At 38.7% G+C, this 72089-nt stretch overlaps 2 protein-coding genes across 5 annotated transcripts; one reads left to right on the forward strand and one right to left on the reverse strand.

Moving 5' to 3' along the window:
- Positions 1–8797: 8797 nt before the first annotated feature.
- SRX (sulfiredoxin) lies at positions 8798–16409 on the forward strand. Its single transcript, XM_012210564.4, has 5 exons — positions 8798–8957; positions 9054–9220; positions 15837–15870; positions 15970–16063; positions 16170–16409. The coding sequence occupies exons 1-5, from the start codon at positions 8885–8887 to the stop codon at positions 16183–16185; spliced, it is 384 nt and encodes a 127-aa protein (XP_012065954.1). The 5' UTR covers positions 8798–8884; the 3' UTR covers positions 16186–16409.
- A 4231-nt stretch (positions 16410–20640) lies between these two features.
- Positions 20641–26236, reverse strand: LOC105629050 (target of rapamycin complex subunit LST8). 4 transcript variants are annotated; one of them, XM_020677326.2, is made up of 11 exons: positions 25993–26233; positions 25655–25762; positions 25105–25206; positions 24897–25009; positions 24692–24761; positions 23794–23871; positions 22027–22146; positions 21846–21940; positions 21612–21691; positions 21444–21503; positions 20641–21157 (listed from the first exon to the last, which is right to left on the reverse strand). In XM_020677326.2, the coding sequence occupies exons 2-11, from the start codon at positions 25760–25762 to the stop codon at positions 21030–21032; spliced, it is 954 nt and encodes a 317-aa protein (XP_020532985.1). In that variant the 5' UTR covers positions 25993–26233; the 3' UTR covers positions 20641–21029. The 4 variants fall into 4 exon arrangements, with proteins under 4 accessions (XP_020532985.1, XP_012065955.1, XP_020532986.1 ...); XM_012210565.3 differs by having other exon boundaries at positions 22030–22146; positions 25993–26229; XM_020677327.2 differs by lacking the exon at positions 23794–23871 and having other exon boundaries at positions 25993–26236.
- Positions 26237–72089: the final 45853 nt, after the last annotated feature.

Raw genomic sequence — 72089 nt, forward strand, 5'->3', positions numbered from 1 at the left:
AATCTTTATCAAAATTTGAGTCGGGTGGTGCTGTCTTTGCAAAATTCTGGGCTTTTTGACTTTTCCGGCCACCGTGCACGCGGCGATGGCGGTGGTCCGGCGAGACTCCGATGAGGCTTTAAGAGGCAGAATGACCTCCTCTTCGCGTAGATCACGGAAATGGGGTTCAATTTTCAATCGGTACACTCTAAAGCTTAATTCGCAATTTTTGAATAAATCCCGAATGAATGAATTAATGAGTTAATTTGAGTATTTAAGTGAATTAAATTGAACATTGTTAAATATAGTTCATGAGTATTAGTTATAAGATTGATATTGAAATAAGAATTCTAGCTAATAATTATATAAGTTAATTTTCGAAATTTTAAGAAATATAAATAGGAGGAATCATAATTTATGGTATAGACAGGTAATTAATGGTATTATGGAAATATGATTGTAGGTTAATATAAAGTAAAATTTGATTGGTATTAGTATTATTATTAGTAATATTACTATTAATATTATATTTATTATTATTATTATTATTATTATTATTATTATTATTATTATTATTATTATTATTATTATTATTCTTAATGATTATTATTATTAATATTATTAGAAGATTTATTTAAAAGTTATAAAATTAGAATAAATAAATAAATAAGGGAATATGATATATATATAAATATCCAGTTTAATTTGATATATGAGTAAAGCGACTAGTAACCAAAACTAATAATTAAGATAAGATACATTTCTCGAATTAGACCTCTTATTTAGAATTTTCTTATTATTTTAGATGTTTATAAATCCCGAAAGGTGAAGACAAATGCTGGAAGCATGCAGTAATAAAGTGAAATAACCCGAATTTTTATTTTCAAAGATTTTTCATTTAAATTTAATAAACTGACAGCGTGGAAAATGTATGTAATTATTTAAATGCAAATTAATAATTTGTACAGCGATAAACCGAATCGAAAATCAATTGATAATCGACAAATCAAATAAAAACCAAGATTTGGGCTGAATCGAACCGGAGTTGAATCGAATCAGCCCAAACCACTGCTAGAACTCTCCCCTCTCCCCTTATTTCCAGCGCTCACCTCACTCCCTCATTTTTTTTACACCTCCCGACCACCAACGCAGCACCGCCACCTCCTCTTCTTCTTCTTCTTCTTCTTTATTTCTTTTCTTTTCTTTCTTTTTCTTTCCTTTTCTTTCCTGCGCTTGCGACTCCACTGCTGGAAGAAGCAGATCGCGCCCCCACCAGCTCGATCGGACTATGCCGCACGCCACGGCCGTTTTCCTCCGCTCGATTGCTGCTCCTCGCGAACCCAGCCACAGCTCCGCCACTGTTCCACCGTGTGCTCAGCCTTGTTGCAGCTCCAGCGTGCCGCCGACCTCCAGGAGCAGATCTGTCGAGCCTGCAGTTGCGCCACAAGCTGCTCCGCCACCAGATCGCACAGTGCCACCACTGCAGCTCAACTCCTGCGTCGATCTTAGGCTGTCCAGCCGCTTCCAGCACGCGTAGCTCCGATCCGGCACGAGTAAATCCCCGATCTAGCAAGAAAAATTATATTTGGGGTATGAATCAATTTATGCTAATTCTCAGAATTTTTTTTTAGTAATTTTGAGTTAACTAATTTAAATTAAAAATTTGATATTGAATTATTGATTAATGAGAGTTAATTTCAGTATTAAATAAATTATTAGAAAATTTTGATTTAAGGAATTAAAGAAAAATTTATAAATTTATGTTAATACGGAAAATGTGGAGGATGGGATTTGTTGATTGAATCGATTGCCCGATGGATGGGCTGTGTGGTTTGGAATTTAATTGATATAATGTTGATGTTTTAACAGTGGATAATCCAATTTTTAAGGGAGATGCTTATTACGGGCTTACTACGGGCTTCGGGGGCCTTAAGCCCACCCAGGTCCTAGTGCCAGTCCGGTCCATGGAAATGGGTCGTGACATAAAGATAGTCCTGTAAAGGACAATAAGGAACTGTGAGTAGTGTTAGATAATTCGCATCATCCGCATGCATTCATGCATTCACGGCTAAATGTTATCATGCATTATTTTGTTGAATTGCCATATTGTGCTACACTATTTGTTGACATTAAAAATTGTTTGATTACTTGTGTTGTGATATTGCTGTGCCTTGTTTGTGTGGAATTGGGATGAAGTGGGTCACTATGGGTTTGTGTGGAATTGGGATGAAGTGGGTCACCATGGGTTTGTGAGGATGGTTTATGTGATATGGATCCTGAATATAATGAAATTATGATATGATATGGAATTTGGCCGGGTAAATGGGAGATCGGCGCCCCCGTGTGCACCTAATGATATGGATTATATAGAAACCACAGGGCGGCTTCTTATTGGGCGCACCTGATAATCTGGATTTTATGGTAGCCTGCAGGGTGGCCTCCTATTGTGTGCGTCGGCAGATCTAGATTTGATGGAGACAACTGGGTTGCCTCCTGTTGGTATGGAAAAGAAAAGAGAGAATGGAAAAATAATAAGAGGACTGGTCACGTGAGGATTAGACCGGTCGACCAGGTATGGGGGATCAGCTCCCCGGTGCACACGTGAGTGGATGGGCCATGTGGGAGGATGGCTTATCGGGGGTTTCGGTGACTCCATTGACTAATCTCCACGTGATGTGATTATATGAAGATGATAATAATTGTGTTTGCTGTTGTATTGCAATTTGTGTGACAAACTACATGACCATATAACTAGTCGGAGGACTAAAACGATTTATCGTAGCATATGTGTGATTGTGTGGGGTGAGAGGGTTATCTAACCCTACTCATTGAGTTTGGCGCTCACCCCTCCCTACTGTTTTTTGTTTTTCAGGTAATAGGAAGAAAGAAGAATCATATGAACCCGACTAAGTCGAAATATCAAAACTAGAAACTTGTTAATAGTTATGTTAACTATGTAAATGTAAAAGACTATAGCTTATGGGGTTTCGTAGTTGTATTCCAAATGGGTTGTAATTGAATAGTAAGAATATATGTTAAATATATGATTGTTCTTTGATATATTTATGGAATAAAGTTATTGGGTCTGAAGCCACAATTATAAACAGAATATGGATTAACTAATAAAGGCTTACTACAGGCCTCGGAGGCCTTAAGCCCACCCAGGTTCTAGTGCCGGTCCGCCCACGGAAACGGGTCGTGATAATAAGTAAGTGCCATGGGCAATCCACACTGGGGCACACAGAGTATGTAAGAGGAAACTGTGACTCACTCTATGTACCACAAGGGGCAAGTTCATCTAACTCCTTTGGAGGTAAGATCCTAAAAAATAGCAGTTCAGTCTTCCACAGTCTCGCCAATCAATCGGTGGTAACATCAGACATAGACTCGTGGTCTATAATTGAACATCAAATGGTCCAATGGTGGAGCCATCGCCTGTAGCTTCTCAAAAGCCCACAATTACAAATGCATTCAAGAAAAGAGCAATAAAAAATATAATAAAGACAAAAAAAAAAAAAAGAAAAGCTCATTAAGTTGAAAACCCGCAATGGTGGGTTAAGCAACAGTTAGACCACAAAAAATAGATAATAAATAATGATAAAAAGAGAAAAGCTCGTTAAGTCGAAAACCTGCAAAAGTGACTTAAGCAAAAGTTAGAGATAAAAGAGAGAAGAAAAGAAAATGCATTTACCTGCAGTAAAAGTGGACTCCCCATCGGATTGAGCACTGAGTTAGAATCCCTAGCATGCTCTCACAGCAAGTAAATGTCTCTGCTAGAATAAGAGAAAAATGTGTGCGTCATCTAGCCATCTGTTCGACTATGGGCACCAGCCTAAGGTTGCCATAGCCATCGATGCCACTAAATAGCAAGTACTGACTAAGAAGGTGGAGCAGACAAGAGAAGGCCAGAATGGGCTAGTGTGGTCGATACTCATTGCACGTTCTACAAACGGTCACAGGGACACGACATTAGCTCCAAAGTCATAAGACGATATCTCAAAAGCCAAGAAACCAAAGACAAGCAGAGTCAATGAAGCAAGGTCTATGTCCAGCCTGGGCATTGAAGGAATTTCTTCAATCATGGGTATTCTCCTAAAAATGACGCTGAGTTCTTCAAATAATGGACATATCTCAAAGTCGTTATGCTGAAATAAGTTGTCGGAAGGATCAAAGTGGTTAATCAACCACTGCAACAATCTAGTTTGAACTCGAATGTTTCGGTAGTAACTCATCTCGTAAAGTTCGAATGGTGACAGCAATCCTAATCCTCACGACTAAGACTGCAGAATAATGCTTTAAATGCAAGTGCCAAGGATCGATCCATGAAAATGTGGAAGAAATGGGAAGTTTGGGGAATTTTTTGAGTGAGAGCTTCATACAAAAAAGAGAAAAAGCTTTTGTAATGTGAACAAGTTTTATGGGCTTTTATAACAAGAGAATAAAAGGACAGCTTGACAGCTGGCTGCCACTGCAACATTAGTGGCACACGCCAATACTTGCCAAACAACTGCAGAAAATGTTGCCTTATTGTTTTCGCTTCTTGGATTCAATAAGCAATGTAATTATTAGCTATGAAGCACAAATACTTTAATATCAATCAGAAATATGTGAAGAAAATGGTTTTTAGCCCTCTTATATATGAAAATAATGATTCTTTACAAAATGTTCCCCAATCGAGTCCGAATACAAAAGAGTAGAAGGAAGAAAAACCAGCAGAAATATGCTGGGGCGGCTCCCTCAAGACATGGTTGAAGCTGTCTCTTCCGAGTACTCGCTGCCAAAATCCTTGGTTTCTTCGACAACAATTGGTCGGTGTCCAGCTCCGCGACCAGCATGAGCACCACGCTGAGTTCCCCAACCTCGGCCTGCTGAAGGCGCCATGCTAGCTCTCTACATACATTCATAGATATCAGAAATTGCATTACACGCATACATGGCATATGCATTGCATATATTCTTTTTTTATTGTTTATACTTACAAAGATGGCATAAGCACCGGGTACAAATGTAGCTAAGTGGTCAGTGGTAGCCAACCCACTCCGAGCAGTAGCAATATCCTACTCCGGCCGGATAAATCTAGTGGAAAGCATGTAGTATGGAACGTCGTGAGGCACTCTCCTCCAGTCTGGGCCTAGCTCCCATTCATACACCCTCTCACCGAGGTAATACATGTCATAGAATAAACCAAGAAGGAGAAGCTGCCTCTGCTGGTACACAATGGCAGCCTGAATGAAATCTGGGTAATCAGCTACATCGCCCCATAGGCACTTCATTATAAAAAAAACAAAAACAAAAACAAAAACAAAAAAGCAAGAAGTCTCTTGCTACATGACTTTTCGGCGACGTCGGCTCCTCTCTCATCAACGGAGAAGCGCGGTCTCTCTTCCGTTCTCTCCTTTCTCTCCGGAGAACGCAGTGTCACAGGAGTTGCGATTTTGCCTCGATTGAGTAGTCGTGTCGCAGCTGTCTCCTTGGTTCTCCGGCAACCCCGATCCGACTAGATAGAGGACTGAGTTCATGCAACTAACGCCAAAATTGAACTTTTGAATGAATTTGGAGCTTGATGGTGTAAGAATTGCCCAATTATGGTGGAGTTCGAGCTCTCAACCACCGTGCACGATGGCGTCGGCGGTGGTCCAGCGACCGGCGATGAGCCTCCGGTGAGACACCAAGGGATAGAATCTTCCTCTCTTCGCGTGGATTGTGGAATCATCGCCCGAATTTTGATCGGTACACTCCAAGACCCAGTTCTAAATTTTTGGTATAAATCTCAAATTAATTTTTTAGTGGATTAAGTTGAGTTCGAATAAATAGTTCATTGAATATGATTCCTGTTAGGGATGCTCAATTGATAAACGTACTTAATTCGAAAAAATTAAGAAAACAGGTTATTTAGGAGATTTTAGCATTTTTGTTAGGTTAGATGATTGTTGAAGTAGTTATAATTAAATAACAAGAAATTAGACTATTTGAATAGCTTTATATATATATATATATATATATATATATATATATATATATATATCAATAAGAATATTTGGTCTTTTATAAATAAATTAACTTTGATAAGTTTATGGTAATTATGGTAGCCGAGTGGAATTAATTAATTGGTTTAGAAATTTTTAAGTGCATATATGTATTTGTAGATTGGATGTTGATATAATAAAATTGAGAGTGATTGATACGATCATGGGGAACATGATTGAAGGTTTTAGGAGAATCTGAAATTAAGATTTAACTGTTAAAAATTGTGGTTATATTAGGTTAAGGCATGAAGTATAGAAATTGTTAACTTATACCGACTACAATTGATTATTGTGGTGAATTTAGATATTGTGGTGAAGTTTAGTTCTATATGATTATGATATTGGTATATAAGTAAATGTGAATTGGGTTACTCACAAGATAAGTTTGTTTAATTGAAGTCTAATTGGAACATTGGTTCATTACGGCTAGTCTAGGATTTTATAAATGATACTCATGTATTGACTAAAGTTCGTGAAATAAAGATTTATTTATAATTATATATATTAATAAAGAATTAATTACTTGGATGTAAAGCAAAGGTGGTTGATAATCATGTTGTATCAAGTTGAATGACTACATAAAATTATATATTGAGGGTTTTTTTAATTTTGTGAATTACAGTTGAATGATGATATGGCTGTTGAAGGAGGATGGGAATTTAGTTAGATTGATTACCCGATGGATGGGCTAGAGATTTGTGGTTAGTCAAATTTTAGGGGAGGTTTTGCCGGAATTTCGATAGAATCTAGGCTAGTCATAATTAATAATTAAGTTAATAGGTTTATTTAGATTAATTCTTGAACTTGATATATAATAAATAAAGTTCTTTATTTATTTTATTTTTTTCTTATTTATTTATTTATTTTCTAAGGATCAATTATTATAATATATTGTTAATTACTAATCCTTTATTTAATTGTAATAGAATGTGAATGTCTAATTGTTCACTTGCATCATGATGTTTAATTGTTTGTTATGCTTACATTTAATTGCAACACTTGATTAATTGTGATGTGATAATGGTATGCTTTGTTTGTGTGGAGTTGGGATGAAGTGGATCACCATGGGTTTGTGAGGGCAGTCTGCGGACCATCGACCATGTATGGGGAGATCGGTGCCCCATGTGCATCTGATGATATGATGTGGATGATATGGAAAACCACAAGGCGGCCTCCTGTTGGTATGGAAAAGAAAAGAGAAAATGAAAAAATAATGAGAGGGCTAATCAAGTGAGGATTAGACCGGTCAGCCATGTATGAGGGATTGGCTCCCTAGTGCACACATCATGAGAGGATAGGCCATGTGGGAGTATGGCTCATCGGGGGTTTCAGTGACTCCACAGACCAATTTCCACGTGATGTGATTATGTGAAGGTGTTAATAATTGTGATTGATGTTGTTGTGTCATTTGCGTGATTGCCTGCATTATCATATATCTAAGCGGATGACTAGATTGATATATTTACACATTTGTGTGAATGCATGTTTTGTGCAATAATTAATATTCATTAATAAACTCATATCTCTCTTGTTTAAACTTTCAGAAAGTAGATTCTTCTATGTCCCGATTAAAGCTCTATTCCCTACACCACAGAGCTAGAAAAGAATTTGCTAATTTTAGAAATTAATTCATTAAATAGTTATATGTACGAGGACTTATTTTATATTTATCTGTTAGTAAATTCCGCAGTTGTAGGAATTATGTACCTCTAGTCATGTATTAAAATAGGTACGATAATTTATGAGTCCATAGATGTTTTCATTATTTTCTTTAAGCGTATGTATTATCAGTAGCCCATAGTATGAACGAGATGTATTATCGTTAAGCTCGAAGTATGTTTTATTTGACACATCTGAGATTGGGCTAGTATTGTGTGCTTGTTAGATGTATATATATATATATATATGTTAATTTATATGGGCTTACTGTTCCTAAAATTTTGTGTGTGGCATGTATCGGTTTTGTAGTTTAGGCTTACTATGAGTCTCGGGAGCTTTAAGCTTACCTTGGCCTTACTGCGAGTTCGGGCTATAAAAACAGGTCGTGACAATAAATTAAATTATGTCAGTTAGAATCCCTATTTATTCAACAGGATACCAAAAAATTGAATGGTATTAATTGCTTTATTTTATAACTTATGAAATTAATTTGTGACTAAATGGTAAAAAAAAAAACCACTGCTTTAAAAGCCATATATGTGCACCATTATTATCTCTATTCATTGTTTTCTTTTAATAACTTATTTAGTGAAATTAGTTTGTAGCTAAATGACTAAACAAATGACTTAATTTAAGAAAAAAAAATTGTTTAACTAAAAAAATTAATAATCAAAATAATATTATATTATTTATTTTCTTTTAATAATTTAATTTGTGACTAAATGAAAAAGAAGGCAGCTCCGCTCAACATATATATAGAAATGACGATTTTCAATTAAAAAATTTTAAATATTATAGAAAAATTCATTTCAATAATAATTATTTTTTTATTTTTTCTCCAATTGTCAGTAAAAAAAAGTAACAGGTAATATTGATTACTAAACAAATAATTTCATACATTTTAATTTGAAGAAAACAAAAAATATATTATTAAAACTGTACATAGTACGAGTATACAGCCAGTGATAAATATATAGAAACGCGAAATGCACATTCAACGAACTATATGTATATTAAAATTTAATTTTTTTGAAAATAAAATAAAACATAATTTTTTCTCGCTCATCTCCACTCCACACGTTTCTTTGGGTAATTTTGGTAATAAACATTACATTTTTCCTTTTTTTAGTTAATTTTTAATAATTATTTGCTTATCGGACACACTCAACACACAAGCACATACAGAAAGGGGCTCAAGTTAGAAAATATCTTTAAAAAAAATGGCTAATCTTGTTTTCCGAATGCCATCCGCACCCAATTTGAGGGTCTTCTCAATCTCAGCCTCCTCTAACGGTGCTTTTTCCTTTAATATTTTTTTAAAATATTTTCAATCTTTATTTCTATAGTTTTTCCATCTTTATGCACAGCTCAACGATACGTGGGTTTCAGGGGCTGCTCCCGGTAACGATACTAGTAAATCACAAAATGGAGGACCAGTGATTTTGGAGCTTCCATTGGAGAAGATAAAGAGGCCTCTAATGCGAACCAGAGCCAATGATCCAAACAAAGTTCAGGACCTCATGCACAGTATTAAACAAATTGGTCTCCAGGTCCCTGTATGTCTTCTCCACTTTCACTCTCTTTAGTTAGTTTTCAATTTGTTGCTGCCTATTTTTGCTCTCTGTTTGTTTCCATTGTCCGATTTTTAGATGGAGGACTAGAGTAATTTGATTTAATTATGCTGAATTTCATAAAATTGAATTTTTGGGAGTAAAATGAATTTTCCATTCATATCATTATCAGACATGAAATTATAAATGAATTACACAGATTAAAATTTTGTGGAAGCCCCCTGGCTGGAATAAATAAATTTCATAAAATTTTGAAAATTTTCGGTTCAATTTCTAGTTTTGATTGTTTGGTCCCTTAAAAGATGTTTATTTCACGAATTCAATTTTGTGAAATTTAACATAAACTAAACAAAATTCAATCATAATTAATGAAATTATAAATGAATTTCTCAAAACTTAAATAAGTAAATTTTGAACGAAAATACCCATATTATCTTCTCTCTATCTTCTCCTTTTTTCTTCCCTCCGCTCCTTCTCTTTTTTTCTCTGTCCTCTATATCTGTCATTTTCATTTTCTTTTTTCCTCTATTTCTCTTTAAGGGTATTTTTAAAAAATATTATTACATATTGAATTCAATTCTAATTTATAACAAACAAAGATGATGTAGAATTCAATTGAATTCCACATTTAAAACTCATCATAACAAATGTAAAAATTCATTTGTGAATTAGTTCTAAATAATATCCGTTTCAAATGCATTCTACATTTTAAAATGATTTATATCAAATGAGACTTTTAATCTCTTCGAAATTATGGTATTGGAGTGGGAATGTGAAATGGAATTATATTTTAGAACATAAAAATCAAGGAGACTTCTAATTAAGGCAATATTTTGGAGAATGAAGAGAATTGAAGTTCGTAGATAAGGGGTTCTTTCCATAGTAATTAAAGCCGCAAGGCGCACTAAGGCACAAAGAGCTGCTGGAGCCTAGGCGCTAGCCTCCAGGGGAAGGCGCGTGCTTGAGTGAAGTAAGGCACAAAAAATATAAAATAAAATAAAAGAATGAAATACATAAATCTGAAAAATATATTTTAAGATATCAATCAAAAAACAAAAAAGAACAAAAGTAGAAAACATGGAAAGAAACACACATAAATCAGAAAAAACAAGTGGCAACATGACAAGTTACATTTTAAGATATTAAAGTCAAGACAGAAAAGAGTATAATCAAAAAAATTAAGAAAAGAAAAGAAATAGAAGGCAAATATAGGAAGAAAAATTGAAAGAGTTATATCTAGATGGATTAGGGCTAAAGACTAGATTGCCAAAGGTGAGTGCTAGATGAAGGAGTGGAGGTTGGATCACCAAAGCACATCACCAGTTCTTTTGTTGCATTTTATTTCTTTTATATTTATTTATTTATTTTGTGTAAGCTGATGCTGGCTAGATAGCTTTATATTGAAAAAAAACCCTAGCTGACTTGTTCTGGAAAACAAAAAATAGAAAGGCGCACGCCTCTACCCAAAGGCGATAGCCTGAGTGAAGGCGCGCCTTTAATAACTATAGTTCTTTCTTTAAATAAGGATGCATACTTGAGGAGGCGTGTATAGTTATCTAAAAGTAATGCACAAGGAATTTAGAGAGGGCAAAAGGAGTGGACAGTCTTAGGAGTTTGAGAGTGCTATATGGTTGGTGAGGGAAGTAGAATGATAAGGGAACCAGATAGTGTCACAATGACGTGAAATTGTTAATAAGGAATGCTAGTGAAGTAACATGTAAGTGAGTAATCAACAAGCAATGATGAGGTAGCAAAGTCTTTGAGAGGCCGAAATCATTGGTGAAAGAGTACATCGAGTCTCAAGTAGCAAAAAGATACTGAATGTGCTGGGTAGGTGAAGTGCTACTTATGGAGTGAAAGGAAGATGGCCATAATTTGGTAATGTAGGTTATAAACACTATTGTTGTTTGCGACAGATACAATGGTTCTATATGTCACAAAGAATGCATAATCTATATTTGAGTCCACTAAAAGCGGTTGAAGAGAGGTTTACTCTACTTAGGGCGTGCATGTTGATGTTTGAGCTGTTATTGTGAAAAGACTGTTCAAATTTTTGATTATAAGTTATAGAAATTTATGTTTAAGGTGAATTTCACAAATTTTAGTAGTAAAAGCTTCAAAACAGCTGAAAGACATTATCAAATTGCTTTTTCCAACATTTCAAATTGTTGATTATAAGTTATAGAAATTTATGTTTAAGGTGAATTTCACAAATTTTAGTAATAAAAGCTTCAAACCAGCTGAAAGACATTATAGATTTGGTTTTTCCAACATTTAAGATGGTACTTTTCAGAAAAAAGCAATTTTTTTTGCCATTCGTTACTATACAAGGGCTATATTACAATATCTACACTTGGGCAATGCTACTATTTAAGCAGGCTTTCACAATTACAATTTTAAATATATCATTACAAATTACATCAAAGCCCTATCATGGGTAGCCTGACCTACAAAGGGCAGCAATTACAAATTCAACGGTGAGAGGGTGGGGATTTGAATTTGGGACCTTTTGGTCCCAGGCCATCAGTTTAAAAAAGCGATTTCAACCTAATGTCAAAAAAATTCTTAATGAGCCCCCAACTGAACCTATTAGGTCAAAACTTTGGAAATCATTCCATTAATCTGAACTCGAACTTGATCTAAATAATAAATTGTCAAGATTTGTGATTGAGTTGTTTTTATGACTAATCATTTCTAGTATTGCAAGAGATGTTTGAATACTAGAAACATAGTAATCAAATATAAATGAACTTGAATATTATGCGTCTATACATTTCAATTTCTCTTCATGCACTAAAGTTTCATCAAGTGATCAAGCAATGTAATCTCACAAATTACGTTATTCACCTATGTTATGTTCCATATACTGAATGATGCATGTTTCTTTTATGTATGGAAATCTCAAAGCAATAGAGTCCTTATCAACAAGAATAATAGAGCTAAATTATGGTGTCAGTTCTTCCATTCACTCTCAATATGTACTCATTAACGACTTCTCGTAAAACCTCATTGGTTATACATAATTGGATGTAGGCCTTTTTCATCTAACTCCTCCTTTTAATCTTTAGTCATCTCCTTTGATAACTTCTCCATAATTAATGCAATCCATTTTGAGTCAAAATTACCGACATCTTGACTTGCCATAAGGCAAAACTAATATGGCTGTCATATTTTTCAATATCAGACTTTGTTGTCACCATAGTATCTCAAGTTGCTATAGAATATTAACACACTTCCTAAAACAAATAGATATCAGACCAAGAAAATCTTTTCTGATGTGGAAGATCAGTTTAAACTGCAACCACAGAGCATGCTCAGAATCCTTGGGCTCACATACCACTTGTTATGATATGGCTCGGCTTAATTTCACCAGTGGTTCCTCAACTATAGCCACTATTACATTGGCATTCCTAAAATTCAATTTGTTACGCAAAAATATACAAACTTCAATTAGCGTTACACAAAAAGGACTCTGTCTAATTTTCCTTTTAATATTATACGGAAACCTGACATTGGCATTATTAAATTAATTTAAAATAAAAAATTTTACCATGTCAGCTTTGCTCACCCGACCTTGTTTTGTCTCTTTCCTCCTTATGTCTTACCATAGACACTTAACACTATATCACTGTCCACCTTTTGAAGCATCCCCATTTTTAGAATAAATAAATAAGCAAAGCTTTGTAAAAAAAAAAAACAAAAGCAGCAACAAGCAATGGCCATAGTAAAAGTAGAGGAGAAGGAGCAGTTTATCCTAAATAAAAGAAACGAAGAGCTAGAAAGAGCACTCAAGGACAGCAAGCAAAGGGAAGAAATGAAGAGCTAGAAAGAGCACTCAAGGGAAGCAAGCAAAGGGAAGAGCAGATGAGAGAAGAGCTACAAAAGGCATGGCGGAGACTCCAACTGGTGGAGGAAGCGGAGGAGCGGCTTTGCCCTCAGTTGGGTGAGCTAGAAGTTGAGTCTGTTAATCAGGCGTGTGCATATAATGAATGAATCCTTTCTCTTCTGGATCGACTCTCTCAGGCTCACCATCTCTTTCATATTCAACAAATTAGCAGTTTAGATCTCTTTGACTCTTTTTATTTATACTTAAAAGAGTGTATTTTTATCTCAAATACATGAGATTTGATTTCTCTATCTGTGTTTGAAATTGGGATTGAGTGACCCTTTGGCAATTGGGTTTTAAATGCTTAAAGCATTTAAATTCTGGAAAATAGGAATTTGCCTAAGAAATACTTTTAAGGGAATTATTGTTCAGTTCAACTAATGAAATTTGTTAAAGAAACTGTAAAATATTTCTTTTTTTCGAAGATATTATGGTAGAATGCTATATTCTACTATCTAAGTTTTTGATTTTGAAAAAAAAAAGATAATCATTGAAACAAAATTTGAATTAAATGTTGGTGTGAGTAAGATCTGAGATAGAGGTTGAGCAAAAGAGGTAGAGGTTGAGGAAACGAGGTAGAGGAAAAGAAGGATAGAAAGTGATATAGTCTGTTGAGTGTCCATGGTAAGGGATAAGGAGGAGAGAGATAAAACAAGGTTGAGTAAGCAAAGTTGACATGGTAAACATTTTCATTTTAAATTATTTTAATACTGTCTATATCAGCTTTCCGTTTAATGTTAAACGGAAAATTAGACGGAGTCTTTTTTTGTGTAACACCAATTGAAGTTTGTATATTTCTGCGTAACAAATTGAATCTTAGGAATGCCAATGTAATAGGAGCTATAGTGGAGGAACCACAGGTGAAATTAAGCCGATATGGCTCTGATAGCATTGTTTAGGTCAAAAATTGGTCTAATACCACTTATTAGGATGGAAATTGGTCTGATACCACTTGTTATGATTGGGTGAAGATATCTATTTAGAATAGAAGGAAAATAGAGGAGACACAAATTTATATGGTTCAGCATAAACCTGCATCTATGGGTGAAGGAGAACAAAATTCACTAATAAATAATGAAAATGCAAAGTCCAAATGGGAGATAACATTCAAAATCTTGAATCCAAGTATATACCCAAAGCTCTCAATATTTTTCTCTAAACAATTTACGGTAATTAATTATTGAATGAAATTATCGTACCTAAACTAAGAGAAGGAAAGATGGATATATATCTCTCATGTATTTGTCTCTTCCTCACACATTGTTTGTGTCTCGCTAAGTTCTATATTTATAGGCGATGACACGTTTGAAGGTTACTCTAACTTGTTGGTTTCGTGACCGCCAATTTTCTGGCTGTCAAGTTATGAGATTTTGCTAGTGGCATGAGCTGTATGGTATTCTGGCATGAGTGGTCATTCAATGATTGGTAACCTAGTCTCGGGAATTGCATAGGTGAGAGGACAAGGGTCGGTTAAAGCATTTTGAGGGCATAGAAGATTACTTGGGTCCCTTTTGGCAAGTTGGCTATCACCTATGCATGTTCTTCCTCCCATAGGCTGTCACCGATGACAAATTATTTATGGCATAGGCTATTGCCTAATCTTTAAAATTTCATGAACAGGCAATAGCCTAACTTGTAGGCTTAAATTCAAGGAACCATAGGTTGTATTTTGCCAAAAACAATACTTTATCTTTCTGTTTTGAAACATAGATTACTTTTTCCTCATTTTTCTCTACCATTATACACTATTGTCCTTCTCTTTAAAAAAAAAAACTTTTGTCATTAAGTTCCTTCTAAAAGACATAAATACCCTTAAACCCCTCTCGCACCCAAATCTCTATCATCATCAGGGCCACTTATGGTTTCCAACCCTTCTCACACCTAGATATGCAAATTTGGCCTTTTTTAGAAGATTTCTTTGGCTTAAACAAGTGGTTTCCAACTCTCACCACTTGTGTTCCTGTTGAAGGTATATCTGCTAAACCTGGATGTGTCCATTACTATTCTGGTTTTAAAAAACTAGTTAATATGGTGATAGAATAGCGAATTAGACTAAGTAGAAACTGTTATGTATTGATCCAAAAGCAATGGGTTTTAGTTATAGCATTGTAGATGGGAATATTGGGTTTAATGAGTATGTTTCAACTGTAAAAGTGTTTCTGAAAGAACATGGTTGTAAAATTGAGTGGAAATATGAAGTTAAGCCTGCTGAAGGATGGAGATTTGAAGATTTGTCGGAGACTTAGTTTTATGAGTGAGATTTTTAGTTACACATGGAGATTTTTACTCTGGCACGAAAAGCAAATTTGAGAGGGATTTTAAGGTATTTCTGCCATTTCAGAAGGCACTTATCTGCAAAAGTTGGATTTTTTTGACAAAAGGACAATAGTGTATAACACTAGGAAAACATGGGGGATTAAAACAGTCTATTTTTCAAAACATAGGAATGAAGTAGTTATTTTTAGCGAAATATAGGGATAAGATTATCATTTTCCTTAAAGCATTTGATTTACCATAAATACGTATCTGCTCATTCACCTAAACTTGAATCTCAATCTAACCCGTGATCTGATCTTTAATTTCACCCTTAATCATTCATAAAAATCACCTGTTTTCAACTGTCTAGTTTTTGAGACAAATAAGCTGTTGGGAAAGGGGGATTATTTTTTAATGTACACATCAATATTGACATTAAACTGTTGATACCTGCTGCAGATAGATGTTCTTGACGTTGATGGAGTTTACTATGGTATGCACTCATTAAAATTTCTCATTCTAAAATCTTATAGCCTCGTGCATATATGTTTCTTTTATGTTGAAAGCTTACGGCTTGCTTTATATCATAAAGGATTCTCAGGTTGTCATCGGTATGAAGCTCACCAGCGGCTTGGCCTGCCCACAATTCGCTGCAAAGTTCGACGGGGAACAAAAGAAACTCTGAGGTTTGTTTCATGGCTGGGTAATGCATAACATTTTCTCATTGGTTTACCTAGAATTAACCTCTGACTGTTAGTTCTGTATTGCTTTTTGGTTCTATTATATGCACAGGCATCATCTCCGATGAGTTTTAGCAGATTGAACTGTCCAAGCGAATTTGCAACCCTGCTTGGATTATCTGTTTGTTCAAATTTTAGATACGCCTTTTTACAATCTTACCAATTTATGATTGATAAAGCAATCAAACTGCTGTTCTGAGATTTAATTGATATTTCTTAGAAACAATGAGAATAGAAATACCATAGGCAAACTGAACATGTAAATAAGATAAAAGTTAAAACTTCTTGTCTATTAAGTCTCTACCAACTATAATTAATCCATGGCTATGATGTGATTACCAAATCAATGTTTTTAAAACTGGATCGGACATTGAACTGGTTTGATGATTGGATCAGATCAATTCCATTCAATTGGGTTTTTCCCTTTTTTTTTTTTTTTTTTTTTTTTTTTAATTATCCACAATTATTTATATAAAATTACAAATATGTTAAAAATCAAGTATAGTTTTGTTATAATAATTTTCATTCGCTTTATGCATGAAAAATAAAAAATAACATGTATTTTAAAACAATAATTATTAATATAGAATGTAATATATATATATATATATATATATATATATATATATATATATATAATAGAACTATATATTCTCAATTCGAAAAATTAGAAAAATTAGAGAGAACATATTTTAATTTTTATTCTATAATTAATAGTATTGATTTAAATGTCACTAATAAAAATGTTAATAGTGATTAAAATGTAATAAAATTTAAAAGGATTACAAAATAAATAAAGATGAAGGCAAAAGCTTTATTTCCTTGCCGCTTGGATGCTCGGCCACTTAATTCATACTAAACAGTACGGAACCGTGAACTGGCGTTTGGAGCACCGGTCGGATATCCGCGGTTTGATAAGGATCATGTTGCATTGAACCAGTTAGAACCAGCAATTCCAACAAATCTAAAAATTGGTGAAAATCCAATTAACCCTCCCAACAAGTATAAACGATTATAAAACAGTTAAAGCATGTTTGGTTGGATATAATGTAATGCAATACAATAAAAAATATAATGGAATTAAGATTTCATTACTATATTTGTTAATGTAATTGAGAAAATTTATAGAATATAATTACCATTCCATTTTTATGTTTGTTTGTAAATATGTAATGTAATTAAAACACTACTACCACCAAACATACCGCCATCGCCACCGCCACCGCCACTCCACTCCACCATCACAACCACCACTCCACCACCATCACTGCCAGCACAACCACCACTCTACCACCACCATCACCTCAAACACCACTCCACCACCATTATCACCTCAAATAATTTTTCATATTTGACAAATGAAAATAACAACAACCGTATCAAAGATATATATATATATATATATATATATATATATATATATATATATATATATATATATATATATTCCATAAATTTGAAATCATACAGTTCGTACCTTATTTTATTTATATGAAAACAATAAATTATAGAATTTGGTTCGATATAACAACTTATGACTTATTTGTGGAATCATATATTCGGTATAAGTAAATTTTTTATATGAAACTAACGTCAGCAAGATGTGAATTACTACAAGTTTGATAAATAATTTATTTCATTTTATTTGGTCAAATACATAATAATTTTTCCAAACAACAAGTTTGATAAATAACTGAGTTCCAAATTGCTCACTTCTAAGCATAGCCTGTCTATTTTTTAAAATAATAGAAATTTATTTCAATTTTCTTGCGGATTTAGAAACAATAATCAATATTATTTGAATAACAAATTTTATACCCTTGTATAAATCTTTTTATTTTTGTGCTGCTTTGTTTGTAATTAGCTCAATACCAATATTCAATTAAAAAATTCATTATTTTAATTTTCAACTTATTATTGATTTGTTAAAAAAGAGAGTAAATCAAACTTGATTATTTTAATTAAATTCAAACGAGTTTTATTAAACCATTTAAACTTACTTATGGCATTTTAGCAAATATAATACTATCAGTAAATTTTCGTAAATCATAAAACCAAAACCAAAATTATTGTAATTAGAAATTTTGTAAATGAGAAAAATGCCTTATTATTAATAAGTTGAATATTGTCAATTGAGTCGACTATTGGGATTGAATTTAGTAACTGTGATTTTACCACTTACTATTTTTACATATTCAAATGCATACGCGAAATGTAAGAGCTAAATACATAGGTGGTGGAGTGGTTGAGGTGGGTGGTGATGGTGATAGTGGTCGTGGTGGTTGAGGTGGCGGCGGCGGCAGCGGCGCAGTGGCGATGATAGTTGAGGTGATGGTCGTGGTGGTGGTGATGAGAGTGGTGGAGTGGTGGTGGTGATGGTCATGGTGATGGTGGTAGTAGATTAGCATTAGTGGTGGAGCGGTGGTGGTGGTGGTGGTAGTGGATTAGCAGTAGTGGTGGAGCGGTGGTGGTGGTGGTGGTGGAGTGGTGATGGTGGATTAATGGTGGTGGTGAGCAGTGGTGGTGGTGGTGGTGGTTGAGGTGGTGCTAAGGTTGGTGGAGCAGTGGTGGTGGTAGTGGTGGTGGTGTGATCAAGCGATGGTGGTAGTGATGATTAAGGTAGTGGTGGTGGTGATACAGTGGTTGAGGAGGTGGTGGTGGTGGTGGAACGATGTTGGTGGTTGTGGTGGTGAGATAATAGTGTTAAATAGCCTTGAATGATAAAGTTTTTATTGGGGTAGTTTGATGTAATTGGTATTGCATTTGCATGATGTAATAGATAATACATGTGTTTTTTCATGTAATGAATATTACATCAATTTAAGTAATGAAGATTACATATGTAATTTCAATTATATTATATTGTCCAAAAAAAATTTAACCAAACAATGTAATCAATTATGTAATATAATCTCCGTTCTATTACATAGTTGATTATATCAAACCAAACATGACCTTAGTTTTAAAGATATTTGTAGAGTTTACATTTTTTGTATTTATTGTAAACACCTTTTTATTTTCTTTCATCCTCACATCAACTATTTCTCTCTACTCTTCAATCTATCTAAGCTCTCTAGTTTATAATTATTCTCAAACAATCTCTTCAATCTCTAAATATTCTCTCTAATTTTCTTTATATTCAATTTTTTCAATTTGCATATTATTATTCTCTAATGGCAAGTAGAGAAAATTCAAGTTCCATGAAGGGTAAAGGAAAGGTTGGAAAAACACACAATCCAATCTTATCTATGCATATAAACAATATTTTTGACTTCACCCTTGACCAATTCGATTTTGAGAGAATTTCAAATTGAAAATTCTTTCATAATTTTTTTTTTTTTTTTAAATTTGAACCAAAAATGCCCTCTACTTATTAGATTTTAAAATTATGCGAATCGGCTGGAAAACAGGCTAGAGAACTATAAGAATTAAAATTGTTAAGAAACCGAAACCAAAACCAGCCAGTTCCAAACCTAAATTGAAGTTGTTATCGGTCTATTACAATCCTTAATCAACCAATTCTAAACTGGAATTGAAGCCGTCAATTTTCATTGGGTTCTAATTCCATATTTTTTGGGACCGAAACTGGTAGCTCCGGCATCGTGGTCACCTCTAGTTCTATCTGATTTTTATAGCTTTCGATTTTTGAAATCAAATCAAATCAGATTAATTATGAGTTTTCAAGTTGACCAGTTCCGGTGGTCAGTCCACCAAATTATTGGAAAAGGTTTAATTTTTATTTTGAATTCACATGCAAGAATTCAAATTGAATTGAATTTTCATGTAAGAATTATTTCAAACACTCATTAAATTAATAATGAATTCAGTTTTTATTTTCTTTTCAATTATATTTAATAATTTATTTAAAAATTAGCTCTCATTGAGAAAGGGTGTAGATAACTTTTTAAATGAGCATATTAAATTTAATTGTCATGAACTCCAATTTTTGTATACTGTACGGAGATGCTTCTACTTTCTCATGTTTTCATTTAAAAAAAATTAAGAAAAAGAAACAACTACACACTTCCTAATCTCCTTAGACAGAACCATTGTTTTTTTTAGAAAGCATGGTAAACGAAACAAGTTGCTCATGAGTTGCTGGAGTCTCAGCTCTATAAAAACTTGCTCGAGCCTATTTAACAAACTTATTGAGTTGAACTCAAACCAAATTATTGAACTCGTTTAGTAAACTAGCTAAGCTCGAACTTAGATCATTAGCTTGCGAGCTGGCTCACGAGTCGAGCTCTAAGGTGAGCTCACGAGTTAACTTTATCGAGCTAAATAGAGCTCACGAGCTAGATCAAAATCAAAATCAGAACCTATATTAAAATGATGTCATTTTGGTTTAATAGATTTCCAATTCGAACTCAGCTCGTTTATGACTATCGAGTTGAGCCCGATCCGAGCTCAAACTTGGCTAATTTTAGATGACCTGAGCTCAAACTTGAGTATATCCTCATCAAACTGAGCTCGATTTCACGAAAGTTCAGTTTGACTCGGCTTGTTTACAACCTTGAACATAATTAGCACTAAAAGAGGGAATAAAATGTATTTGATGTCTTGGTACATAATATTCTCAAATCCAATCACTTCGTTCTTTATTTATGCTATCCAAACAAGAAAAGAATGGAGTATTCCCTCTCCATCTGCCACAAATAGAATTCTTCCACACCTGATTATAGAAAGAATCTATAGTTTCCCTACTGACGGAAATTCCAGCTACTGACATTCTCGCTAGCTCTTGGCCAGTTCCAAAACCCAACAAGATTCTCTGTGCTTGTGCTTAAAGGGTCTTGATGTCAACCAAAGGGCCCATTTCAAAGGAAAAATCAGAACACTTTTTACAAACTTAGATAAATACATTCATTTCACAGATGAAACAATACAATTGGATGGGGGATAAATCCAGGATTCAAGATGGTGATGGTTCTGCTCCATCGTGGAGAGCACAACAAACAGTTGCTTTGTGATGGCCTTGGTAAACCCTGATATCTTCACCAGTTTGCATGGACCAAAGCCTTGCTGTTGTATCAGAAGAAGCTGTATAGGACAAAATATCATATAAAATAGAAACTAAGACAAAAAAAATTGTCGGTAGAACGATCCTAGTCTCAAATTGCCAATGAAAATTGAAACTTCGCTGTAGTAGTTACATCAAACAATTGACTATTTAAGTCCCATTAGCACAACTTTTCACGGTAACACAGAACAAGGAGATAAAAGAAACAGATGACTTGGTGTCCACACTAGTTCTTCAAACAACTGCACTAGTTTTGCAGCATCACAGAATAGAGAATAGAACAGTTAACGGAGTATAGATAATCACCTGTTATTAGGTAGGCCCCATCTACTGAAAAAACACAGTCCCATACCCACCGTTGATGCCCTGGAGATACAGAAAAATTAGTGTAGTTTCTTGACAACACTATTTATCTTCTTTTAATACTAAATAACAAAAGAATAAGCAATCCAAAAGATTGCTCTTAATGACTACCTATTAGAGTTTTCTCCAATGTAAACCCATCAACGTTCCATATCTTGACAGTGTGATCTGATGATGCTGTTGCCAGATATCTGACAGACACAAGTACCAATAATGATCAGTTTGGAATCTTATAACAAGATCTCTGCGAAGAGGCATAAGGTAAACAGCAAAAGTAGCAGAACATGTGAGATCCTGATAAGAAAGAAATAAGAAGAAAAATATTCCACGCTACAGAAATAGAACCTGTGGGGTTCACAAAATTCAGGTGAAAGGAGACATTTGAGAATGTATTCATCATGTGCTTGCAGCTTGTGAAGTGGCTCAAAGTTGGTCATAGTCTGTAAGAAGACAGGTTTGGATGAGATGATGATGCAGTCAAAATATTATGGAATATTAAAGTTGGATAATTGGTACATTAAGGAGCTACCTGGGTCCCTCGCAACAAGCGCCACACATAGCATGTTCCGCGATTATTAGCAGCAACTACCAAGCTACCATCCCACATAACTGTTAGAGACCTTACAGCAGTGTCCACCTCTGGTACCTAAGTTCAGACTGAATCATTATGACAATTTTCAAATGTTTCTCTTTTTAAGTAATTATGGTAACTTTATGCAAAAATGTGCCTAACAGCAATTAATAGGCATTGCCTTAGAAAGTGGGAGAGAGAGGGAGGCCAAATACATCCACTTGGCTTTCCCTGACAGTGACAGGTCTCCTCGGTTGGAAGAAATCCATTTCAAAGTATGATGCTAACATTGGCAGATAAGTTTTGAAGATTGCTGAATTAGATTCCAAAATTTTGTTTGATTTCCCACTATCTTCTCCTAGTTTCCTCAGTTTGAGCATGTACACTCACATTATGTGTGCAGGAACAAACTTGCAAAAATCAACCATATCAATATATTCTGATACGCAATGAATTAGTTATCCCCAGTTTCTAAAGACTGTTCATCCTACTATATGGTTGTGTTTTTTGAACTTATCATCATTACTCTGATGGTCAAATTCACAAAAGCATTATGACATAAGTGAACAACTTACCTAATATTCAATTCACATTTTGCCACATCCGCGTTGACAAAAGACTGATGCATAACTTACATCGCATTGTTCAGAAGATCACCTGTTATATCTCACTGCATTGCTTTTACCATCGCATGCGTACAATGGAAATATCAGGACCAAGTTCCCATAGTAAGGATAAGCCTATAGTTGCATAGTAAAAACAAAGTTTGCTCTAATAGCAAATGTCATGGTGCTAGGTCCTGTAACCATACTCCCCATGCGGCACATAGACTTCCCCTCGATTTAGGCTAGTCAAGCACTGAAAACAAAGATATGCATCCAACTGAAAGCACCAAACAAGCGACTATCTAAATATGGCCAAGCCCAAGGCCTTGTGGGCGTCGTATGCCACACATATTTCCTTTTACATTAGACCTCAAGGTGAACAGATATGCGTAGTATGGGCATCTCAACCCCATAGTCCCACAGGGCTCCTCCTGTATGCAAACATTATTCCTTCTTGCTTGAGTACAATGCCTACATCCTAGGGTACCACCAGGGGGCTCTCTTAAGGCCTAATGCCATCCATTAGACCTCAAGGTGGCCAGGCCCAAGGCCTTGTGGGCGTCGTATGCCACACATATTTCCTTTTACATTAGACCTCAAGGTGAACAGATATGCGTAGTATGGGCACCTCAACCCCATAGTGTCCACAGGGCTCCTCCTGTATACAAACATTATTCCTTCTTGCTTGAGTACAATGCCTACATCCTAGGGTACCACCAGGGGGCTCACTTAAGACCTAGCGCCATCCATTGGCCTTAGGGCGGCACAGAGCATGACGCCAAATGGTTACCCCTTGGTAGGAGGGTCCTAGATTCCACCTCTAACAAGAGAATACATCATTAGCTTTCAGCTAACTCACCCCATAATTATGAAAAATATAAACAAATATGAACGTACTATATTGCCCTCATGGGGATTGAAGCTCAATCCATCACGTAAATGATTGCTTGGCTTTTAAGTACATCTATTACCAGCAAAATTCAGCAACACTAATTCTCATGCAAACACAAGTTGTATTACCCCCCAAAATAAAAACATAAGAGAAGGATATAGCAACTCGTATACATATACCAAAGTTTGTAAAATCTATAAGGTAATGCAAGCCTTTAGAGCGTACCAATTCACAACTACATGAATTTGCTGTCAAATCCCACACGCGAATGTTCCCATTTTGATCCCCAGATATCAACTCAGTCTACAAAGAAGAAGAAGAAGAAGAAGAAGAAGAAGAAGAAGAAGAAGATTAGAGTAACCACAAACACATTAGGTATTTTTGTGGGAAAATGGTACTTTGAAAGACTGTAACTTATAAAGACCACTACAAAAAAAATATACTTAAATAGAAAGATACACAATAGTCTCCAAAAAAAAAAAAAAAAAAAAAAATCTACTATTGATGTCCAATTATAAATAATTTTTCTTCAAGTTCCTGGGGCTAATAAAAGTCAAAAACCCTAATCCCATATATCAAACATTACCTAAAAAACAGTCACTAATACTGATACCAGCTAGAGAAGCTAAATGGTTGTTGGGGAAACTAAAAGAAAAACTCACTTTTATTTGTAGCACCTAAGAGATACTAAAGAGTGGGGAATGTGAAAAAATGTCCCACCTGGTTTTTTAAATCAAATTTTGAAGAATACATCAAACTAAAGAGACTAAAACACGTCTTACAGTTCCTCTCCAAAATTTCATGCTGCAAGTATTTCTTCTTTCGTTTTCTTAATGTTTATGATGCAAGAAGTAAGCAACTTTTCTGACAACCTAAAAACTAGGGAAAAGTAGGCTGGCACATGAAGTATCATACTTCACCATGACAAATACAGCAACAAAAACAAATTTGAATTCTTTCATGTCCCTTTTGCATAATGGCCAAATCTTTTTTCTGAAGAAAAGTTGCGATCTACAAGATAAAAATATAATAACTCTTCATTACAAGAGCCTGGACTACCATTTTCCCATTTCTTATCCTGAACACTGTTGCAACAGATGGAAAGCGATCCATATTAACTAACCTGATTTGGGTGTAGGACAACAGTGTTAACAGCTGCACGACTTTCATACTCCCTTTGACAACCTGGAGCTCTGCAGCTGACTTTGGATGAGAATTGAATCTAAATAATATCCTAAACAAACATTGAAAAAAGAAAAAAGAAAGAAAAAGAAAAAAGAAGAAAAAAAAAACAAAGTAAAAAAATATAATTTCCAAGGAAAGCGTACCTCAAATCCCAAATCTTTACAGTGCCATCCTCAGATCCCGAATACATCCAGTTTCCATCACATTGAAAACCCACTGCCATGACATTATTTGTATGTGAATCATAGCTTCTCACCTGACACATTACACAAGAAATCCTCATTATCTAGAGCAGAAAAATAAAACATATTTTGGGAAAAAAAAATAGATAAAAAGGGAGCAGAGGTATACTGGTTGAGGGCTGTTTGAGTTGACATCGAACAACCTAATCTGAGGATTACCAGCAGCAGCCAAGTACCGTTTATCTGGGTTTATCTCAAGCCGATTAACTTGCTGTACCCACGATATCAGAAAACAAAACCCAATAAAATGACAGAAGGCCATCAGAGTCAAGTTGGCAGTAAAAATGTTCAAAACAAGAAAATATCTGATGCCCAAGAAAATTAACTGTGTTCCACCAAAGTAATGCATTTCATAAACTAGTATTATGCATCTAAAAGCAAAACAGAATCAACAAACACATAAAATCTCAAATATAGTTTTCACTATTTGATTGCAGACTAGCCAAAATATGAGCAATGGAAAATACAAAATACAGCCCTGTAACCAGAAGTCCTATCATGCATAGCCAGTAACCCAACAAGAGTCCAAATCAAACAACCTTAACCAAACTTTAATTTTCCAACAGACCTCAATTTGGCATAAAAAAGATCCATAATTCCTCATAAAATAAAAGAAAAGTGTCGATCAAAATAATAATAACACAAGAAAAATAAAATACCGAATCTGGGTATTGGATTGTACGGTAGCAGCGACCGCTTTTGGCCTCCCAAAACCTAATAGTATGATCATAGCTAGCAGTTGCAAGTATCACAGCTGGTTGTGTCATCTTAACAAATAACAATTATTTCATTAACAGAAACATTAATCAACCAAAACAAAGAAATTGGGATTGAACAATTATTCCCAAATTTTTAAAGAAATAAAAAATAAAAAAGCAATTTTTCTTTCAGTGAAGAGAGATCCAAGACGAGTAAGAGTTGATGGAAAGTTAAACGTATACATATATGAAATAGAAGTAACTATAAAGGCGGGAGAATGTAAATAAGAATTAATTACCTCAAAATCATGTGAAGAATATGAAAATATATGGAAAAGATGGAATTATGAATCAGGGTTTTGAGGGTTTACTGAGAGTTGCAAAGAAAGAGGACATAACATTTTTCGGTTCTCTCCCTCTTTTAGGGAACTTGAAAACGGACAGTACCACAGGCGATTCGATGGACTCAGATGTTTTTCGGTGTTTGTGTTCCGCCGTATTCAAGTTATTTGTTAAATTAACTTTATAAAGTTTTTTCCGAACTCGTCTAACGCTGTCCCATGAGCAGTGTTTTTGTATACATACACTTCAACTTAATTTATATTATCATTTATATAAAATTTATTATAACTATAATATTACCTAATAAATATATTTTAATATATATAGATAGACATAAAAATAAAATATTATATATATTTTTAGAATTAAAATTTTTAACTGTTAATCATATATATATATATATATATATATATATATATATATATATATATATATATATATATATATATATATATATATATTTTTTTTTTTTTTTTTTTTTTATTTAAAAATTTTTGAAAGACTTAAGTATGTATATTCTATTTGAAAATTTATTATAAAAAATATACTTTTTTTTTCTTTTTTATCGCTTTTCTAAATAAAATATTTTAAATTATGACAAAAATATAATCAAATATTTAAAAAATAAAATATAAAAATTTTCAAATGTCTCGTTATCCTTTTTATTTACTAAAAAAATAATATGTTCATACTGTTTTTCTTTTAAAAGAAAATATCATGTGTTATATTAAATATCCAACCACATTACATCTTTGAGAAAATAAATTTCCGGTATTAAAAATTCTTAAATTCTTTTTTAATGGTTTTTCCTTATATATTTGAAATATTTACATTGTTTTATATAATAATTTAGTTTAAACAAATGTTAAAAGAAATAGTTAGGGATATATTCTGGTGTTGCAATAAAATAAATATTTACATGTATTATATAAATTAAAGTTTAAACAAATACTCCTGGATACCATTAAAGATAAATATGATTGTCGATTGATTTAGTAATTAATTCATTATGAAATTAAGAAATAATCGTATGTAACCGAGACTTAATCAAACATAAACTTTTTAAATCAATTAATAAAATTAATAAAAAAAAGTCAATGTTATAAAATTAGTAGATGTCTCATGTAAACTAGAAGTCTATATTTAAAATTCGCCTAAAAGTCTATTTAGTGTTGTAACATCCTAACACTATATATCCAAGGATAAATAGTGTTGAAATGCTACATAACATATCCTACAGATCCATTAACAGAAATATAAGTCGCACAATGTATTAAACAGTAAAAACTAGTATAAAAAAATTTCTCACTTTTCACAAACAATCATATAAAACATGACCAAACATAATTTAAAAGTTACTTAATACATGGTGGACATTAATGAGTTTAAACTCCTACAAAAAATATTTACAAACTGAGAAGTGACATGCAGACACAACTAATCCCGACCTTTGTTCCATTTCTGTCGGTCTGAACAGATGGAATTCTGGCTGCTAATGCCTTCTAGTGTCAAAATCTAGAAAAACATTAGCATTTTATATGAGATGTCACTCAATGAGCAAAACCATCATAATAATTATTAACTATATAAAAAATATCAAGCATCTCAATCAAGGCACATGGTACACTTCCAATAATTCAGAACATCTCAAACTCCTCGGGCTATCAATGTCTAGCATCAATCGTTACCAGATAACAGTAAACATTCACCATTCCATTCATAGTGAAAGAGTACAGATATTATGTCATTGTCACTAATAGAAATAAGAGTAGCTGTTATATACCATCATCACAGATGTGATATTACAGAAGTTTAACTCGAAAGCATGATGCAAATAATTGTCAAATTAATTATGTTATGACTTATCAAACTAAACTCACCCCGGTTATCAGATAACAGATTTTAAATATCAAATTTAGCTGACCAGCTTTCACATCAGATATTTTAAGCACGTAGCTCCAGATTCAGATTTTGAGCTTATAACTCTAGATAACAGATTTATGAGCATGCAGCTCTACATAATAGATTTATAAGCACGCAGCTCTACATAATAGATTTATGAGCACGCAGCTTCAGATAACAGATTTATGAGCATTGAGCTCCAGATAAGAGATTTATGAGCACGCAGCTCTAGATTATAAATTTATGAGCATGCAACTCCAGATAACAGATTAGATTCACAAGTTGGTAATGACAGTCATAACCTCCTTTTATCTCATATGCAGAATTTGACAGATTTGCAAACACAGATTAGGCTCATCGGCCTCAGTGATGCATACCTTTTTTCTTAGCTTACCATTTTCCAGGATAAGAACCATGTTCTTGTCATAGCAATATTAGATATGGCACGAGCCACAACAAATATTAAAAGCTATCATTCATTGTATACAATTAAACATTAGATGCTTTTACTCACAGTATGTAGTCCAGTACTATCAAGGCCTCAAAGAGCATCCTCCTTCACCTCCTTCTAGGACCATTTTACCTATATGGATAAGCAAGCATCTCAATACTCATTTAGGCATTTAATTAAACACTTAGTGTGCATGACTTAAATGCTTAACATTTTTATCTCTCTTTGTAATTGAGGTCTATTGACGTGTGATTTTATGCCCCCACCTAACCCAATGATGATATGAGGATAAGAGATAAGACATCACGATCAACCAGAAGTGTTTAAACTAAAAAATTGAATCAAACCGGCCCAAAGGAGTCTGACCCGCGTTAGGGTTGCGTCACGCAGCTATTACCTGCGTGACGGCACTCTTAGTCGCGTCACGCAGCTCTAACGGGGCTGACACCTTTGGCGAGCGCCCGTGCAACGGCCTGCACTGTTTGTATGGATACGCGACAACTGTACGAAAAGTAAGCTGCATCACGCAACTTACGGTTGCGTCACGCAGCTTCTACCTGCGTGACGCGACTATGTTCTGTTGCCCTACCCATAAAAATACAACATTTTACACTAAAAACGGGACTTTTGACACTTTTCTCTCATTTTCTCTAAGAAATATAATGTTCTGAGTTTAAGTTTTTCGATTAACGGCTAGAGTTCTTCCTCAAGAACTCAAGTGAGTAAACTTGAGGAAGATCAAGTCATAGATATTTAGATTTAAAGTCAAAAAGTACAAAAAGATAAGAAGAGGAAAAGAGAGGAAAGAAAGACAAAAGAAAACGATTTATTTTGTGAAAGAACTTAGTGACCACACTTCTGGGGTCGTGAAGCATTGTCTCTGAGCCAATCCAAGTGCATGCAATCCTCAAATCTGAGGACTAGGTAACCATTTCAACTTTTCTCTTTCATTTCTAGTCTTTTATTTCTTAAAAATCTTATTTTCATAGTATTTAGTTGGTCTGTTATTGATTAGACGTGATTTTGCCCATTGTTGGACCTTTCTGAGTTAAGTTTAACCATTTTTGACCAAAAGAACACGTAAAAAGAGTAGTTTGAAAGGTAGTTGCGGACCAGAGCAGCCGCGTCACGCAGCTAGTACCTGCGTGACGCGACTGCTCATGTCCAAAAGCCCTTAACCTGGACTGGACCACCTGCGTGACGCAGTTGTTCGTGTACTCAGTTTCTATTTTGTCTTCATATTTGTATTTAATGTTTTGCTTTGAATGAATAATCAATATGCCTGAGGATTTTAAATAAATCACGAACAGTTCCGTCACGTAGCTAAGAGTTCCGTCACGCGACTGTTCTTCATAGAACAGCTGCGTGACGCAACTATTCCAATTTCCAGGACAATAACTAGAGTTCCGTCACGCGACTGTTCTTCATAGAACACCCGCGTGACGCAACTATTCTAAGTTCCAGAATAAATGACAAGAGTTCCGTCACGCGACTGTTCTTCATAGAACAGATGCGTGACGCGACTGCCTTTAAATTTCAAAACATTTTGTTTATCTCATTTTAATTTCATGTCATTAAGTAGATTTTTGATCTTAATTCGGAAAATAATCAATAATGGGCAAATTATGTTTTAATCAAACCAAATCAATTAATTTATTATGATTATGAGATTTTAAGGTTTATTGTTTATTATTGATTATATTATTAAACTCGGTTTGTGGCCCGCCTTTAACCATAAGGCAAGAGCGGGTCTTTTAATTTTATTTGATATGTATTATGGATGAATGGTGGATGTGATGATTAATTTATGATGAATGCAATGAATGAATCTAGTTGGGACGATTAATTAATTTTCCACATAGGAACTCGGTTTGGTTTATTCGGGTTGGGTTTAGGTAAATAATCGGCTTTTTCTAAAATAAAATCAATTAGAAATCGTAGGTTAAAAGAGGCCGGTTTTCCGGGTGTCGGTTTCCAACGGACCGACGTACTCAATTCCCTTACCTAGAACCTCATTGGTTCGCATGATCAGTGTTTTTAAATAATTTGGCCTTAAATAAAAATGGGTTAAATGGAGTCACTTTTATAAAATAAAATTAGAAACGGTTCCATTGCCGAAAAAATGGGTGGTGACTCAAAATATTTTAAGACCGATTTATCGGCATCGTACAACCAAAAGGATTTTTATCACCTTCTTCCAAAACAATAATAAACAATAGAATAAATAAAAAGATGTTTTCCGAGGTCCTTCCGGGGTTTTAAGGGATCTCACATTGGGGCGAAAACAGTTTGGCGACTCTGCTGGGGATTTTGCACCCATTAATCCCTGGTTATTTTTAAATTAAGTGGTTGCAATTAGGAATTGACTCTAAAAAGCCTACTATTTCTAAATAAAAATTGGTTAGAAAAGCCGATGGAAAATTGTTTAATCGTCCGTATATGTTTCATTGCTTTCCTTTTCTTTCTAGGATTTTTGCATACATCCGCATTCCTTTCTTCTCACCTCATTCTACCCATACTACCCTTCGGTACTGGTGTTAAGTTTGACGGTGGATCTAGCATAAACCATGCGTTTTAGGTGCATCCATCCGAGAATTAACATTACTACCAACCGCAAGCCTAGTACCTTAAAGGTGCGTCAAAAGGAGTAGGCCCAACAAAGCCCGAATCCTGTTTACGGAACCCAGACTTTGTTCAACCCAATAAGACTAAAGCCAATGCATATAGTTGAAAACCTTAGTTACTTCCCCTAAGGTACACCCGATTCTATTTGCTGTTGTTATGCCGCATTCATTTCCGAGAGTTGATATCGTCAATCTCAAAACCCCCTGTTGGTTGTCGAGATTAGACCAATTCCTAGGAAATAGATGTCGAAATTTATACCAATGGAATCCGTGTGTGGGAGAAATAAGGTTGGAAAGCATGCATTTCCCTACTTCCGTTCCCCTGTTTGTTATAAACTGTACATATGTTGTGACATTCATGCACCATGTAACACTTTCCTTTTCAGCCATGCATTAATAAGAGCTAATGTTTGGTATGGACATTTGACCTCGGTCTCGAGACTGGACCTCAAATTCGTTTTGAATAATATTATACAATAACTTATAGCGAATCAATACCCAAAAGAAAAGGGAGATATAAGGGGGTTGCGATTCCTTCGTATTTTTACATTCCTCGCATTATCTGAAAATAAGTGAGAGATTACAAAAGTTTGTAACAAAATAGAATGACGTCCTGCTTGGGGCCATATGTTCCAAGGCAAAAAGTAAGGAAATAACAAAATAAAATCCCGCTCGGAGATTCTTTCGTTCTAGGGCAAAAGTTAGGGATTCGAGAGAAAATAGTTGATCGTAAATCCAAAAGGAACGGTCGATGACAGATAATGCCCGAAATGTTTTAATATGAAATAAGTTATTGACGTATTATTCATGTCGAATTTTTGGACCAGTCGTCGAAATCGAGATCTTATTTCCATGCTGGCCTTAGCACATTAGAAATGCATTTCTCATCCTATGTGCTTTCATTTTCACATGCATACATGCAGGACCTACTTTAACTCAGACATTTTTTGTCAGAATTGATCCTTCCCGGGAAATTGCTTCGAGAGTTTGGAACCGATGTCCTGGTCAGCGTCTAGTCAAAACATCCCCAATCCCCGAGTTCATTCCAGTCAGTTCAGTGAGCTACTCAAGTTCATCAGATTCAGAGCCCGATCCGAATCCAGTAGAAATGGCAGATGATATAGGGGATGAGCCCGGATTTTCACAAGCTCAGATAAGAACAATTACTCAGATTGTGGCTGCTGCTCTCGCCCAAGATAGGGCCCAAAATCAAACTCCTCCCACTTCGAGCAGTCAACCAGCGGTTGAAGAAAGGCAAATCCCAGAACCTGTGTCAGACAACCGGGCTTCTGTGGGAAATACTGTCCCTGTTGAGAATGATGTAATCAAGCAACTTGCGGAGCTGAAAGATAAAATCGAGAAAATGTCTGTAGTAAAGGAAAAAGATCCGGTCACCAATTTTCACATAACTGAGTATGTTTTGCACCCGACCAGCTCCTCCTCATTCAAAACATTCAAGCATACTATATTCGAAGGAGACAATGATCCTCGTTCTCACCTGGCTGAATTTCTCCGAGTCTCTCAGATGAACCGGTACAATGAGGAGGATGTTTTGCGAGCATTCCTGCAAACATTACATAAGGATTATCGGCGGTGGTACGATGGCTTAGATGAGGAGATTCAGAAGAATAGGATCAAACTACAGACCACTTTTCTCAAGCATTTCAAGACTGATGAGAGCGATGAGTTCAGTTTGCGTGATTTGGAGGGTTTGAGACAAGGGAAGGATGAAAGCTTTTCTCATTACTACAGGAGATGGAGAACGAAGCTGTATAGGGTTCAGACAAGGCCGAAGGATAAATAGTTGATCAGAATCTTCAGCAGAAGCTTGTTGCCCTTCTTCAAGGAGAGAATGTTAACCCAGCCTCTCACTGATTTTGCTCTAGTTCAAAGTGCTGGTTTGAACATAAAGGAGCTGTACAAGGAGGAAAAGAAGAAGAATAGAGGGTTTGGCAACTACCGGACTTCCTATGGTGACAGAAATGCCGGAAGTAGCAATCAGAACCAATCAGGGAGCAGTAATACGGTGGGAGCAGTTAATGAAAGAGCCCGAAGAGAGTTTACCGATTTAGGAAGACCCTTGAGTACAGTGCTAAGATCATGTATCAAGAATGGAGTACTCTCAAAATTGCCAGTCGACCCGACTAAGCCCGTGCGAGGGAGATATGTGGACCGAAACTGTGATTACCATCAGTGCAAGGGGCATTCGACTGACGATTGTTTCAAATTAAGGCACGATATCCAGGATCTGATTGACAGCGGGAAAATTACCAAGCCTTTGGAGAGGAACAAGCCCAGCACTAAGAACAACCCGCTTCCCCAGTACCAGTACAATTATCCATCCCGTAAGTCTCAGTCGGGTGGATCAGTCAATGCGATCGGGAGTGGATTGCCAAAAGAGGTAGTGTTGGCCGAGGCTGAATGGGAAGAGTGGATGTGCGCAATGTTGAATATATGGGATGACTGTAGTAGCGATGAGGAAGAGAAAATGCCCGTAAAGATTGAAATCGAGAAAAGCATCACGGTGAAGGTGGGTGATGTGCCGGAAGATGAAGACGAGCAACTCCAGCTTGCAATTCAAAAGAGCTTAGCCGACCAAGAAGAACAATGGTATTATAGCAGCGAAGAGGACGTGAATGAGGTAGGTATCCAGAGCTTAACCCGCAGTGGGCGAGTATACAATCCCGAGAGCAGTATACAGGCTAAAGGGAAAGAGATTGCTATCGATGGAACAAAGAAGAAAGTAACAGAGAAAGGCAGAGAAGAGCCAAAAGAGAAAAAGAAAGAGCAGGAGGTAGTGAAAGGGCATAAAAAGACTGTCGAGGTTGGAGAGAGCAGTCAGAATAGGGCACCAAGTGGGGTGACCGCCAGCTCGGTACTGAGTCAGTTATAAAGAACAAGAGCAGATATTTCAATATGGGACTTGCTGATAGCATCCAAGGAGCATAGAGAAGCTTTACTAGAAGCCATGACTTTTGTCAGATTGCCCGCTCGGATTCAAAGTGTTGTTATGATCAATGTGCTATAGCGAACGATAGGCGAGGTCACTTTCTTTGACTCAGACCTTCCACCAGAAGGAAGAAACCACTGTAAGCCATTATACATCCAGCTTGCCGTCAATGGACGTGATACCCGGAACGTGATAGTGGATAACGGATCAGCACTGTGCGTATGCCCGTTGAAGATGCTATCCAAGTTTAAAATTGAAGAGTCAGAACTTGAACCATCAAATATGGTGGTCAAAGCTTATGACAACACTATGAGGAATGCAAAAGGAACTTTTAAAGCGAAGATATCCACAGGGGCCGTGGAAAGCTGGGTAGACGTGGTTGTGCTTGACATCTTGGCCAACTATGCTCTTTTGTTGGGAAGACCTTGGCTCCATCCTTTAGGTGTAGTTCCGTCCACCTTGCACAGGAAAGTAAAAATTCCATGGGGTACGGATGTAGTGACAGTTAACGCACAAGAGGATCTGAACATGGCAACAGTGGAAGGCTTAGAGTTGGCGGTACCGTTATCGGGTTTTCAGGTGGCAGTGATTGATGCGCCCACCACCAAGAACAAGAGTACGGTGAATAGAATGAGTCCTTTCTCAAGGAAGATGATGAAGAAGATGAATTGGCAGTATGGCAAGGGTTTGGGTCGGGAGCTGCAAGGAATGTTTGAACCTCTCTCATCAGCATTGGGACAGCAAGACAAGTGCGGATTGGGATATTCTGAAAACAGAAAGAAGGAGAGGTATGAGATTCAGTCTCTAGTCAGAGGGTCAAATTTGAATCATATCCTTTTTGTTCCACAAGCCGAAGGAGAATTTCAGAGTAGGGGAAAGACCTACCCCGGTTTGGAGATATTTATGACTAATTATGAGGAGAAGCTGATCAAGTCGCCCGAACCTTCCTTGGAACAACTCGTTGAGGGAACTGAGTTTATGGTGGGTATGACACAGACAAGCACTGAATCTGAGTGGTCAAAGAAGATATCCGAGTTTGAAGACTTCTTGGGGATTGGGGATGAAGCTTCCAAGCTGGTGCAAGAGTAGAAGGCCAAAACATGGATCCTCCAGTCGGTTCTAGCTGCTGAAGATGCTGAAGAGGCAGAGAGGAAGGTATTGAAGATGAAGCTAGCCGAAGAGAAGGTGGAAGCTACCCCAGAAGAAGAAGAAGATGCAGATGCCGATGAAGTAATCCAAGCAATTAAGAACACTTGTAATGAATGTATTGAGCAGGCAATTAATCCTGTATTTTGCTTTTCTGATGCTTGTTTTGAGAACAATATGGATGGTTTTCCTCTTTTATTTCAATCAATGGAAGTGAACTTTGACTACTTGTTTTCTTGTTTCCCTGATTGTCACGTTAATGGCATTGATTATACCACGCGCATATTTGACATAAATGAATTGCATCATTTTGCATTTAATTTAAGCACCACTGAAGATCCTAAAATAATCGAAATCAGATCAGACTTTAGACGTGAGCTTAGACAGGATCTTCAAGAATGCATTAGAAGAACTCAGAGGTATTCGCCTGGAGCTATGCGGACATGCCAGGAATCGATAGATCTATAGCAGAGCACTTCATTCCTACTGATCCGAGTGTTAAACCAGTGAAATAGAAAAGGAGAAGGGTCAGACCATAGTGGCAGGATAAGATCAAAGCTGAAGTCCAGAAGCAATTGGATGCAGGATTCTTAGAAGTACACTATCCGGAATGGTAGGCTAATATAGTCCCGGTGATGAAGAAAGATGGGAGGATAAGGGTTTGTGTCGACTACAGAGACCTGAACAAAGCCTCGCCTAAGGATGACTTTCCACTTTCGCACATAGATGTTTTGATCGACAGTGCTGTCGGAATGGGATGTTATTCTATCATGGACGGATTCTCCGGATACAACCAAATACTGATGGCCTTAGTGGACAAGCACAACGGCCTTCACCACGGATTTCGGAACGTTTTGTTATAGAGTAATGCCATTTGGACTGAAGAACGCTGGGGCAACATACCAGAGAATGGCTACAACATTATTTCATGATATGATCCATAAAGGGTTAGAAGTATATGTAGACGATATGGTGATCATGACAAAAACACAGGAAGAACACGCAGAAATGTTGGAGAAGTTCTTTGCACGGGTCAAGCAATATAACTTGAGACTCAATCCCAAGAAGTGCGTATTCGGAGTAACGAAAGGGAAGTTGTTAGGTTTCGTTGTAGGACCTAACGGGATTGAGGTTAACCCATATAAAATAAAAGCCATCTAGGACATGGAACCGCCAAGAACAGAACGTCAGGTGAGAAGCTTCCTGGGTAAAATTTAGTACATCAGCAGGTTTATTTCAAGGTTATCCATCACTTGTGCTCCAATTTTCAAGCTACTAAAGAAGAATCAGCCAGTTAAGTGGAATGAGGACTGCCAGAAAGCCTTTGACCATATAAAGAAATACTTGATGAATCCACCGGTGCTTAGGTCACCAAGACCAGGAGAACCTCTGATCTTGTATCTGTCTGTAGAAGATGCAGGATTCGGAGCAATGTTGGTACAGCCGGACGCCACTAGAGTAGAAAAGGCCATTTATTACATTAGCAAGAAACTACTGCCTATAGAGGAGAAGTATAACTTGGTGGAGAAAACATGCATGGCAGTAGTGTGGTCGATAAAGAAGTTGAGGCCTTACTTTGATTCCTTCAAGGTCACTTTTGTCTCCAAGATTGATCCTTTGATCCTTTGAAGTATTTGCAGAGAACGCCTACTCTAGAGGGACGGTTGTCTAAATGGTTAATTCAGATGTCTAGTGTGGATGCAGAATTTGTAACAAAGAAAACGGTCAAAGGCCGGGCTGTAGCAGAATTTCTGGCGGAAAATCCAATACAAGTGATGAACCATGGGAATTGGAGTTTCCAGATGAGCACTTACTATGTATCAAAACAGAGGTTTGGAAATTGTACTTTGATGGGTCAGCCAACAGAAATGGAGCCGGAGCGGGTATTGTAATTGAAGCACCTAATGGCGAGGTTACCACGATGTGCAAGAGACTGTTGTTCCCAGTAACTAACAACATGGTTGAATATGAAGCATGCATCATGGGAATGGAAGCTCTCCTTGCATCTGGCGCTAAGGAAGTCGAGGTAATAGGAGATTCATTATTGGTTATTGAACATGCTAACGAGAGATGGAAGGTAGAGGAAGAAAGACTGAAGCCCTATGTCGAGTACTTGTTGAAAAAGGCAGCACTATTCAACAAGATCACTTTCACTCACATAGGAAGAACCTATAACAGAATCCCAGATGCCTTGGCAAATTTAGCGTCGGCTTGGCAGGATTTGAGTAAAGTTCCGAAAAAGCCGTTTATCATTACCGCAGCCAATATCCCGTGCTATAAAGAACATTTTGTGAATCAGGTGGAGTCCGAGGAAGAACCCTGGTTTACGGATATTCTGAGGTATATGAAAGATGGTACTTTTTCTGATGATGCGACGAAAGAAGACCGTGCAGTTCTCAGAAAAATGGCTCTGAATTATGTTCTAGCCGATGGTGAACTCTACAGAAGAGCTTGGGATGGGATGTTGCTGAGATGCGTGAGTAAGCAAGAAGGAGACGATATAATGAAGAAAGTGCATGAAGGAGTTTGCGGTACTCATCTAAGCGGCATGAGCCTAGTAAGAAAAATCATGAGGCAGGGTTATTTCTGGATGCAGATGGAAGGTGACTGTATTCAGTATGTGCGTTATTGCAAAGCTTGCCAATATCATGACAATAAAAGCCACTTACCTGTTGTTGAACTCCATCCAACAACTCCTTCTTGGCCTTTTTCTGCATGGGGTATAGACGTCATCGGCAAAATCTCGCCAGCAGCATCGAATGACCATCAGTATATATTGGTTGCAGTTGACTACTTCTCTAGATGGATTGAGGCTCAGTCTTACAAAACCTTAACCGCCAAGCATGTGGCTAGATTCATTGAACAGAACATTTTCTGTCGCTATGGTGTTCCCCATCACATAGTTACAGATAATGGTTCTCATTTTTAAGCAGATGTTGGTCAATTGCTTTATAGATATAAGGTTGAGCACCACCATTCTTCTCCTTACCGCCCTCAGGCTAATGGTGCAGTAAAAGCTGCGAATAAGGAGATCAAAAGAATCCTGACGAAAATGTGTGAAAGGTACAGAAGCTGGGCTGAGAAACTCCCTTTCGCGCTCTGGGGGCATCGCACTACATTTAAATCAGTAAATGGAGCCTCTCCTTTCGAACTTGTATATGGAATGGAGGCAGTGTTACCGATAGAGCTCGAAAAGAAGTCTCTCAGGGTTTTGGTAGAAGCTGGTCTGACCGAGGAGGAATGGGTCAAGAACAGGTATGAAGATTTGGCGCTCTTAGACGGAAGAAGACTGAACGCTCGATTCCAGGATCATATGAGAAAAAGAAGGATCGCTCGTTTCTACAATAAATGGGTACATCCAAGGGCATTAAAGAACGGAGATTTGGTTTTGATCAGATTATTGGATCACTAAGCCCAGAATCATCCTGGTGGGAAATTTAAACCCAACTGGCATGGATCGTTCAGAGTTCACAAGTTATTAGCAAAAGGTGCCGCTGAATTAGTCACCATGGAAGGGGAGCCTGTCAACCGAATTATCAATCAGGACCAAATGAAGAAATTTTATGCCTGAAATGATGATTTCGATTAAAAAAAAAAAAAGCTAAGTTGAAAACCCGAAAGGGCGGCTTAGGCAAGAATTAAGCTCGCTAGGTTGAAAACCTGAAAGGGCGGCCTAGGCAAAAGTTAGAGCATAAATGAAAATAAAACAAAATTTTCGGGATCAACGTGTGATGCTTAGTTTAAATGCTGAATCCATGCCATGCGTTCGTGACAGATTTGTGATTGATTGATCAACACCATCAACTCGACTTGAAGGAGAATAGGAAATCGAATAGTTAGAGCAAATGACCATTGTATTAGAATAAACTCTCTTTAATTCTGTATAATGTTGAAAAGAAGTAAGATCAATAAAGGTTTTGAATTTCAAAATTTTTCTTTTTGTTCCGGGGTTATGGTCGAAGAATGCAAGACCTTCCTCTCTGCTTATTTGAATAAAGATCGACTCATCTGGTTTAAAATGTTCTGGCTGTTGGTCCTGCCTAAATAATGAACTCTTTTAAGACATTGATCAGAGGGACGAGCACCATTTTCTCAGTGATTTCCCTGGAAAGATCGATATAAAACCATGAATAAACCTTAGTACTCATACAGGTTCATGCATACATAAGGAAGTTACATTTGTTACTTTTGTCTGATTTGTGCAAGTTATGAAACAGTAATTATTTGTTGTCTTCAAGCGTAAGCTTTTGTTTTTGCATAATAATTTCTTCCTTATGAGCTTTCATTTATTAACCCAAGGGCAGGAGGCCCAAATAACTAACACAATAAATAATTTCGAAAGAAAAAGTTTGTTGTCTATTGTTGATTCATGTCTGCAGAAAGCAGGAATTAATAAAGACAGAATCGTCGGGATCATTAATCAAAAGGAGAGCAGATACATTTAAATAAAAGTTCATGGCCTGAGTACAAAATAAAAGAAAAGCAACAAACAACAATTTATTCTAATGGGGCCTATCAGAAGGGGCCAATCTTCACAGAGCATGACATCATTATGGGGTAAAGAACCAGTTGACATATGCAGGTGTCACGGTGTCCTACACCGTTCCTTCATCTAAATACATGGAGTTTCGATTTTGCCAACGGTCAGCCAAATTAGTCAACAGATGTGGTGTTATCAGACCACTCTCGAAGTTATGGATTCTGGGAACATGTTGTATCATCCCGTACTGACGGCTAATCCTATCTGGGAAATAGGCCATGGAACGGTCTAGACTGGCATACAACACATAATTAAGGTTCATACTTCCTGTCGTGACCAGGCTAATCCTCCACCAAGGACAAGTCCATCGAATGGTCGAGTTATCCCCAAAGTCGAGATGTCCTCGAGTCCGAGACCGAAAGCTGGCAGGTCCATAGGTTAGAATTAAGTGAGCTGGGACCGGAGGGATCAGGCTTAATTTGTCCAGAGCCCAGGCTTGCAATAGCAGTGGACAACCACGATGATGAACATTGAAGTTGGTGATGTGAAGGGCAATATCCCTGACCCAACACATTGTTTCTCCCATGATCATCATAAAGACAGTATGATGATACAATTGCATGTCACGAACAACGGTCAGAAGTCGAAAATCTCCAATTCTAGGTTGACGATTCTTCATGGCATACACATTCAACAACAAGAAGCAGCAAGCTCAAATCCAAGAGAGATCTAGATTCATAGACAAAACCTTGCTCAAGAAAGGTTCCAAAGGGAGGCCTTGATCCATGTTTATGCCATCAGAAAGGTAAATCGGACACAAGGCCGCAATCTCAGCTAGACATACCTAGGACCTGGGGGTAAAGCCGGAGTTTCATCTTGATCAGGATGATGATCCATCACGGCGCACATCTCCTCGTAGGTCGGGGTTACTTCAGAGACTTCAAACCGGAAAACCATGGTTTTAGGATTAAAATGAGTAACGAGCCAAGACAAGAAACCATAGTCAGGTTTTAAGTCCTTGAAATATTTTAGCCAAACGAGCTGGTTCATAGGAGGAACTTGCCATAGGTCGTCAGGAATGGATTGAACAAAGGATGAGACTTGATTTCTAAAGGCCATGGAGAAGGATTATCTAAGAAACTGATTTGCTTTGAATGATGAATGTGAAAGAGATATGAAGGGAAACCCTTATTTATAGGAGGGTAAAGGGACTGATGAGCGAAGCATCGTAATTATTCGACTTGATGTCCGTGATCAAGGGTAGTTAGAAGGGTATTCATGTATGGACTGCTTGAGTGGGTGAGCATTTAAACCCGCATTAATCAATAAGAAGGACGGTTTGTACAATCAGAAGGTTGAATTTTTGTGACCACATCAACCGTCCTGTTAGGTAAGTATTATGATCCACTTCTATTTAGTAGTTGGTTTTTGTCGTATTTCATTTTAAATCCATTATTTTATTCTTTATTTATTTCATTTATTCATTTACAATAAATCAGTCCATTGACTGCTGACAAGGTGAGCCTTTTTTTTTGGGACACTGCTATTTTGTGCTTTTGTGTGTTTGTATTTTATTTTTGCAGGAATAGATCTCACAACTGTAAAATATAAGCAGGTATGATATAAAAAAAAATATTGTAAAATAAATAAAAAAAAAGAGAGAGTAAATGATATCATAAAAATAATATAACTGTACAACCGACAATATAAAACTACTAAATGTTTAAAAAGTGTTCAAAAATGGTTGAGACACGGAGCAGGCTACCACCGCCTACGGCTTGGACCAACAGCAGCTTGAGGGGGTGGAGACAATGGTGCATCATCGGAAGAAGAGCCGTCATCGTCCTCGCCTGAAGAGTCTAGAGGAATCCCCTCTACCTCCAGCCTCGTCCGAAGCCAGTCTACCTCTGCCTGGAGTCGGGTCACAGCGCTAGACTGACGAGACTGATGCCTCCGCAGCCTACCGATCTCCAGGTCCTGTAAAATAAAGATGTGTAAGGAAAGATTAAAAATAATAAATAAGGAAGGAGGATAAGACACAAAGAAGGCTATACTTACTCGCTCGTGCCGCTCGGAGGAGAGCCGACCGATGTAGGATCGGGCGAACCCAAACCGCTGGCAAATCTCTTGGTACCTCTGGGCCGGCACCTGCAAACAAGAAAATTCCATTAAAAGGCTATTCAGGTAAAGTGCTTTTAACTTTGTAAATTCGGTTTATAACTCACATGTGTAGTGTGCTCAGGGTCCAACTGCACCGGGGGAGGAGCCTGCAGAAGATCAGCAGGAATGATGATGCCCGATCCCAAGCCTAGACTAGGATCCAGCACCACCTCCATGCCCGGCGGGAATGGGACGTCACCCAGTACTACACCGGCCGGTCCAGCCGGAGCAACCGTATCACCCGCCTCAGTCGCTGCCTCTGCCCTGTAGTGAGCCGCAGTCTTGTGTGTCTTCCGCTCCTGCATTAAGTTACAGAGGAAGTAATGGTACCAGTGGCCTGAAACAGTGAAAATAATAATGAAAGTAAATAAGACTGAAGATCAGGAAGTCACCTAGGTGTACTCGAAAATCTCGGGAAGCCGCGCCTGTATCCGAGAGGAGAAGTAAGTAGGGAAATCACCGACGGACAGAAAATCGTTCGCTGAGAAGCCCCTGTACTCCACCTCTAGATCCTCCCGGGTCAAGCCCTCTAGGAGACACATGTGACGAGGAGGGGCATGAGGCACCCTCCGCTGTGCTGGAGCTACCGGAGTGTCGTAGACTCTCTCTCCGAGGAAGTACCGATCAGCCCAGTACCCCCGCATCAACAGCCTCGATCGAGTATACAACTCAACCACCTCCCGGCCCGGGTAGGTACTCCAAGCCTCGCAATCCCATGGAGTCAGGAACAGCTGCAAAAGAATAAGAAATCAGTGATTGGTGTGCATTCAAAAAAAATAAGAGGGAGGGAGAAAGCTAAATTAAATGTTCAGAGATTCTTTTTGTACTTACATCGGACAGCTCCCGGTCGTTAAGGAAGCTCCTCCAGTACTCAGGATCCTCGCTACTGGTGTAAGTATGATGATAGTGGGCCAGATAACGAGGGATCCTCCTAGACTCGGCAGAAGAGTCACCGCTCGAACCCCCTGGGTAGATACGATACTCGTATGACCATACCTGCAATAGAGAAAGAAATGATATCAGTTGGTTGAATAGTTGAGAATGACAAAGAAGAAGCTGAAGAGTGAAAGAATGTTACCTCTAGAGGCCGGATGAACAGCCAGTTTGACTCACTGCTGCCACGGGTCCAGACATCCAGACCGTGATAGAGATGAGCCAAAGCTACCGTGGCCCAGTCGAAGGACCCGACCTGGCTCAAATCCCTCAAGCATGCTAGCACCGCCGGGTCTCCCTTATTCTAGGAGGTGCATAGCAGCTGGGATGATATAATGTAGAAGAGGCAGGACCGAGCAGCCTGGTCCCTCTCCTCTCGAGTATATGCAGAAGCAGCAGGTCGGGCCTCCACCAGCAACTCCCTCCAAGCAGCCAGTCTGGTCCTGATCCTCTCGGCCCAGAACTGGAAGACCATCTCATAAGACATGCATCCCTGCACGGTGTACCTGGTCTGTGTCGTCACACCGAGTAGAGAGCGGACTAGCTGAGCTCCGAGAGTAGCTGTCTGGTACCGAGCATCCAGTGGGGGAGCCGGACCGGTGAAGCGAAGGCCAGTGATGGCAGCATAGTCTATGGGTGTCAGGGTCATCTCACCGAACCCGAAGATGAATGTGTGCGTACAGTCGTTCCACCGCTCCATCAATGCATATCGCATAGCGGGCGGGAAACGGGGCTGTGTGCGGCGTAATCCTGCAGCGTAATCCCCGAAGCCTGCAGCGATGACCCGAGCTCGCATAGGCGGAGGCATTAGTGGCTGATCCACCCGAGCGGGCCTTGCCCAGATTAACCTGTAAGAAAAATTTCCAATTTCAATAAATATAGTACTAACAATTATTTATCTTCTTCTATGGCAGGAAAAATAAAAACCCAAATTTCGGTTTGAACCGTAGCTGCGTCACGCAACTGTACAACCGCGTCACGCCTCCACACAGCTGCGTCATGCAACTTGACCCCAGTTGCACACCTTGAAGCACAGCTGCGCCGCGCATCTCAGCACCCGTGCCACGCCACTCCACAGCTGCGTCACGCAACTGTTTGAAGTTTGTTGCCCTAAGAACAGATGCGCCACGTAACTACGCAGCTGCGCCACGCATCTCGACAGTTGCGTCACGCAACTGCTCAAGGCTCTGCCTCGTTGACGAACAGTCCCGTCACGCAGCTGTTCTTCCAAAGAACAGCTGCGTGATGCAATTGTCGAAGGTACGCAATACTTTGATTTAAGCCTAATTCCACTATGTTTGTGTTATTCTCATGCAATTCTCAGGGTAAAATCAAGTCGCCTAGATGTACCAACAAGCAAGCATCAATAAATCAAGTTCTAACACAATGAAAAGGGGTCAATCCTAAAGTTCAAGGCAAGCTAGCGTTCTCTGGCGCCACGAACAGTTGCGTCACGCAACTGTTCACACAAGAACAGCTGAGTCACGCAACTGTTCACACAGCAACAGCCGCGCCACGCAACTCCTACCCGCGTGACGTGACTGTTGACGCACGCACAGACTACAAAATTAAACCATATGCTACAGTTATGGATCAAAAGCAGTAAAATCGAAGAAAATTTTTACTTACCTCAGTTTGAAAGCTGCGCATCCGGCTCGTCTCATATCTAACCGGGAACTGAGTACCCGGCGACGGAAGGAGCTCAACGGTCGCGTCCCTGGAGTCAGCGGGTTTCGACTCACTGGCATCGGCTCACCGTCGAATGTAGGAACATCTGGTAACGCCCCGAGGATCTCCATCTCCGGAGTATAGGCGAAAGCAGGGATTTTAGAGATCTGAGACATCGCTTTCAGTTGAAAAGTTCAGAGAACTTTCAATTGATTAGGGTTTGTGAATGAGTGAAAATGAATCGGTTAAGAAGAAAGTTACTTATAATAAACAGTTGGGCCCAAGCCCACTTCTCCAAGCCCAAAAAGCAACAGGCCCATTATCCTCCTTCAAGCCCAATAGGCTTGTGCGGCCCATTTAAAAGCCCACGACGGTCCACTTCAGCAATTTGACGTCGATGTGCGGCTCGCACACTTCGGCAATTTTTGTCTACTCACCACACAGGGGGCAGGAGCATCAAATTGCCCAGATTACCCTCAGGTAAGTTTTTTAAACACTGTATCATAAAGGGTATAATTGAAAATGCAGACAAATACTTGAAAATACAGACAACAAATTTTTGTTAAATCTTTTATGCCAAAATTTTTGCTAAAATTTTTGCAAAATGATTAAAATATGCCTACAAAAGTGGATATTTTTGGTCCTAGGCCGGAATTCCGGACTGGGGGCAAAAGTATAACCTTTTGCCTTGATGTGAATCCTTTTTCATAATTAACGCATGGGAACATTTGATGTTCCAACATTCTTCTAACAAAAGGCATGGTCTGTTTGTACACAGATATTGCTCTTTTTCTTGTGAACAATTTTGCAGGCCAACCAGCGATGGTGTTCTGAAGCCGATAGGTCTTACTGATTAGTGATGGTGCATTGCGAAGCTAGTCAGAACAATTTCAAAATAGTGATGATGTATTGCGAAGCTGTTTGAAATCTCTTCCCCAGTCAATGATGTTGAATTGCGAAGTTGACCTGGGTAAAACCGACATCTTTTAGGCCGATCAAACCAAGCCTCGAGGATGCCTTTTCTGATCCGATTGGAACTGACAAAGCCAATCAAACCGAGTTGAGTTAGGTGGCCAGATGATCAAATCAAACCCTTCAAGCCGATCAAACCGAGCTTTGAAGACCTTTTTATCAAACCAACATCTTTCGGGCCAATCAAACCGAACCTCGAGGATGTCCCTACTGATTCGACTGGAGCCGACAAAGCCAATCAAACCGAGCTGAGTTAGGTGGCCAGATGATCAAATCAAACCCTTCAAGCCGATCAAACCGAGCTTCGAAGACCTTTTTATCAAACCAACATCTTTCGGGCCAATCAAACCAAACCTCGAGGATGCCTCTTCTGATCCAATTGGAGCCGACAAAGCCAATCAAACCGAGCTGAGAAGTTGGCCAGATGATCAAATCAAACCCTTCAAGCCGATCAAACCGAGCTTCGAGGATGATTGCCAGATAGAAAGCGCATCAATAGACCACTTTAACACTAATCGTTTATACAATTAATGATAAAGTGGGGGGGCAAACTATTGACGCGTGATTTTATGCCCCCACCTAACCCAATGATGATATGAGGATAAGAGATAAGCCATCACGATCAACCAGAAGTGTTTAAACCAAAAAATTGAATCAAACCGGCCCAAAGGAATCTGACCCGCGTTAGGGTTGTGTCACGCAGGTAATATAAGGCATCACGATCAACCAGAAGTGTTTAAACCAAAAAATTGAATCAAACCGGCCCAAAGGAGTCTGACCCGCGTTAGGGTTGCGTCACGCAGCTATTACCTGCGTGACGGCACTCTTAGTCGCGTCACGCAGCTCTAACGGGGCTGACACCTCTAGCGCGCGCCCGTGCAACGGCCTGCGCTGTTTGTATGGATACGCGGCAATTGTACGAAAAGTAAGCTGCGTCACGCAGCTTACGGTTGCGTCACGCAGCTTCTACCTGCGTGACGCGACTATGTTCTGTTGCCCTACCCATATAAATACAACATTTTACACTAAAAACGGGACTTTTGACACTTTTCTCTCATTTTCTCTAAGAAATATAACGTTCCGAGTTTAAGTTTTTCGATTAACGGCTAGAGTTCTTCCTCAAGAACTCAAGTGAGTAAACTTGAGGAAGATCAAGTCATAGATATTTAGATTTAAAGTCAAAAAGTACAAAAAGATAAGAAGAGGAAAAGAGAGGAAAGAAAGAAAAAGAAAACGATTTATTTTGTGCAAGAACTTAGTGACCACACTTCTGGGGTCGTGAAGCATTGTCTCTGAGCCAATCCAAGTGCATGCAATCCTCAAATCTGAGGACTAGGTAACCATTTCAACTTTTCTCTTTCATTTCTAGTCTTTTATTTCTTAAAAATCTTATTTTCATAGTATTTAGTTGGTCTGTTATTGATTAGACGTGATTTTGCCCATTGTTGGACCTTTCTGAGTTAAGTTTAACCATTTTTGACCAAAAGAACACGTAAAAAGAGTAGTTTGAAAGGTAGTTGCGGACCAGAGCAGCCGCGTCACGCAGCTATTACCTGTGTGACGCGACTGTTCATGTCCAAAAGCCCTTAACCTGGACTGGACCACCTGCGTAACGCAGCTGTTCGTGTACTCAGTTTCTATTTTGTCTTCATATTTGTATTTAATGTTTTGCTTTGAATGAATAATCAATATGCTTGAGGATTTTAAATATATCACGAACAGTTCCGTCAAGTAGCTAGGAGTTCTGTCACGCGACTGTTCTTCATAGAACAACTGCGTGACGCAACTATTCCAATTTCCAGGACAATAACTAGAGTTCCATCACGCGACTGTTCTTCATAGAACACCCGCGTGACGCAACTATTCTAAGTTCCAGAATAAATGACAAGAGTTCCGTCACGCGACTGTTCTTCATAGAACAGATGCATGACGCGACTGCCTTTAAATTTCATAACATTTTGTTTATCTCATTTTAATTTCATGTGATTAAGTAGATTTTTGATCTTAATTCGGAAAATAATCAATAATGGGCAAATTATGTTTTAATCAAACCAAATCAATTAATTTATTATGATTATGAGATTTTAAGGTTTATTGTTTATTATTGATTATATTATTAAACTCGGTTTGTGGCCCGCCTTTGACCATAAGGCAAGAGCGGGTCTTTTAATTTTATTTGATATGTATTATGGATGAATGGTGGATGTGATGATTAATTTATGATGAATGCAATGAATGAATCTAGTTGGGACGATTAATTAATTTTCCACATAGGAACTCGGTTTGGTTTATTCGGGTTGGGTTTAGGTAAATAATTGGCTTTTTCTAAAATAAAATCAATTAGAAATCGTAGGTTAAAAGAGGCCGATTTTTCGGGCGTCGGTTTCCAACGGACCGACGTACCCAATTCCCTTACCTAGAACCTCATTGGTTCGCCTGACCAGTGTTTTTAAATAATTTGGCCTTAAATAAAAATGGGTTAAATGGAGTCACTTTTATAAAATAAAATTAGAAACGGTCCCATTGCCGAAAAAATGGGTGGCGACTCAAAATATTTTAAGACCGATTTATCGGCATCGTACAACCAAAAGGATTTTTATCACCTTCTTCCAAAACAATAATAAACAATAGAATAAATAAAAAGATGTTTTCCGAGGTCCTTCCGGGGTTTTAAGGGATCTCACATTGGGGCGAAAACAAGGTCCCGGAAAAATTCCACATACTATTTAACACTAACTTAACAATCCTGTATTCTCAACTCAATTATTTATTCACCAATTAACATCATTAAAATTCATCAAATATTACACCAATTAATGAATATTTTCTAAGCTCCTTAAACTTCCATAACCATACAAGTATGGAAATCTCAATTTATTCATAATTCTCTCCAAACCAACACTTAATAAAATTATTAGAATGCTTAATTAACTAATTAAGCTCATCTATTCAAAATAAAATGATCATTTCCATAATCATTTCGAGTTCGTAGAATCTCCATCTTTGGCCTTAGGTAAGGTTTTCTGAATTCAATCAAATTAAAGCTTAAATCATGGTTTATAGTCAATACTAACTAATTAACAACTTAAATCATGTTTATTTCACTTATTAGCATCAAAATCAATCTCTCCTTCAAAATCTCTACTTTGAAATCCTAACTCAAACTTCTTCAAATCATGAAAATAACATAAACTAAATAGAGATTAAGTTACCTTAGATGATTTTCAACAAAAACCCTTTGAAAATCAAGAAGAAACCTTAAGCTTTGAAGCTTTTCTTCTTCTCTTCTTCTCCTCCTTATGCTACGACCTCTCTTCTCTCCTTTAGCAATAGTCTTTATTCTTTTAATTTTGCTAATGCTTAGTTTATTAAATAACTAGCATGTCATATGCAAGTCACATGGCTACTAATTCTCTTTAAAACCTTTATGTTGTGGATAGACGCTCAAATTTTGCCCCTAAAGGCTCAATGATGATAAACGATTTTTTTACATAAGTTTGGATTGGGATTCCTGATCGTCTCGGTTCTCGGACCAATGGTCCTTGGCTGAGATAATACATGTGTTGAACCATTTTTACTTTTTTGGGTTACCGGACGTTTTGCGATGAAACTTGGCTTGAGAAGGGCGTTCGGCTCGCTCGCCGCATTGTCTCGTTTTGCATGCCATCCGATCCGATTTGGTAAAATGGGCTCAACCTTATTGCGGGGCCCATAGTGGTATTTTGCCACATCAGCCCTAAAATAGGGCCACACACTCCCATTTGCACATAAATAGGGCATTGGAGGTGTGTAAAAGGGAGGATTTTTAGATAATTAAGGGAAACTCTTGCCATTTGGAAATTCTACTTGGAAATCAAAAGAAAATTGTGTTTCTCATTGTTCTAAAGTAGTGATTCATTGATTTTCAGTTACTAAACCCTTAAGGATCCACTAGAAATCTCAAAAACACATTTATTAAATCTTGATCTCGGATTATTGGGTCAAGAACTCAAACCTTTGGGGCTCTTCATCCATTTTTGCACAAAACTTGAGGAAATCTTCAAAAGGTAATACTTGAGAACCTTTAACTCATTTTTTCATCTTTTTCCTTTTTCTTTTTTGTTGTTCAAGAACATTTTCGAGTCTGGTTATGAGGAAAACCCCGGATCAACCAAAAGGGGTCTATGTGCCTCTGTAGCACGTGGCCAATGGTAGTGGCGTGCGCCTCAAGCCTATGGCTTGTGCCCCTTCAACCCAGAACCCCTTTGTTTGACTGTTCCTACCTGTACCTTTCTTGATCAGGGAAGGGCCTAGCGCCACTACGTGTGGCGCACGCCACACCCTTGTGGTGCATGTCACTTCCCCTATGGCGCTAGGCCCTTCATTTCAAAGGTTCAGAACATCAATAATCAATAAAATGGTCCCGATTAGAAAATCCAATGGCAAAACTCCAACCTTAAGTGGTCTGAAATGCATTTTTGTCCACAAATGGATTAAATAAACACTAATAAATAAGATGGAGAATACGAATTGGCGTATTTGCTCATCATTCACGATGAACATCAAGGCCATGAACTCAAATCTTATTCTCACCTTTAAATTATTGCCTTTTAATTACCGTTCTTTATTTTCCAGCACTTTCTTATTCTATCCTTTTATTTTATCCCTTTAAACTTAATGTATTATGAATATTGTTGCGCTGACCCCTTTATTTATTAACTTTATAACTTGAACATGCATCATTTAATCATTTTGTGAATGAACGAATGTTTAATGATTATGGATGTATGATTTTATTTCTATGAATGATGTTTATATTGTGTTTGTATTACTTGGATGTTTTATTTTGCTTTACTTTAATGTTATATTATGGAAAAATGTAAGAGAGCTTAATGGATCTCATTTATTGCTTGTTTGTAATAGTTATGGGATTTGGAAAATTTGGAGGGCAATGCTTAGAATGTATTCTAGGTGTGGTTTGTATTCTTTTCTCCTCATTCCCCCTTCTTTGGATGTTTGATTTTATGATGTATGTGTTATTAATTTCTATGATTGACATGGTTTCTAAAATTGCATAAAAAAGTATTTACATCTCATTTTTTAGTTAATGGCATTATTAGGTAATTGTGAAGTAATGGACAACGAGGAGGTCGATTTGACCGAGTGATATGGGTGCCTAACACCTTCTCATATCGTACCTGACTCCCAGACGTTATCTCTGATTTAAAACCGAGTTAGTCGATTCTAAAGAATCGACTAATTCAAGAATTTTCTCTAATAAGGGTGGCGGCTCCTAAAAATAAAAAATCTTACCAAAGTAAGAGAACCTTTTCCCGAGGATTAACGAATGGGTTAAATAAAGAAAAACGATTTATTAAATAAAATCAATCAAAGCATGTTCAATTCGATTCTTTCCTTATATTGATGGAAAAATCACATGTCCTCATTATGCATGCATATTCATGTTTTTACCCATAGTTGTTATTATAACTTTCTTTTATTCTAATCAAGTCCATAATCCTCCATTAACACTTAATTAATCTCATTTAGGCCTTAGTTACACACCTTAGATGATTTAACACAAAATTATTAAGTACTTAATCAAAACACTAATGGAGGTGCTTCACATGCTAGCTTCTCATTGCTATAACTTGAGCACATTTAACCTTCTTCTAATTAATCGCCATAATAATTTTTTACTTTAATTAACTTATGGTTTTGTGATTAACAACCTCTTACTAACATATTAAGACAATCTTAATCAACTTAATCATCAATATAGACATAATTCTCCATAATAGTCTCACCATTCTCACTTAACTCATTCACAAACACCATTTATAGATGTACTAAAATGCTTTAAAGCACATATATGCACCCTTTGTATCTATGGTACAGCGCCAAGCTTTTTGGGTTCAGAGCTTATTCAGATTATGCATTTGCATATTCACATTCTTATCAGATGCTTATGTGCATAGTCATGCTTAGGCATATCATTGCCTAATATTTATGACAAGCAATTGCAAATGCATGTATATATACATTCATGTTACATGTGTCATATTCATAAATACAGACGTATGATCATGATATGGTGTTTTCAGTGCCGGATGTTACAAATGTAGGCATCTATTCCCCTAATCATGTACCACCCATGAACATATATATGTGTGGCTTCTCATCAATAAAGATCACTCTCATCTTTTGCTCTCTATTTCTTCTCTTTATTCTCCCTATTTTTATGCTATTTTATAACACATTATCAGTATGATTTCATTCTATCGTTTTGCTTGCAAAGTTAAGATTCAATTATTTTCATCTTTTTTGCCCTTCTAAAAGGTAAGCGTTAATAAATAGTGTTTGATTATTTTATTGTTTATTGATTATTTTCTCCCTCTTTTAATATTCACGAATATATATATATATATATATATATATATATATATATATATATATATACATATATATATTAAAACGTTTACCTTGAATGTCCGTACTCGTCACCCGAAGGACCAGACTTGATTGTAGGTTGGCTGGAACGAGTGCTTGAATAGTCCCTTTTCTCCCCTTTCCAATCAAAACAGTTATTCGATTATTATTAGTTAGCGATTCCGGCTTAGTGAGTCTTTTCTTCCGTGATGAACTATCGGCACTAGTCCTATATCCTACATTTTATTTTGTCTCTATCGACCGAGGAGAAAGGGGCTCAGCGAGAAAAGGATTATACCATGAGAGAAGCAAGGAGGTCAACCTCTTTCAAATATACAACATGGATTCTATCAATGCAATGCAGTTGGACTCTCAACCCAAGGATTGCTGTTAGAGTCGAAACTAGGACTTATGCTATTTCATTTTGAAAGTCAGAATGAGAAGTTAGAAGGACAAGTAATTAAGTATTGGGTATCCCACGTATGGGCTGCTACTATCAGTCACAAGGCAAGGTTACGATAAACTTTGAAGGCTTACAGGAACAAGCGTAGACCCGTAGCGCGCCTTTCACTCAGTAAGAAGTGCTTTTCTTGGCGAAGCGAGGAAGCACAGTTGCGCGCTTCTCCATAGCCCCTCCATACTCTGTAGGCTATTAGTACCAAGCGCAAGCGCCTGACTTGGAAGCTTGCTGTGTAATTTCATAAAGAAACAAAAGTGTGTGAACCTCAGCGAGTCCGGGTTTCAAACTAGCCTCCTGGACTGAACCGACCTCCTTAATATTAATTTTAGCAACATTAATTGCACATAATATCTCGAATGAGAAGAAAAAAGTATCCTTGCTCGGTGATCAGTCAATTCAGTCATTCTGGATCCCTGACTCGTCTTATTCTGGGAAAAACCAGTGAGACATCAAAGTTTTGGAGTTCAAGTCATTGTAAGAATAAGCCATTTCCAATACATAGAGATTTGGACTGAAAGCATTCTTCGCAAGATAAGAGCAAGAAAGCAGTACAAGTCCAAGTCTTTTTGCATTCTACATTTGTTTGAAACTTTTAAGTCTCCGTAGAGTCAGTCTCTAATATCATATCACATTAGACCAAGTTTTGCTTTGATGATGGTTAGTTCCTTTCAACAAAAGAAATGAAAGACGAATAACCGAGCTAGTCGTAATAGATTGACTTTCATGCTAATTCTTGCTCTAGTATGAAAGTTCCATTTCAGGGAAGGATGATGTACCATGATACTTTTTGTTTTGTCGAGCCCTACTTTGGTCTCTGGTTTGATGGTTGCACATGTTAGAAAGAGGGTGAAAGGCCCACTACTTCTTCATTCATGGCCTATATTAAAACTTGAAAGCCTGATGCTGCCTCAAGATAATTCATATAAGCAAGCTAAATGCAGCATCTGCCAATGAACAACCAATGCACTCGCTTGACACCAACCTCCATTTAAATATCAAAAGGAAATAAAAGTAAAATTGCTCTAATAGTATTTGAGATCCAGTAGTGTTAAATCTACATTGGATACGAAAATTGTTATCTAATCAATGCATAATAAAAGTATAAAGGTGGAAACATTAATTAAAGATCTTCTTTCTAGAACCTATATCAGTCATGAAAATAAACTTTTTGATACTTAAGCTCTTAAAGCTATGATACTTCAATATTATGAGGCTCTTTAAGTTTCTTGTCTACTAAAATACAAAAGCAAGTAAGCTACAAGGAGCAATAACCCTTCCATTATTAAATATTCTTATCGAAATAAGGTTTTTAAAGAATGCATTAAAAAGTTTATTTTTCTCCCAATATATTAACCTATGTAATTTTCTATAATATTAATGGAGTTCAAAAATTTATCCGTGTTGATCATAACTATATAACTAAAATTTATCTGTGTTGATCATAACTATATAACTATGTCGAGTAATTTGACACGAATATAATTCATCAGTTCATTTTGACGCCCTTACTCTTTAATTTGATTTTCTTAAAAACTCATGATTTATGGATGATTTTAATTCTGATTTTAAAGTTTCCAATCAAAGAATTTAGTGATTTGAATTTTAATTTTAATTTTCATTATGGATAAGATTTGTCTAGCTCCTCTATCCATTAAAAAGTCTAAAAGGATAGATATCTTTTTTAAAAATTATTTTTAATTGTTCTTTTCTGTTAGTGAAGAATAAAAATACTTTCTTCTCAACAAAAATAATCATATTTATTGATCTAGTTCGCGACATTGATGGTTTTGGTGATTTGAGTTTCCAATTTTGCAATATTAGGGACGTCGTTGGCAAGCCAAGTGGGCCCATTTTATTCTTTTATAGAATCGAACCTGATTTAAATCGAGCCATTTATACTTTCCTTTATCTTCTTTATCTCACTATTTCACCTTGCTCTGGCTGACGCTGAGGGTTATACGATGTTTTATATTTGATAAGAGCAAAACAACTTAAGAAATGTTGGACTACTTGCCTGAAGGAGTGATTATACAAATCTTACAAAAACTATTAGTTAAGTCATTGGTTCGATGTACTAGTGTTTGCAAGTTATGGTACTCTCTCATCAAAATCCCTAATTTCATTTCCACCCAAATTGCCAAAACCTCATCAATTAGCATTGAAAACAACCCTAACCCATTACTTCTACTTCACTTCCATGCCAGTGAATACTCTTTGTGTTTTGAAAATCAAGAGTTCGAGGACATACCACTACATTTCCCGTCCAAGTCTGGCTCCACATTCTTTCCTGCAATGGGTTATTCTAATGGCTTGTTATGCATCTCCATCAGACACACGAGATGTGATTATGGATCAGATAATTATAATGACGAATACATCCTCTGGAATCCCTCTATTAGAAATCATTCTCAATACCTAACCCAATTATGCTTTTTTGACTAGTTGTCACTACTACAATTATTATGTTGGTTTTGGGTTTGATTTTAACTCTAATGACTACAAAGTCTGCAGAATGATGTTGCACTAACCTTACTGTGAAAATGTTCAAGAACCTAAGTTTCAGATTGAAATTTACCCATTTAACACGAATTCTTGAGGAAGATTATTACCAGTAATGCACCTGAACGTTTGATAAAAAACAAGTTAACACCTTATTATGATGTGAATCCCATACAGATAGCAGCTTATGTGAACAACGCATTGCATTGGATTGTAGGTTATTAGGAGTTTGATGGTGGTGTTCTTTGGAATCTGTATGTTTTTTTTATGGTGTTTGATATGAAAGATGAGGTTCTTAGTGAAATTTTGTCGCCAAATTGTTTGGCAACACATATTGCATTTGGATGATCTGTTAAGGTATTTGAGTGTTAGCCAAAACTGGCATGCATGGCATGCATGGTTGGCCACCAACCAAAGAAATTTGTTAGTCAAAATCGGTATGCATGGTTGGCCAACAACCAAAGAAACTTAAGGCAATGGTTGGCCAACCACCAAATTCTGCATCTATAAATAGAGCACTTCCATAAGTGTTTTATTATCAACTCATTTTTCAGAGAGAAATCCATTAGCTAGAGTTCAGAGAGAAAAGCTTTGGTGAGAGAAAATTGAGTAATTTTCTTAGGTGAATTTATGAGTTGTGGGTTATAAGTGTTGTAAACACTTTGTATAATTTTTTCTCCTTTTAGTAAAAGATCTGCAGCAGCTCCGGAGACGTAGGCAGAATTGGCCGAACTCCGTTATCAAATTTGTGTGTGTTATTATTCCACTTTTATTTGGCATTCTCACTAATCTGGTTTTATAGGAAATTTTGTGTAGTTTCACAACAACTGGTATCAGAGCCGAAGGTTTCGGCAGGTCCAGCCAGTCAGATAGCGGTACCGGATCCGTGCATATACTCTGAAAACAAATATACCACGACGATCAGAAAATTACGACGAGTCCATCGGTGCTGTCCACTCGGAAAAATATTGTAGTATCAACTTAGTGGTGAATAGTAAAACAGTAACTCAGAGTTGGTGGTGAACAGTACTATTGGCGTTACTGTTGCTGAGTCCGTGACTCTTAAGCCCAGCACTATTCACGCATAGTACTATTCACGTGTACGGATACTATTCACAGCTACTATTCACGTATACTAACAATCAAGGCGAAGTCAGACTTGAGTGGGAGCAATGGCTGCATATGAAGGAAAGTCGAAAATTGAAAAATTCAACGGTACAAATTTTGGCTTTTGGAAAATGCAGATAGAGGATTATCTGTATCAGAAATGTCTTTTCCAACCTCTCTCCGGAACGAAGCCAGAGGCTATGAAGGAAGAAGATTGGAATCTTCTAGACAGACAAGCACTTGGGGTTATTCGTTTAACCCTCTCCCGCAATGTTGCCTTCAACATAGCAAAAGAAAAGACCACGGCGGGTCTTATGGCAGCTCTTTCCAATATGTATGAAAAGCCATCGGCCGCAAACAAAGTTCACTTGATGAGACGGTTATTCAATCTACGAATGACGAGGTACGAGCATTGATACTTTTGTCTTCCCTACCAGAAAGTTGGAATGCTACTGTCACAGCTGTGAGTAGCTCGTCCGGAAGCAATAAGTTAAAATTTGACGATGTTCGTGATCTGGTTCTCAGTGAAGAGATCCGACGGAGAGAGTCAAGTGAACCTTCAACTTCTTCAGTCTTGCATACAGAATCGAGAGGAAGACATTCAACTAGAGGGAATGGAAGCGGTAGATCGAACTACCGAGGCAAATCAAAGGACAGGAGGTCCAAATCCGGGAATCCCAGCAATTTCAATAGCACAAAGACCATTGAATGTTGGAATTGTGGAAAAATTGGTCACTACAAAAATCAGTGCAAGAATGCACCTAAGCACCAGGAGGGGAAGTTAGAGGCAAATGTTGCTTCCACCTCAGGAGAAGATGATGCACTTATATGCTCTTTGGAAAGCAAGCAGGAGTCTTGGGTTTTAGACTCCGGTGCGTCATTCCATGCAACTTCACAAAAAGAACTCCTTGAAAGGTATGCCCCCGAAAACTTTGGAAAAGTATACCTTGGTAATGACCAACCATGTAGTATTATTGGTAAAGGAGTAATGAAGATTAGGTTGAACGGGTCTACATGGGAGTTGAAGGATGTCAGACATATTCCTGACCTGAGAAAGAACTTAATCTCAGTAGGTCAGTTGGCCAGCGACGGCTACACAATAACCTTCCACGGCGATAATTGGAAGATTACAAAAGGTGCAATGATGGTTGCTTGAGGAAGTAAGAGTGGTACTCTTTACAGCACAAGAGGAGCAAGCTATTCCATTGCTGTTGCAGCAAATAGTGAAACTCCCAATATATGGCATCAGAGGCTTGGCCATATGAGTATGAAAGGAATGAAGATTCTACACTCACAGGGAAAACTACCAGGTCTTCAGTCAATTGATGAAATTGACATGTGTGAAGACTGCATATTTGGAAAGCAGAAAAGAGTCAGCTTTCAGACAAATAGAAGAACCCCAAAGAAGGAGAAACTTGAGCTTGTTCACTCCGATGTGTGGGGACCAACTACTGTCTCATCCATTGGTGGGAAACACTACTTTGTGACTTTTGATGATCACTCTCGGAAAGTATGGGTTTACTTTCTAAAATATAAGTCAGAAGTATTTGATGCTTTCAGATTTTGGAAAGCTATGGTTGAAAATGAGACAGGATTGAAGATCAAAAAGCTCAGAACCGACAATGGTGGTAAATATGAAGACACTAGGTTCAAGAAGTTCTACTATGAGCATGGAATCAAGATGGAGAGAACCGTGCCAGGCATGCCTCAACACAATGGTGCAGCTGAGTGCATGAATCGAATGTTGACAGAAAGAGCCAGAAGCTTACGTGTACACTCAGGCTTACCAAAGCAGTTCTGGGCAGAAGCAGTCAACACAGCAGCTTACTTGATTAACCGAGGCCCATCGGTTCCATTGGAGCACAAAAGACCAGAAGAGGTATGGAGTGGAAAAGAAGTAAAACTCTCACACCTAAGAGTTTTCGGTTGTGTAGCATATGTGCATATAAGTGATCATGGCAGGAATAAGCTTGATCCCAAATCTAAGAAATGCATTTTCATCGGCTATGGCGGTGATGAGTTTGGATACCGCCTCTGGGATGAAGAAAACAAGAAAGTGATCCGCAGCAGAGATGTGGTCTTCAATGAAAGAATGATGTACAAGAACAGACATAACACAGTTGCCAGCGACTCAGAGCAGAGTGGGCCAGTGTTTGTAGAGATGGACGATATCTCAGAAAATCTGCCGAATGAGTTAGTTAAAGATACCCAATCAGAAGAATCAATTGACACACCACAAAATTCTCCTCCAAAAGCTTTAAGAAGGTTTGAACATCCTCCAAAGCCTAACAGAAGATATATGAATTATTTGTTATTAACAAATGGAGGAGAACTTGAATGCTTTGAGGAAGCATGTCAAACGGTACATGCCAGCAAGTGGGAGCTTGCCATGAAAGACGAAATGAAGTCTTTAATCTCCAATCAAACATGGGAACTAGCTGAGTTACCCGTAGGAAAGAAGGCACTTCACAACAAATGGGTGTATCGAGTGAAAGAGGAACATGATGGTTCCAAGAGATACAAAGCTCGACTGGTAGTCAAAGGGTTCCAGCAGAAGGAAGGAGTTGACTACACCGACATATTTGCACCAGTTGTAAAACTCAATACTATCAGGTCTGTGTTGAGTATTGTTGCCAGTGAAGGGCTCTACCTTGAGCAGTTGGACGTAAAGACGGCGTTTCTTCATGGAGACTTGGATAAGGAGATATACATGTATCAGCCAGAAGGATTCTCAGAAAAAGAAAAAAAAATATGGTGTGCAAACTCAAGAAGAACTTGTATGGCTTGAAGCAAGCCCCAAGACAGTGGTACAGAAAATTTGACGGCTTCATGCACAGAGAAGGTTTCCAGAGGTGCAACGCCGACCACTGTTGCTACTTCAAAAGGTTTAAGACTAATTATATCATTCTGTTACTTTATGTCGATGATATGTTAGTAGCAGGACCAGATATAAATGAAATCAAAAACTTGAAGAAGCAATTGTCAAAAGAATTTGACATGAAGGACTTGGGTTTAGCGAAAAAGATTCTTGGAATGCAAATCACGAGAGATAAGCAAAAATAGGTGTTGCAGTTATCTCAGGTGGAGTACATCAATCGTGTATTGCAAAGATTCAACATGAACGAAGCTAAGCCGGTCAGCACACCCTTGGCTAGCCATTTTCGCTTATCCAAAGACCAATCCCCTCAGACGGAAGAAGAGAGAAAAGACATGGCCAAAATTCCTTATGCTTCAGCCATAGGAAGTTTGATGTATGCGATGGTCTGTACGAGACCAGACATTGGCTATGCAGTGGGAGTTGTTAGCAGGTTTATGTCCAACCCAGGAAAAACACATTGGGAAGCAGTCAAGTGGATTTTGAGGTATCTGCGAGGCACCACAAAAAAGTGTTTGTACTTTGATAAGGGAGAGTTGAGAGTACAAGGCTATGTGGACGCAGACTTTGGAGGTGAAGTCGATCACCGAAGAAGCACTACCGGTTATATATTCACTATCGGATCTACAACTGTTAGTTGGATGTCACAGGTGCAGAAGATCGTCGCTTTATCCACTACAAAGGCTGTGTATGTAGCAATGACTGAAGCTAGTAAAGAGATGATATGGCTTCAAGGTTTGTTAACTGAGTTGGGATTCAAACAGGAGAAGAATGTTTTGCACAGTGATAGTCAAAGTGCGATACACTTCATCCGATCTCTATTAGAACCAAGCATATTGGACTTCGTTATCACTTCATCCGATCTCTATTAGAAGATAATGTGCTAATACTGGAGAAGATCCAAGGAAGTAAGAATCCGACAGATATGTTAACAAAGATAGTGACTATCAATAAGCTGAAGTTGTGTGCAGCTTCAGTTGGCCTGCTAAAGTAACAAAACGAAAAGCTGTTGTATTGATCAAATTGTGAAGACAGATTGAATGGAAGATCAAAGTCAACGTAGTTCGATATGCCTTTTTTAAAGGGCTTTGAATGGGTATGCTTAATGCATGAGTGTGTGTATGCTTCGTGCATTTTGTTTAGGCATTTGGTCAAAGAATTGATTGATTTGATTAGGCGTTTGTTGCCAAAAGTGTTGATTTAAGGCTTCTAGCCAAAAGGATTGATTTACGCAATATGTTGCCAAAAAGTTGATGTGATTGGGCGATTGTCGCCAGAATGATTGTTTGAAGGCTTTTAGCCAAAATGGGTTGAGTTAGGCAATTTGTGGCCAAAAATTGATTGATTGGGCATTTGTCGCCAAAATGATTGATTTAAGGCTTTAAAGCCAAAAGATGGATTAATTTTAAGGCATTTTGCCAAAAATGAGTTGATTTAGGCAATTTGTTTGCCAAAAATGTGATTGATTAAGGCTTTTAGCCACAATTATTGATTAATTGGACTTAAGCCGGATTGTTCGAAATAAAGGCGATTAAACCGTAATTATTAATTAACTAGGTTCTTTAGCCAATATTGTCGGATTTAAGCTTAACACCACGATTATTAATTAACCGGGCATTTAAGCTTAATCATATTTAATTGAGGCAATTTATTTGCCTAATTTGATGACGTGAAATGCATTTATGCCAGAATTCAGAATTGGAGTAGAAGAGAAATTATGCAGATTATGCTGAAATTAAATAGACAGGGTTTCGTTATTACCTGAGTCAGTCGTCGGCCACTTCTTAGCTCTAGGTTAAGCTCCTCGTTAGGGGAATATTAATTAATTCAATTTTAGTAACCAATTAACAAAGCAAGAAAGCAATAAAGCTAAATAAAAATGCAGAAAAGCAGTAAAAGAATCGCAAGGAGCATAGGGGAGAAGGAGCGTCCATCAACACAGACTGAGTGAGTCAAACTGAAGGACTCGGGGCCATTTTATAGGCAAAACCCGGGCTGGAGGGCAGCCGTAGCCGCCCGGTCCGGCGGCCGACGCCACCGTGGCAGGCGGCCGCTGCCGCCGTGGCCGGCGGGCGCGCGAGTCTTTTGTTCCGGAGGCTTTTTCAGGAGTTCTGGACCTCCAAAAAATATTCCGAGACCAGTTCTGCGATCCTCGTAATTTTCCGGACGTTTTAAGTACCATATTGGCATACTTTGGGTGAACTTCCAAAATGGCTTCTAGTCCGGCCGGACTATTTGCAGTCCGAAAAAACTGACTTTTCGAGCCTCAAAATTTGGGTATTCACAGTTGCCCCCCACCGGCAACCATAAAAATGAGTTGGTGGTTGTCTGAAACACAAATTTTGAAGGCGAAAATCATACGCGTCCAGAAGACCCGCCTTTTAGCCTTTTCCTTATAAATAGCTTGAAATTCGTCATTTCTCATTCATTCTAAACTCTCCAAAACAAAGAGCTCTCTTAAATTCTCTCAATTTCTAAAGCTTCCAAGCTTCCTTCCTCCATGGCTTCCTCAGATCTTAGTGACGAGGATTTTCTGGGGTCTCTAGGGATTTCCCTTGACGATGTCGATCTTACGGCGGACGCTGACACTCACACCTCCGTAACCGGCATCTTCGCCCAGGTAAGCTCCCTTTCACTTTTTATATGTTTATTTATCTTTTGGGCCTTAGGCCACATTGTGGAATTTTTGGGCCTTGGGCCAAATTGTGAATTCTTGGGCCTTAGGCCAAATTGTGAATTTTTGGGCCTCTGGCCAAATTGTGAATTTTTTTTTTTATTTTTCTGCACTTACTGTCTTATTAGTATGCATGCTAGAGTAGAACTAAGACATTATCCTTAGTAAGGAACCGAGAAATAATTCTTAAATTACTTTACCTTTTAGGACCCATATATCAAATTGGATGTGGGTGAGACTTCGGTGACCGAAATTTCGCTCGAAATATTTGATCAAAACAACCCGGTTGGAGCGATTATCAATCCGTCCCATTTGGGCTACATAAGGCATTTCGACGTGGGTCGGTACAGCCACAAGGAGTTACTGGGCGCTTTGGCCGAGAGATGGTGGGACACTACCAATACTTTCCACTTTTCTTAGGGGGAGTTGACAATGACCCCTGCGGACCTTTCTGTGATCTCTGGGATCCCTTTTGGCACTCGGCCGATCGAGTTATATGATGACTGGAGGACAGAGATCTCCCTCGACCGGATGGTGGAGCTGATTGGGATAGACCTGCCTCGGATCGTCGGACCAGGCTCTGCTACTCCAGCTTTGAGCGTTTCCAGACGCTGGTTATACCTCCAGGCCCCCGACATTTATGCTAGATACAGGCGGGGAGAGCTGACGGCTACTCAGGTGGCCAGATTCACTTTGTTACTGCTGTTTGCTTCGACCTTCTGGTCCAACAGGAAAGAGAAGTTTAATCCTTCCATCTTGAAGAGTTTGGAAAACATGGCCCATCTTGCAGAGTATGACTGGGCCGGTGCCATTCTGAGTCGCATGTATGATGACATGTGCGATCTGAGTCGGGGCCACTGCAAACTCAGCGGGACCTACTACTTCTGGGAGGTAATGTAAAGAACATTCTCCCTTTCTGTGTTTTTCTGTTCATCTTAATTTTTTCATTGATTCTTGCTTTTTCTCCTTTTTTTTTTTTTTTTTTTTTTTTTTTTTGCAGACTTGGGCATTTGAGTACTTTCCTTACACTTGCCCGGAGCTGATTCATGCTGACCTTGGATTAGGGCTGGTACCCTCGGCTTGGAGATGGTACCGATCAAACCTTCATACCGTTCAGCACAAGAAATCGCTGAGGGATCTGAGGGCCTTTTTTGATGCTTGCACTCTGGCGCAGGTATGTGTTTAGTAATTCTTGACTATGTTAAATAAAAAGGATTTATTAACATATTTGCCTCTTTTATAGGTTGAGGTGGGGGCGATGGCTGCCCGTCTACAAAGCTGGATTCAGGTCGACTCCCGCTTCCAGCGGTCGGATGCCTTGTCTCGACGGAGAGTGGTCCTATCGCACCCCGTCCTGAGACGATACTATTTGGGCGAGAGGGTAGACCTTCAGATAAGTGGCTGCCGTTCTGTCCCTTATTCCCCTCCTGAGGACATGCGAGCGGGCAAGCATATGATTCTCATCGATGCTCATACCGAGGGTGTTCCACATATGGAGTTCATCCTGGAGGGAGATTATGCCGAGTTCTGCAGAATCTCTTTGATGCAGCCTATTAGATCTCGGCTTGATAGTTTTCAGAGATCGGCACCTTCCCAGCCGCCTGCCACCCATTCTTCTCGGGCTTCGGGTCCCTCGAGCAGGACTCCATGGAGGAGGCCTACGACCGATCCTTCTTCTTCTACCCCGGTTGAGGGTCCATCTCGGGTCGGGCCTAGCAACTCGGTTGGTCCTTTCAGGGCTCCCCGGGCTATTTCAGAGGCTACCGGGCCGCTTCATCCAGGCTTGGCCAATCTACGTCTTCCATACAGCATTCCCTACTATACTCCTGACGGTATTTCAGCTCTCCGGGAGATCCCTCTGGGGAATGTGAATCGCATGGCTCTTCCTCCAAAGGACATTACTGAGGTAAAGACTGATAAATCTCTCACAAAAAGGATTCATAAGAGATTTGATATTGACTTGAAAAACATGTTTTTGTATGATTTCCAGGTTCCCGTCGGATTGGTCAATCAGATGATGGAGCTGATTCTCGGGATGCAGGAAGAACTAACTTCATCCTAGACTCTGAGGGCCTTTGATGACCAGAGGAGGAGGCGGCCCCGTCGCTGATAGTTGCTAGATTTTTCTTGTTTTTTTTTTCCTTACTGTATTTCTGTACTGAACTTTGACTGTACCTGCACTTGGTTAGTACTGAAAATTTTATATGTATGCATGATTATCAAATTTGAAAGAAAATGGGAGTTTTTTCCTTTTGAAAAAGATTTTTTTTTTTTTTTTTGCGGTGGCCGCCGCCGGCGGGGGCAGCCGCCTCTGGGCGCATTTTTCCCCTATAAAATCCTGTTTTTGTTCTCTTTTTTCATACTCCTCATCTTCTCTCGAAAATCGAGCCAAAAAGGCAATTTTCATCTATTTTCTTCCCTCATTCTCTCTTTTCTCTCTTCTTTTTTCAAAGATGAATCCCTTTTTTAACCATAGCATGCACAGCTGGACTAGGAGTCTCTCCAAAGTCGAAAAGATCAACTTGGGAAGGTATGGTCTCTCTCCTATCATTACACTTAGGGGGGTAGTAGTTGACTGGGACTTTTTACGGGCCTGCATCAGACTTTGGGACCCGGAGGCCCACGTTTTCCGGTTCGGGGCCATGATGGAGGAGATGTGCCCTCTCTTTGAGGAATTCTATGCTATCATAGGGTGTGACCCCAATGCCCCTTTGGTCAAGCATGAGGTGAAAATTGGGTATGTTCGGTCGTTTGAAAGCCTGTTTCAGTTCAGCCGACCACAAGCTAAGGCCATGATTGTTGGTGACCAGAAAGCAGTTCTGTTGCCCTTGATTGACAAATTTTCAGATGTCCATTCAAACGACCCAAACCGGATGAGGCTGAGGATGCGGGCCTTGGTCTTTTGCTTATTAGCTAGTTTCTTGTTTAATCAGGACCCAGGCTTTGGGGATTTGCACCTCTGCCCCATGGTTCGGCAAATGGAGGATATGGGTTGCAATGGCGGAATTGTGCTGGCAGAGACTATCAGGAGCCTTGACAGAGCTGCTTTAGGCTTCGACGACTGGACGGTCTCTCCAATTATTTCTAGGTATTTCTCCTCTTCCCCTTTTCCTTCCTTCTTTCCTTTGGTTTGTTCCTTTGTAATAGAAAGGATCCATTACTTAGGTTTGGTTAAAGGACCATCTCTAAGTGGTTGCTGCTCCTACTTTTATTTCCTACAACCCCTCTCAGTATCGTATGCGGAGGATCTTGATCACACATCCTTCTACTGATGCATGGACCTCATGGCTAATTGAGTTGGGTCCAAACGAGGTGCTGTGGTTTATTTCCTGGTATGGCATCACCCGCTTTATCCAGGTTAGCTCTCGCCATACTCGGGTTTACCTTTTAGGCCTTACACACTGTACTTGGTACTGCGCTTTGCGCGTTTTGAGGCAGATGGGGATAGACCAGACTGTCCCAATTGTGGATGACTTTTCAGCTGATTCAGCCATTACTCCGGGTGTTACCCGAGCCGTCCTTAGGGCTTGGGTTAGAGACCATCACATGGTTAGGCCTTTACCTAATCCTGTCGGTGTTCAGACTTCTCCTGAGTATCGGGCTTGGTTCATTGCTGTTGTCTGGCCAGTTGAGAGGCCAAGGAGGAACGCACTGTTGAGTGCACTTGAAGGTTGGGTTCAGGCTGACGCTGACAATGAGGTTGGGATTGATGAGGAGATTGTGTTGGCTCCCCGGACAGGCGAGGTTGGAGAGAGTTCAGCAGCTAGGGATGACTCAGAGGATGTTGCCCCACGGAGGAGACGAGACTCCTAGACTCTTATTGGCTTGTTGTTTTTGACTTTGGATTTTTGGCTTTTGGATTTTTTTCCTTTGGATGTATGTTTGGTTTTTTTTTTTTTTTTGACTTAGACTTTTATTTTGTGTTTTGAACTTTGTGGACTTTTTAGCTTGATTTTATTACTTTGGTTGGGAATGTCATTAGGCTTTTAAGCTCTCCAAGCATTTTCCAACTTTATTTATTCAAGCTCTAATTTTTGCCTAAGCCGCCCTTTCGGGTTTTCGGCTTAGCGAGCTACCCATTTTTGCCTAAGCCGCCCTTTTCGGGTTTTCGACTTAGCGGGCCCCGACTTTTGCCTAAGCCGCCCTTTTGGGTTTTCGACTTAGCGGGTTTTTCTCTATTTTTCCTTTTTCTTCTTTTTTTTTTATCATTATTGGCAAAGAAGAAATAATTATGAAATGATTTTTTTATCAATGTTTAGACCGTACCCAATGAGGGCTACCTACATATCTCCGATACATAATTTCTTTTTTCTGAAGAGAAACAGGTCTAATGTAGTTCATTTTACATCATGCAATGCATAGTTACACATAATATCTTTTTGACTGATCTAAATTACATGGATTCGTGAATTCCAAACCATCCAAATCAGTCAAAATAACGGCTCCGCCGGACAATATCTTTTTCAACACATAGGGTCCAGCCCAATGAGGACAAAACTTCCCATGTGGATCTATGATCGGCTGTCTAATTTCCTTCAGGACTAAACAACCTTCTTCCAGTTTTCGGTCTTTGACCTTCTTATTAAAGTGTCGTGCCATTCTTCTCTGGTAAACTTGAGTTTGGTGGATCACTTGCAATCGTTTTTCGTCCATACCCAAGAGTTGCAAATGATAATTCTGAGCCCAATCTGCTTCGTTGATCTGGCTTTCCCGAATGATCCTCGCCGACTGAACTTCTAGCTCAATAGGCAACACTGCTTCCATGCCATACACTAAGGAATACGGAGTCGCCCCAGTAGGCGCTCTGATTGAAGTCCTGTATCCCCACAAGGCATTTGGTAATTGTTCGTGCCAAGCTTTATGCTTTTGAACTGTCTTTTGCAAAATGACTTTTATCGCCTTGTTTGCAGCCTCTACAGCCCCATTTGTCTGTGGACGATAGGGTGAGGACTTATGGTGCTGAATTCTCTTATCCCTCAACAAATCAGAAAATTCACTCTGAAAGTAGGACCCATTATCAGTGATGATTTGGAACGGTGTTCCGTACTGACAAAGGATGTTAGTATGAACGAATTGTGCCGCCTTCTTGGCGTTCAAAACCGAATAGGAGGCTGCCTCAATCCACTTAGTGAAATAATCCACAGCGACCAGGATGAATTGATGACCATTGGAGGCCTTCAGGTGGATCTTTTCGATCACATCTATGCCCCAAGTTGCAAAGGGCCAAGGTGAAGCAATAGGATTCAAATTGACCGGAGGCTGTTTTTGCAGCTTAGCAAAAATTTGACATTCATGGCACTTCTGCGCATGCCTCACGCAATCTGTATTCATGGTTGACCAGTAATAGCCCAGGTTCATAATTTTTCGAGCCAGAGCTATCCCATGCATGTGTGGACCAGACTCCCCATTATGTAAGGAATCCATGATGGTTTGAGCTTCTCCCTCATCAACGCACCTTAGGTGCAAGCCATTCCAACTTCTTTTATACAGAACTCCCCCAGTAAGGAAATATCCGGATGCTAACTGTCTCAATGTCCGTTGATCAGTCTTGGTGGATCCCTCCGGGTAGGCTTCATTCTGAAGATAATTCTGTATATCCCAATACCAGGGCTTGTCATCTACCAAATTCATGACGTGTGCTGGCTGTTTCTGTAGCCGAACTGTCAGAGGTCAAATGACTTGGTCTCTCCCTACATTAACCATGGAGGCCAAAGTAGCTAGAGCATCAGCAAACTGATTTTTGGCTCGCGGCAAGTAGTGGAAGGATAAATCCTCAAATTGCTGAGCCAATTCGTCCAAGCGTTGTAGGTAAGGAACCAAACGCTCTTCCTTAATTTTCCATTTTCTCAAGGCTTGGGAGACTATTAAATTGGAATCCCCGAAAACCTTGAGGACCTTTATTTCCTTTTCCAGGGCTGCTTCTAACCCCTTTATGCAAGCTTCATACTCGGCTTCATTGTTGGTGTAGTCGAAATCTAATTTGACTGCGATTGGGACGTACTCTCCACAAGGAGTTTTGAATATGACTCCCACCCCATTTCCATGGTAGTTTGAAGCTCCATCGAAGTACATTTCCCAGACTTCACTTTCCAAGCTCAACAAGTCTTCATCGGGAAATTCTACCTCCGGCATTTGGTCTTCGACCGGTAATTCTGCTAACTGATCAGCCAAGGCTCCGCCTTTCACTGCCTTCCGTTGTACAAATTTTAAATCATAGGCTGCGAGCACCGACACCCACTTAGCCATTTTACTGTCAAGAACCGGCCTCTCCATAAGGAATTTCAAGGGGTTCGATTCAGAAATAACGTATGTGGTGTAGGACGAGAGGTAGTGCTGCAGCTTTGTACAAGCCCAAACTAGAGCCAGACACAACTTCTCTATCTTATTGTATTTTAGCTCGTAGTCTAGCATCCTTTTGCTAAGGTAATACACGGCATTTTCCACCCTTGTATCTTCTGCTTGTTGAGCTAGCATTGCACCCATCGCTTCTTCCATCACTGATAGGTACAATAGCAAAGGTTTTCCTAGCCTTGGTGGCTGTAAAACTGGCGAGGATAACAGATATTGCTTGACTTGGTCAAAAGCTTTCTGACAATCCTCATTCCATTTGATGGCTACTCCTTTCCTGAGTAATTTGAAAATCGAACCACAAGTATCGGCCAATTGATTAATGAACCGGCTGATGTACTGTAGCCTTCCCAGGAAACCCCGAACTTCTTTTTCCGTCTTCGGTGCTGGCATTTCTAGAATGGCTTTGGCTTTTGAAGGGTCAATCTCTATGCCCTTCCGACTGACCATATGCCCCAGAAATAATCTGGATGTAGCTCTAAACAGACATTTTGCCGGGTTGAGCTTTAAGTTGTACTTTCGAAGTCTAAGGAAGAACTTCTCAAGTGCTGTTGTGTGTTCTTCAGCTGTTTTTGATTTAACAACCATATCGTCCACATACACTTCTACTTCTTTGTGAATCATGTCATGGAAGATGGTCGTTGCCATTCTTTGATAGGTTGCCCCGGCATTTTTGAGCCCAAAAGGCATAACACTGTAGCAGTAGGTTCCCCACTCCGTGATGAATGCCGTTTTCTCTTTGTCTGGCAAATGCATCATTATTTGATTGTACCTGACAGCGAGATCGGTCAAGGAGACCATCTCGTGTCCAGCCATTCGGTCCACCAACAAGTCAATATGCGGCAGGGGGAAGTCGTCCTTCAGACATGCTTTATTCAAATCTCGGTAATCCACACACATTCTGACTTTGCCATCTTTCTTCGGCACAATGTTTGCTAACCACGTCGGGTAGGCAATGGGTTCTATGAACTTATTTTCCAATTGCTTGGCTACTTCTTCCTTGATTTTCAAGGACCATTCTATTTTCAGCCTTCTTAGCTTCTGTTTTACTGGCTTAGCCTCAGGGTATACTGGAATCTTGTGCACCGCTATTGCCGGGTCAATTCCCGTGATGTCACTTGCCTTCCACATGAAGCAATCGGCAAACTTCTTCAAGCATTCAATGACCTGTTCCCTGTTCACACAGTCAGATGCAATGTATGTATGTTCATTTTCTTCTTTGCCAATTATTATTTTTTCTTTTTCATTTTTTATTTCATTTATTTGATTATTTTTGCTTGGAAATGCTTGGAAAGATAGACACACGGGGTAGTCAATAATTTGTAAGCCTTTATTGATTATGACGGAATCGTCCTCAAAAATTACATCAAATTTGAAATCTAGATCTTCTAGATCCGACACAGACGACTCAGAACTGGAACTGGACTCTAACTCGGTTTCAGACTCGGGGTCAGACTCAGACTCAGTACAGGACTTGATTACAGACTCTGGTACTAGGTTTGACTCGGGAGGGGGTTTATCAGCAGCGCGTTCCTCCTCGGCGTACCAGTTGGTGAGAGGCCCTTCGTACGGCTTGATCAGGCTTAGCAGGTCTTGATTCCCCTCATTTCCTGTAATAACCGCAACCTCGTCAAAGAGACTGGGCTGCATGAAGTCTTCCACTTCCAGTTCAATTGCTGTTTCGGGCTTGTTGCCCCAGACATCAGAAAATATTTCTAACCCAGGTAGCATCTTCTTAGCGGCCGGGCAACGAAATGGTTCTTGGAAGCCACGATAAGGAATCGTTTCTCCCGGCTTGCAGAAATAACCATTCAAAGTCAGAAGGTAAGGCCGCATCTGTATACTCTCTTTCCTTCCCCTTCTGGTTCTTTCAGCACGGTCTTCATCAGTAGGCTCATAACCCAGTCCATAGGTCCCTTCATTCACCGGACACTCCCAAGCCTATAGTGTGGGGTACGTCTTTCCAGATCTGGCCATAATCATTCCCGGCAGATAGGACATCTTCAGCATCAAAGGCACTATGCAGTTTATTTGCACCATCCCGAAATCAAAGAGAATCCGAGAGTTTGCAGTCTTTCCTTCTATGAACTGCACAGTGTCATATTGAAATCCCGAGAGGGGTAAATTGGCATTTTCAAGGTTGACCTCAAAGAGAGGCTGACCTTTTGTTTTCTTCAGCTGGCTGTAATCATCCCCTTGAATCGTTATAATTTTACCCTCGTAGGGGAATTTGACCTTTTGGTGCAAAGAGGAAGGTACTGCCTTGGTGCAGTGTATCCATGGCCGTCCCAGAAGCAGGTTGAAGCTGGTGGGCACATCAATTACTTGGAATGGCACCTCCATTATGGCTGGCCCAATTGCCAATTTTAGTGTAGCAAACCCCAATACTTCCCTCCGGGTGCTGTCATATGCTTTCACTATTTGGTCCGATGGAATGAAGTCTGTCTTTTCCAACCCCAAACAGCTGGCTACCCTTAATGGGCAGACGTTCAGTGATGACCCATTATCAATGAGAACCATGGGCACAGTTTTATCTCTGGTCTGAACAGTGACGTAAAGGGCATCATTGTGACTGCCTCCCTCTTTGGGTAAGTCCTCATCAGAAAACCCGATGCTTTGCGTCTTTGCTGATTGGGTGAGGGTGGACACTAGCACTTCAGGGCTAACTTCCACCGATGTTTGCAGTTGACTCAAAGCTTTGCAAAGAGCTTGGCAATGAGGAAAGGATGATGCCAGGAGTTCCCAAATTGATACCTTAGCTTGTGTCTTTTTTAATTGTGAAAGTACCGAGTCTTCCTTTAGCTCATCTGCCCTCTGGTAAGGCTTATTTTGGACTTTGTCCAAGACCAATGGTTCATATTGTCTTCCGCTCCTGGTTATAGCATCGACCTCTTCAGTCAGGTCATTCAGATCCAGGACACAAATGTCATTCATTTCTAGGAATAGCTCGAAAGGATCGATCAATTCCTGGTCAGAAACAATAACATTTACCCCGTGGTTCGGTAAGGGATTAGTGCTAATGTTTGGCTTACTTCTTGGAATAATGGAACCGTTGTCCACCAGGTCTTGGATGCTGTTCTTAAGCGTCCAGCACGCTTCAGTCTTGTGCCCGTGACCCTGATGGTACTCACAGTATTCGTCTGCTCTGTAGTTCCTTGGTAATGGGTTAGGAGGTGGCCTTGCTTCCAAAGGCTTGATGTAGTTTGCTTTGACAGCTTCTCGAAAAACCAAAAGGATTGGCATCCCGAGATCAGTGTATGTCCTTCTCGACGATTGACTGCTATTTCTCATGTTTCCCACACGTAAAGGATTCGTGGGGGTGATGCTTGCCACTTCATGGACTTTGCTAGTTTGACTAGGCTTCTTGTATTTTGAGGTCCCTGAGTCTTCTTTCAGTTGCCCCATTTGAATCAAATCTTCTACCTTGGTTGCAGTAGCAATGAGTGACTGGAACGTTGGCAGGTACTGAGTTTGCAATTGTTGCTGGTAGACAGGCAGCAGGTTCTTGATGATTATGTCTACCTGTTCTTGTTCAGAAGGCCGGTTGATCATTTGGGCGGCGTTGGCCCTCCACCTCGTAAGGAACGAGGAAAAGGGTTCATTGTTCTTTTGTTTGGTGGTCTCCAACTCTCTCCGAGTAACATCCACCTTTATGTTATAGTGATATTGTGAATTAAATGCATTACAGATGTCTTCCCAGGTCTTCATCTTAGACCGATCCAGGCTAACAAACCACCTTAAAGCAGCACCGGTGAGTGATTGTTGGAACAACTGAGCAAGGAGCTCGCTGTTCAGTCCGAACGGGTTTAGGGCACCCACATACATTTTCAGGTGTGTTTTGGGACAAGTGGTTCCATCAAACTTATCCATGTTGGGCATTTTGAACTTTGTTGGCAGCTTGCCTCAGGGAACAAGGACAAGGAGTCCATGTCCACCACTTCCTTGTGTGTCTTAAGGGCAGTAACAGACCTTTCCAACAGTTCTAGTTTTTCTCTCATTTTCTGAGCTTCTAGCTCAGAAGCAGTTCTGGAGGGCATGTCATCCAGGTTAAGGGCAGGGTTTGTCGGTTTAGTAGCAGGTCCACTTCCCCCAGCTGAAGCCCCATTTCCATTACCATTACCCAGTTCAGCTATCAGGGCAGTCCTTTGGGCAGCCAATGCCTCATTCATTCTGGCCTCCATCCTGGCCTCCAGTTGTTCAATGAGGTTTTGGATGTCAGAGATTGATGCCATTGATGCAGGTGGGGTTGTTGAAGTTATAGGTGAAGCTGGTGTAGCTGGTGAAGCTGGTGAGGTCGGTGATAGTACTGTAGGTGTGACAGGCACTGATGTTGGCACTTGAACAGGGGGTACCTGAAAGCATAAGGGTAATTTGGATTAGGGTGTTGTGGTATCAGG

Source organism: Jatropha curcas, chromosome 10, assembly GCF_041381405.1.
Source record: "Jatropha curcas cultivar XTBG-Jc1 chromosome 10, XTBG_Jcur_1.0, whole genome shotgun sequence".
In the NCBI taxonomy this organism is placed as follows: domain Eukaryota; kingdom Viridiplantae; phylum Streptophyta; class Magnoliopsida; order Malpighiales; family Euphorbiaceae; genus Jatropha; species Jatropha curcas.

What these genes read in the sequence shown, in the direction of transcription:
- SRX (XM_012210564.4), top strand. Translation starts at nt 8,885, where the DNA reads ATGGCTAATCTTGTTTTCCGAATGCCATCCGCACCCAATTTGAGGGTC. An exon ending in AATCTCAGCCTCCTCTAACG is followed by an intron (nt 8,958 to 9,053) that starts GTGCTTTTTCCT and finishes CGTGGGTTTCAG; the next exon opens with GGGCTGCTCCCGGTAACGAT. An exon ending in CGTTGATGGAGTTTACTATG is followed by an intron (nt 15,871 to 15,969) that starts GTATGCACTCAT and finishes TATATCATAAAG; the next exon opens with GATTCTCAGGTTGTCATCGG.
- LOC105629050 (XM_020677326.2), bottom strand. Translation starts at nt 25,762, where the DNA reads ATGACACAACCAGCTGTGATACTTGCAACTGCTAGCTATGATCATACT. An exon ending in CAATCCAATACCCAGATTCG is followed by an intron (nt 25,207 to 25,654) that starts GTATTTTATTTT and finishes TCGTGGGTACAG; the next exon opens with CAAGTTAATCGGCTTGAGAT. An exon ending in TTGTCCTACACCCAAATCAG is followed by an intron (nt 23,872 to 24,691) that starts GTTAGTTAATAT and finishes TCTTCTTTGTAG; the next exon opens with ACTGAGTTGATATCTGGGGA.